Here is a 57500-nt window from a genome sequence, read left to right on the forward strand (position 1 = left end):
CAGGACGTGAACCAGGGTCGGCTACATGGGAGTCCAGTGACACAGCCATTACGCTAACTGCTGGTCCCATGCCACCTTTTGTTCCCCAAATAAAATAATTCTTTTTTTTTCCTTGGAGAGTTTTTGCTATAGGGCATGTGCATTCACCAGAAAGACAAACAGAGACAGAGAGATAGAAAGCGAGAAATCACCCCCCCCAGGGGGGATGGCCACGCTGCAATCACTTCTCCTCCATTCTCCTCTCGGGATCTTGGGCACGCACGCACATGTGCCTGGCATGAGTTTAAGCCACCGGGTCCGGGACTTGAACCATGGTTGGCTACATGGGAATTCCGCAACATAGCCATTACGCTAACTGCTGGTCCCCCCAAATAAACTAATTCTTAAAATAATAATAATAAAAAAAAAAGGAATGGAAGCTGAGAGAGTTTAGGAAACTTACCTGTGGTCACAAAGCTAGCACATTTAAAAGCCAGAATTTGATTCCCAAATGCATTTCTTTCTGCTATCTCATACTACTTCTCATTCCTAAATACTTTTTAATCTAGCTGGGAAACTAGATGCAAATATATGAGACTATTAGAGTCGTTTGGAGGCATGTAGCATGGTGGCTAAGGGGTTGGGTTCTATAGTCAGACAGAAAGCCAATTTTCTTAACTTTTCTGAGCCTGTTTTCTCTTTGGTAAAATACGGATATATGAGTACCAATCTTATACAGTTGTTGGGAAGATTTGAAAGAAATAATATATATAAAGTGCTTAGTACAATATCTCTTACATAATTGCTAATATATAATGACAATTAGTCTCTTACATTGTTGATGTGTTTTTTGCAAGCCTAATAAGAGAAATTCAAACAGTGTGTAAAAAATGGAGTTAAAGTACGAGCTTATTTTGGTACCAAAAAACCTGAAATTCATGCAGTTTTTTCATAGTATATATTTTCCATGAACATTTTTACTTACATTGTCAGAGGGAATGTGCACTTGCCAGAGAGAGACACAGAAAGAATAAGACAGAGAAAGTACCTCCTAATAGAGTGTGGTCACTCCACAGTTCCTTCTCCATTTTTCCATCCTATTGGGATCTTTAAAAATTTTTTTATACATTCAATCACTGTATATCATTACAGCTTATAAAATGAATTTTCCCAGCATGAATACATTGTATATTAGTCTAGTTAAAAATATTACCATACATGTTATTTTCAACTGATAATTTTCCATTTTTGTGTCCCTTAAATGTTTTGCTTCTTTCTTTTCCCCCTTGATTCCCTTACCCTCCCCCATTTCCTACCCGCCTCCCACACAGTCTCTAGTATCCACAATTGTTCTCCATGTTTTTATATCTTCCAATCTTTTCGTTTCTGCCACAGAGTGTGGACATTCAGTAAATATTAAGTGGGAACATATAATGTCTTTCTTTCTTAGTGAAGCAAACCTATTGGGATTTGGGGCATGCATGTACATTGTTTTCAAGCTGCCTGGGCCAATATTTAAACTAAGGTTGGCCACTGGAGTTGGAGCTCTGACTCTGAGTTTTTGGGTGTTCTCCGGTATACATATAAAGATTGGAAGGCTCAAAAGGAGGCAAAAGGAACTGGTTGCAGAGTGCCTTTGAGACGGAAGCTGGGAGCTGGGACAAGAGGAAGATGTACTTTCACTTCAATTATTTGTACATTCTGAGTACATCTAAATGTTGGACCCTATGATCATATTTATTCAAATAAACAATTATGTAATTTTTAGGAAACACTGTTATTATCATTGTAGGGAATTTGGATTAAAGAAGCTACTAGTATTGTAGATTGACTTGGAGGAGATGAATTGAGCAATGTCTTGAAGCAGGTTTAGAATCTGATGACGAAATAAAGAAGTAGGAGGCATTTTAAGTGAAAGATTCTTGCAAAGTAGAACCTAGCAGCAGGAGTGAGTAGCCAGTGAATGCAGTCCATCCACTGATAACTGTTTGGTATTGTGGATACAACTAATCCAGGCCATTGATTAGAGTGAGGGCTTTTTCAAATACCTGTAGTGGACAAGAAAGGGTGTAAGTGAGAAACTGGCCAAAACACTCCACCTCCAACACAAAAAATTGAGAGAGAACAGTTCTGGAAACCAGGTCACTGGTTGAGACCAAGTCTATGAGCTCTGCTGCCAGAATTATTCTGGTTCATCAATCCAAATTGAGCTGGAGGAACCTTTGACATCTCCTTCTCTCTGCTTGCAGGCTGGCTGCCTCCAATCCTGAGGTCATCACTCATCAAGAGGGGATAATCCCCAAGGACAGCAGGATCTGCTTCATCACTTGGGTTTAGGAGCAAGAAACCCATCAGGCAACTAAAGAGTAACAATGACCCACCATTAAACACACGGAGAGAAGAGCGTGATGAGGGGTTTGTACGAGAAGCAGCACGAGGAGCACTTGCTGACAACGCCTACAGAGACAGGCGATGGTGAGCCCTGCCCATTGAACTGCAGCAAAAACACCTCCCCCTCCCAGAGACACTTGGACGTGGGCACAGTATCAGTGCAGACCATAATCAACGCATGGACTTAACAGAGTGGAAAGCATTTGGACTGCGGAGTCAGGCAGGCCTGGGTTGAACTGTTATTCTGCTACTTCTTTGTAGCATGTTTTAGCCATGCTTAAAACTCTCTAATCCTCTGTTTTCTTGTTGGCTAAATGGAGCTAATATCTACACAGGGGCTTTGAAAAGGATCAAATGCAACAGTGCTCGAAAAGCACACACTAGGAGCTTTCCTTATGGAAAAAGAGCAACATGTGGGTCCAGTAAAGGGAAACAAGAAAAGCCATTCTCAAAATCATCCTTTGTCCTAGTCACTCAACCTCAGAATATACGCTCCCTTCTTTTAGTTCCAATAGCAGGGAGCAGGGAAATAGAGAGCGAGAGGCAGGAAGCCAGATTCTGGCTCGTACACCAGAAAATTCACTCTACATAATTTTCAGACAATGTTGTGCTCCTTCCTCAAACACTGGGGCCATAGGCATTATGCCAAAGAAGTCAGCAGCCTGGCAGATATTTTGAACTGATTCTGAGACCGAACGACAGGCCATTTGCACCATATGCCACTGACACGTTAATCTAGGCAAGGATGCTAGGCACCTGGGGAAATCCATGCTGAAATGCCAGTTAGGCAGGGCACACCAACTCCAGTGGCAGAAGTTCATCAAAGCAAACAGAGAGGGTGGCCAAGAAGATAGAAATGGAAAGGAGAAGTGAAGGGGAGGTGCAGTGTCCAAGGCCTGAAAGATTTTTCTGAGTTGTAGACCCTTCCTTATGCTTCTAGGAGAGGTGCAGATTGAAAAGACATCAAAACTGAGTATTGGGAACCAGCAGTTAGCGTAATGGCTATGTCGCTGGACTCCCACGTAGTCGACCACGGTTCGTGTCCCGGACCTGGTGGCTTAAAACTCACGCCGGGCACGTGTGCGTGCGTGCCCAAGATCCCGAGAGGAGAATGGAGGAGAAGGGATTGCGACGTGACCATCCCCCCTGGGGGGTGATTTCTCGCTTTCTGTCTCTATGTCTCTCTCTGTCTGTCTGGCGAGCGCACACACCCTACAGTGAAAATCTCTCAAAAAAAAAAAAGTTAAAAAAAAAACCCTGAGTATTAATAGGTTGGACGAATGAATATCTGCTATTATTGCACCTATTATTCTACGTGGTCATCAACCCTGTGACCTTTCTATCCACTGGCAAGTACCTGGTGATGCTCTAATCCACCAGAATGACCTCCTTTGTCTTTACAGATTCATTGTAAAAAGCCCAAGCAAGTGGCTGCCGGGTGACTCTAGTAGATGCCCCAGTGTCAGATGTTCCAGGATCCAATTTGGTGGGAGGACTCTGGGCCTTTGGTCTCCCTCTCTCCTTTGTCCAGCCTGCTTCTTGGTTACTATGAGCAGTAATGAGCTTCTCCACCCCAGCATGAAGACAGGCTCACAGCCAGCACATGAAAAGGGCTGAACTCGTGTGGGGCAAACTACTCTAGTTCATGGGCAGATCACACATCTGTTTTTTTCCTGCTTCTGTGATGCAACCACACTAATGATGTTTTAAAGTAGAAATAAGGCAGTACTATGGCTTTTGGGGATAAAAGTCACACAGAGGAGGAAGTGCAGCAGATATCATCAAAAGAACTCAGACTGAAATGCCCACCCACTCTTGTCATTGGACCAGTGATTTTTCAGGAGCAAAAGGAGCATTCTAACTCAGGGCATCTTTCCTCCATTCTCCTCTCGGGATCTTGGGCACGCACATGCGCCCGGCGTGAGTTTTAAGCCACCGGGTCCGGGACACGAACCGCGGTTGACTACGTGGGAGTCCAGCGACATAGCCATTACGCTAACTGCTGGTTCCCTATTTTATTATTTTTTGAGAGATTTTTGCTACAGGATATGTGTGCTCACCAGGGAGACAGACAGCCGGAAAACAAGAAATCACCCCCCACGGGAAGGATGGCCATGCTGCAGTTTCCTCTCCTCCATTCTCCTCTTGGGATTTTGGGCATGCACACATGCCTGGTGTGAGTTTCAAGCCTCCAGATCCAGGACTTGAATCATGGTTGCCCACGTGGGAGTCCAGCAATGTAACCATTACACCATCTGCTGGTCCCAAGGGTATCTTAATAAACAAATATTCAATTATTTTCTTCCATACAAATGAAGCTTTAAAATGTCAGCTCTTGGGGCAGCAGGTGGCAGAGTGGATAAGGAACTGGATTCCCACTTGGCCAAGCGCTGTTGGACTCCTGGATCTAGCGGCTTGAAACTCACACTGGGCTCATGTGCGTGCGTACCCAAAATTCCTAGAGGAGATTGGAGGAGAAGGGATTGTGGTGTGGCCATCCTCCCTGGGGGGGTGATTTCTCACTTTCCCTCTCACTATCTCTCTCTGTCTCTCTCTGGCAAGCGCACATGCTCATAAGATTAGGCCACCAAGTAACATGGGTTTCCCAAAGTTTGCTTATGGCAAGTAGTTCAGAACTTGTTGAGTGTGGGCTCTGGATTTAGCTCTTGGTTCATATCTAAAGCTCTGTCCCTTACCCTGTGGTGACATTGGCAGTTAATTCAACATCTCTGCCCCCAGACTTGTTTCTTCATCTTCATAAAAAGAGAAGACCATGTATAGCAAGGGGGATACCTATGTTAAAATTAGGCCTAAACCACATATTGCTTATGTTTCTCAATGGAACAAGAAATATTTCTATGAAGTTTCAGCAAAGAGTAAATAGGCTTTTAAATCAGAAAAAAAATGTAGGCATTTCCAGAGCATTCATCACTGGACCCACTGGGCTGTGTTTTGCATCATGAAAGATTTCTAAGAAGTAAAAGAGTTGGCTTTTTGTTTAAGAATAGCTTAAAGGCCCCCCGAAAGAACAGTAATATGACCTTTGACCCAACACTTGATGTTTAACAAACCTGTGCTTTTGCTCTATGAAGCCAAAAAAAAAAAAAAAAAACCCAAACAAAAACTTAAATGAGATCAGAACACTCTGTTGTAGTAGTCTCTTAACTGCTCTCCCTGTACCCATCCTTGACCCCCTATAGCCAATTCACAGAGCAGCAGGGAGCCCTGTATAACTTAAAATATAGTGTATCTTCTCAAAATCCTCTGATGGCTCCCTTTCTTATACAGAATAAGATCAAAAGTCCTCACTCTACCCACAAAGTGCTTCCTGATTTGGGCTAAAGCCCTTCCTTATCACTTGCCTATCACTCTCTCCTTTGCTCACCTTCTTCTGGCCACACTGGCCTCACACATGCCAAGCTTTGGCCTTCTGGACTTGCTCCTTTATCTCTGGAATGTTCTTATCACATGTACCCATATGGCTCGCTCCTTTACTTCATGTAGGTTTCTGCTCAAATGTCACATAATCAGAGAAAGCTTCCTTGACAACTCTTTTAAAATAGTGGGACCAGCAGGTGCTGTAGTGGTTAAGGCACTGAACTCCCACATAGCTGAATGGAGTTCAAGTCCTGGACCTGACAGTTTGAAAATCATGCTGGCCAAATGTACATGTGTGCTCAAAACCCTGAGAGGAGACTGGATGAAAAGGGATTGTGATGTGGCCATCTCCTCTGGCGAATGACTTCTCACTTTCCCTCTCTATGTCTCTTTTAGATAAGGGCATGTGCTCTATGGCAAAAAACCTGGAAAAAAAAAAAGTTGCTCAACCCTGCTGTCCTATATCTCCTTAGACTGTTTATTCTCCTTCACAGTCTTTAAGACTTAGTTTTAGAATGAGTCCCAGTCCTCACTGCTATAACTGGCCCCTGTGTCATAGTATTTGTCATCTTCATCTTCCACCACTCATTCTAGATCCAGTACTTTAGCTGGGTTAGGTTACTTCCCAACAACACAGGGGTCATCTGGGAGTGATTCAGACTTGCACTCAAGGGTTCAGGGTTGTTTCATCACTTTGAGCTGAGGTTGCTGTAGACACTCATTTACAATTATCACTGGGCATGGAGTAACTACCAAGAGATACCCTGGTGAGTCCCCGGGTCCTAGCAATACACTACCCTACTTCCTCCACTGTATTTTGGCAACTCTAGTTATTCACAGTAATCAGAGTCAATTGCTTTAATAAATATTTCCCAAACAAATCATTGAAGATAATGGGAAAAGGGACAAACCTGTTTTCATCTGCTGATTCTTGGACCTGTATATTTTAGCTATTAGAGAATCAGCACTGTTGATTCTGTGCATATACTGCATGTTGGATGATACAGTGCAACCCATGGGGTATTAGGCCCAAGCTAACCCTTAACTAGGCCACTTCATTATTCTACTAGGCTAGCTGCCCATGGGTGGTGAAGTACATTGTAACACCAGTTGACCACATAGGCATATAACCGTTGTTATTCCCCGCCACCACAGTCAAATGAGTCCCTTCATCTGATGCAAAGTTGTGTGGGATCTCGTGTCATTGAAAAAGGCATTCTGTAAGTCCTCAGTGGTGCGCCAAGTTCAGAGAAGCCAACAGCGCCAAGGTCAGAGAAGGCAAAGCCATTTTCCAAGTGTCATTCCATTCATAGCATTGGGTTCGATGTAATCAACTTTCCACCAAGTGCCTGGCTAGTACTCTTGAGCCTGATTCATGCCGGTCTGTGCTGCTGGTGGGAAGATGTTCTATAATGGCAGCACTGTATCAGCCTTGGTGAAAGGGAATTAATACTGTTGTGACCATGTCTCTGTCCCTGTCATCATGACCATGCCATTTATGAGCCAAGCTCTGGCTCACTGACATCCAAAAGACGAGTAAACATGTCTACTTTGCTGTGGGGGTTCTGTTGATTCGCAATGGTGGATGTTTATGGCCATTAACATGAGACTGTAAAGTCCTCACCTTTTGTGCCTGCACTCTCAGTCCATCCATATGCCTCATTTCCAAACTTCTTTATAGAGAAAGTCTATAAAAATGGACATTATCAAACTGGGCATCATGGTGGGCATTGAGAGTGTGTCTCAGAGTTTTCCCCAAGTGACAGAAGAAGGCAGCTCTATCCACCAATCTCTATCATAATTAATCAAAGGTTGCCTCAAAGGGTGTTGATTTTCTGAAATGCCTAGGTTTGCATCTGTGGGAGTGCCGGCTAGATTAATGCAGACATCTCTTCAGGTTATCAGAGCGGCTCAGGCTCAAGAGCATAATAGATTCATGGTCCTGCTGAGGCAAGATCTTGGTCTGGTGATGCCTGTGCACAGGCATTTGCTGCAACAGAAGTTAGAATAAAAGGTAGGCTGAGAGGATGTGAGGTAGAGCCTAACAGGTGGGTAACATAGCTTTAAAGCACAAAGACAGGGCATGATTGTAAGAAAGTGTTAAATTACGTATTTCAGATCACTAGATAACAGGATATTTAAAAGCCTGTGCTCCTTGTAAGGTGCTGCCAACAAAGGCACAAGTCGAGAGCAAAGGAAGAGATTGCGCTGGAGTCGGCAGGAAAGGAGCGCCTTGGGACGTGGCTGATGGAAAGGTGAGGATGCCGGGTGAGTCTGTCCATGTTAAGGAAGCTGAACTGAGAATGCCTTTGAGAAGAGTTGGAGTCAAGGACAGAAAAGAGATCACCCGGATGGCTAAGAGCACAGGGATTCTCTTGGTTTAGATAGAGTTTCCATCCTGCTGCCTCCTACAAGATAGGACGTGTCATCTCTGTTACAAAGCAGTGTCACACATGGTTAAATAAACATGCTTTGGGGACCAGCAGATGGCATAATGGTTACATTGGTGGACTCCCACATAGTCAACCGTGATTTGAGTCCCAGATTCAGTGGCTTAAATTCATGTTGGGTGCATGCGTATTCGTGTCCAAAATCCCGAGAGGAGAATGGAGGAGAGAAGGGATTGTGGCATGGCCATCCCCCCTGGAGGGTGATTTCTCACTTTCTGTCTCTCTGTCTCTTTCTGTCTCTCTGGTGAGTACACATGCCCTGTAGCAAAAATCTCTCTTAATAAATAAATTAAAATAATAAACATTCTTTGGAGTGAGACAAGTCTGCTTTGAATCCTGGCTCTACTGCTTGGGCAATTTCCTTCACCTCCTCACTCTAGAGGTTTTTATCTACAAATGAGGGTAGCGACAGTACCTACTTCACAGATTTATTATATAATAATGATTCATTTATTTATGTAAAACACTTCAAATGGTGTCTAGCACATAATAAGCCGTAATAAACATTCTCTATTATTCTTAGGGAAAGTACAAACAATGGTTTTAAAAGCTACAGGAAATTTATCTAGAAAATATGACATGGATAGGAAACATTGGGCAGTTAAGAGAAAACAGATAAACCATATTTTCCCATAACATAAAGTAAGTAACTTTCAGAAAAGTTCTGCAAATAATATTCAGTCATGCCTTCTGCAACACGTGCTCTAAGATGTCTGATGCACCTTAGAGATACTCAGCAGAAATTCTTTTTAACTTTAGAACAGAAAGAAAATGAACCAAACAATAATGGCCATGTTGACATTATCAGGAAAAGCAATGGCTGAAAACCTGTTGGTAGGCTCATTCCCTTTTGGAATCTATAGCACATATGGGTAGCCTGGGCCTTTTCTCATGTCTCCAGTGTATGGCCGGATTAGCCGGGCAAATGCAATCTGCCTCCACATCGGAGAGAGAATATTTCCATGCAGAAAGGGCTGCAGCTGTCACTGACGACCCCCAGGCATCCTGGGAATACAATGGTTTGCTGCAACCAAGTTTTCTGGAGGACAAAAATACTTCTTTTCCTACCTGAGCTGCCTACCAGGCTTCCTTGTGCCGATTCTCTGCATGAACGGAACAATTCTGTTGAAGATCTCTGGCACTAAATAGGGTTGAGAGAATATCAAAGCATTTGGGCGTTGGTTTGACAAGTTATCTCAAATATCATGAAGAGTTTCCTTTTTGGTCTTCTGCCTTCAAGGTGCACTCTCTCCGATGCTAAAGTTCTTTGTGAATCTGCCTTGGCAATTAGTAGGAAGACATAAATGACCTTTGGCAATCATTAGCTCCTTAATCATCATCTGCCTTTCCTTCATGCTCCAACAGATCCTGACCCACTTCATTTTTGTGTTATAAAAATCTTACATTATTTTCAAAGTTCAAAGGGCCTTCTTTACATTTTTTTTCTTTTATTATGAAAGTACTACTTGCTTATTAGGAAAAAAAATCAGAGTTTAGAATGATACAAAGTGAAAAGTAAAAGTTTCTCTCTCCACTCTACCAGGAACTGTCCCCATCTCACCCCTTAAAAGTTCACCACTGACAACAGCAAATTATAAGTATTTCTAGACATTTCCCCTTTTCAGAGGATTGTAGTTCTGGCACATAATTCACAAATACGTGCTCCTGTGCAACTTACTTTTTTATTGAGCAATATCAAGAGTATATTTTCATGTGTCCATATAGATTTACCTCATTCTTTTCATTTTTAAAGGTTTTCCAGAGGGCATGTGTAAGAGAGAAAGAGATATAAAGGGACAGAGAGGTAGTGAGAGAAAGCGAAAAGCACCGCCCAATGGGGCATTGCCACGCTGCAGTCTCTTCTCCATTCCTCCATGTTGGAATGGATTGGGGAAGACACACACACACACGCGTGCGCACATGCGCACACACACACACACACACACACACGTTACGTTTTTCAAGCACAAAAGCCAGATTCACAATGCAGTCAGCCATTTGGGATCTATCTAGCTCCCCTAACCATTAAGCCACAGGTCTGGCCCGACTGCTTCTTTCTAATGAGCGCTTAGTATTCTATTGTGTGATTTTACGAGAATTGATCTAACCAATGCCCTATTAAGGGGATGAAGATATTTCTGATTTTTCCTATTACCAACCCTGCTGGTATGAATGCCCTGGTATATATCTGGTATATATATCATTACATACAAGTGGAAGTATACCCCTAAGGCAAATTCCCTGAAGACAATTTTGCTAAATCTGATGGTGTGTATACACTTAACATTCTGACAGATGTTGTTAAAACTTAAATCAATTTACATTCCCCTTGGCAGTATATGAGCATTCCTATTATCCTCTGACCCCTCTCAAGGGTCTTGAGTTTCCTGAAGAAGTGGCCCAGGCTTTGCAATTGAGCAGACCTGCTTTCAAAGCTTGGCTTTACCATCCACTAGCCATGGGGCCTTTTGTTATGTTGGTTGGCTCCTGAGGCCTTCGTCTTCTCACCTGTAAAATGATAATAAATTTTTTTCTGGGTGGGTTTGCCATAATGGTTAAGTGAAATAACAGAGGTAAAGATCATAGTACCAGAACCAGCAGATGGTGTAATGGTTACATTGCTGAACTCCTACATGGCTGACTGTGGTTCAAGTCCCGGACCCAGTGGCTTGGAATTCACGCAGGGCACATGTGAGTGTGTGCTCAAGATCCAGAGAGGAGAATGGAGGAGAAAGGATTGCAGCATGACCATCCTTCCTGGGAGGTGATTTTTCTTTCTTGCTCTCTCGAATCTCTTTTAAAAAATTAAAATGAACCTAGTACCGGGTCTGCCAGATTGTAGGTAGCTGCTCGGTGAGCCATTTCTGGGTAACTGCAGTTCCCTAACCTGCCATTCTTGGTTATACCTGCTTCTCACTGCTTGTCTCCTCTTCCTGGAATGCCCCTTTCTTAGTCTTATGGCAAACATTCTCACAGTGAAGTAAAAGTGACACATCGCGTGGGGTTTAAGAAGCTCTTCTTTTTCCTGTCATTTATTTTTCCATGCATGTCATCAGGTGATGGCCCTTCTCTGGGACATTGTTTCTAAGAATTTGGGTATAATTTGTTGGGTTCCAGATCTGATAGTTAACTATCAGATTCCTTTTGAATCATTTTGTGCAAATTTGCCAACCCTAAGAGGTTTTAGAGAACTGAGTAAAACAGGGACTTTTGTACTGATGTTTCTTCTTCAGAAAAACGTTCCTGAAAATTTTTACATAGAGGGGCATGTGGCATGGTGGTTAAAGGGCGCTGAACTCCCACATGGGTGCTCACAGTTTGAGTCTCGGACCTGGAGGCTTGCTCTCTCACTTTCCTTCTCTCTCTCTCTCTGCCTCTTTCCAGTGAATGCATGTACACTATAGCAAACAAAATAATAACATTAAATAAATAATAATTTTTAAAAAAGACCTTTACATAGAGGATTATGTATAACCCCTACCACGCCCACCACTTGCCCCAATATCTCTGGGCATGCACATACACCAAAACAAAACAAAAAAAGACACACACACACACACACACACACACACAAACAAAAAACAGAAAACTGAGAAATAACTGACAGCTTCTATTCATGTTCAACCTACTTAAGCACAAATAGCAGCAATTCAATTATTTGGTGATGCTCATAGCTGCATTACAGTATGTACATTGCCTGTATAAATCCAGTTTATTTATCTGTTTTCTTTTTCTTTAAAAACTTTTGCTGTAGTGGTGCATGCACTCACCAGAGAGAGAAGGAGAAAGTGAGAAGTCAACCCCAGGTGGGATGGCCGTGCTGCCAGTCCCTTCTCCTCCATTCTCCTCTCCAGATTTTGAACATACACATGCACCCAACATGCTTTTCAAGATACCAGATCCGGGACTTGAACCATGCCATCTGCCATGTGGGATCCAGCTGCTTTAACATCACACCACTGGCTGGGGCCCTCTTTGTTTTCTAAGAGTAACTGGCCTGAACCATTGAAGACTCGGGGATTCTAACTTATCTGATTTGCTTCCCAGCAGCTCAGCATCACTTTGATCATTTGATTTTATGAGTAAGATCTGGAAGAATGAAAAGTAAGACCACTGTAACCAGGTCCACTAACTTAAAAGAAAGAATTGGGCTGGCAGGTGGCATGGTGGTTAAGTTTCTGGATTCCCACATGACCAACAATGGTTTGAGTCCCAGGCCTAGTGGCTTGCTTCTCACTTTCCTTCTCTCTGTCTCTCTCTTCTCTCTCTGGTCAAATTTTAATTAATTAAACAATTCTTTTTTTTTTTTTCTTTTTTAAAGAAAGGAATGTACCCAGTGAACGAGGTAAGGAAAACAGATACATTCTAAACACTTGTCCACACAGTGTTCATTCTTTAGGGAGGGTGATCTTCCTCAGTTACTGGAAAGAAATTCTGCTCACAAAGCTCAGATGCTTTATGTTGTGAGGGATGAGATATGACGTTTTCTGCAGCAAGGCCACCTTAAAACTCCCAGTTAAGAAGATCTGTGTGAGCTCTGACTGCAAGGAGATTTTAGTTTTAGCATGAAAAGCCAATATCAGATCATTTGAATTTATTTTCCACTTCAGTTTGCCCATCTGCTCTAGGAAATCTGATTTAAATACATTTTATCAGAAGCTTTCCACAGGCACCAAGTTACCTAGCAACTCCAAGTTTCCTTTAGTGAGTTGTTTCCAACATAAAGAGCATTCACAAGTTAGAGAGGATGTGTTTTTAGTCTTCAAAGTTTATGAAGCAAGAATTAAATATTGAAACTGCCATTCTCACTCTGCATTAACGTAGAACCTATTTGAATTACTTAGAGTCTTGGGGGCTATGTTTCTAAAGAGAAGTTTTTAATTAACCTATGTGACCATAAATGTAAATGGAATAATTCTGTTTAATTTGCAATAACCAATCCAAGTGCATCATTGCTCAGCTCTAATTTAGGGTCTTTAACCACATCTAAATTGGTGCTTTTGCATTTTGTGCCTGCTCTAGTAAGTCCAAAATAGTTAGTATTTCCATCTTGGCAAGTATATCCCTTGGCTCCACTTTGAAGATACAAATTTAGACCTGTAGGTCAAGGTGTTGGGTTGAGGGGCCAGCAGGTGGTGGAGTGGTTGTCATCCCCTCATGTATATAAATCCACATAAACTCACAAAGAGCTCTAGGCAGCCCCTTGAGTTGTGCAGCTTCAGTCCTTTCTAACTGCTGGGTTTTCCTTTATGTTTCTTTTTCTTTCTTCTTTCTTTATTTTTTAAACAATTACATTTTATTTACTTTTATTTATTATTATTTTTTAATTTGACCAAAGAGACAGAGAAGGAGGGAAAGTGAGAAAGCAAGTCACAAAGTCCAGCAGGTGGTGTGGTGGTTAAGGTGCAGAACACTCCCATATAGCCAACCATGGTTTGAGTACTGGACCTGTCTCTCTCCAGTCAAATTAAAATAAGTGAATGAACAAAAAAATTAAACAAATAATTCAAAAAATAAAAAGAAAGAGAGTCCAACACCTTAACTACCATGCCACCTGCAAGCCTCTTCTTTACATTTCTGATCCATAAATATTTTTCTTTTTGGTGGGGAGGGACAGGGATTAGGGAAGCAGATCCGCACTGCGGAGGGGAGGTGGTTGAGCCAGTGAATGTCTGACTAGGAGACAGAGGTGAGGAGCTCTGAGAAATTGTTTCTGGTCCGTGCAAGTCTTTAAGTCTGTTGGCACAGCAAATTTCAAGGCAAAGAAAGAAAGGCTGCCTCTGATCTCTACAGGAAGAAGAAATAGGAAGAAGAATCCAACATGGAAAATATCTCCCAGGAAAACAAAGTTGGGGAGCAGGCCCTAGTGCAGAATGAACATGAAGCTCGCCCTTTACGTGACAGTGAAGGCCAGGAGCCTGTTGGAAATAATAGAGGGGGTTGAGCTCCACCTGTGCAGGATTTTGGAGGAGATGTGCCCAATCGGCTTGTCAACAACAGTGATATGATAGATGGAGATGCAGATGCTAGGAACAGTTCATGGAGGAGATGAGAGAGCCCAGGAGGGAAATTAGGGAGCTTCAGTTGATGTAGAGTTTGCACATTCTTGTAGGGGATCTCCCTCATCATATTCATCATGATGAGTTTTGCCTTTATGCCCTGAATCTTGAGGTTAATTATTATAAACCCCTGCTTTCCAAACTTGTATTCGCACAAACTTAGTGTAAATATTTTGGAGTTCTGCCGTTTTCTAACGGCAGATTTTGTCTTGACCTAGTCTGTAAGCTTTTGTGTCAGTGGGGGAGTTGTGTCAACTTGCATGGAAAGATGTTTATTACATACCATAAAGTTAATAAAGCAATTTCAAAAGGAAAAAAGATCTTCCTTTTTGTTTTCGATTGTGACTATGTACTTTATGTGCACATCTATCTTTAATATTTTTTCTATCATTCTGTGTGTTTGGAGAATAGTGATATTTCTGCACATGCTCAACTCATCTTCTTTTTTTTTGAGAGAGAGATTTTTACAATAGAGTGCTTGTGCTTACCAGGGAGAGACAGAGCAAAAGTGGGAAATCACTCTCCAGGGGGAATGGTCACACCACAATCCCTTCTCTTCCATTCTCCTCTTGGGACTTTGGACATGCACACATAAGCACCCAGCATGATTTTGAAGCCACTGGTCTGGGACTCGAACCATGGTTGGCTATATGAGTTCAGTGCCTTATATACCATGCCATCTGCCGGCCTCTATAATTTGATTTTTTTTTTTTTGAGAGGTTTTTTTGTCATAGGGCGCGTGCGCTCGCCAGTCAGACAGAGAGAGACATAGAGACAGAAAGTGAGAAATCACCCCCCAGGGGGGATGGTCACGCCGCAATCCCTTCTTCTTCATTCTCCTCTTGGGATCTTGGGCACGCATGGTGTGAGTTTTAAACCACCAAGACGCGAACCGCAGTTGACTATGTGGGAGACCAGCGACACAGCCATTACGCTAAGTGCTGGTTTCCCCTATAATTTGATTTTTTAATAGATGTGTGTGTCTTCTTGCTCTCAAGTTCTTTCCAGAATTTCTGGAGAACAAGACACAAATATTCTAGTTTGTTTGTTTTTATTTTTTGAGACATTTTTGCTATAGGATCTGTGTGCTTGCTGGAGACACAGAGAGACATAGAGACAGAAAGTGAGAAATCATCAATCATCGGCCAGGGAGGATGGCCATACCACACTCCCTTCTCCTCCATTCTCTCCGGATTTGGGACACACATGCACATGCACCTGGCATGAGTTTTAAGCCACCAAGTCTGGGACTTGAACCCCAGTCGACTACATGGAAGTCCAGCAACGTAACTATTATGCCATCTGCTGGTCCCATCTAGTTCTTCATTCTAAAAGGAATTACTATAAGATAATATGAAATCAGTAAGAATTTATAGTGATAATAATGATTTTGAATTTATTTATTCTAAGTGTAATGATTACTCTTTTTTTTTAAGGTGTTTGCTATAGGGTGTGTTGCTCACTGAAGAGAGACAGAGAGAGAGGGAAAGTGATGGTGCCAGCAGGTGGGGTGGTGATTAAAGGCGCTGGATTCCCACATTGCCAACCATGGTTTGAGTCCCAGATCTGGCAGCTTGCTTTCTTGCTTTCCCTTTCTCTCTTTCTCTATCTCTCTCTGGTCAAATTAAAAAATAATAATAATAATAATAATAATAATAATAATAAATGAAGTTAAATAAATAAATAATTCTTTAAAAGAAAAAAAAGGGGGCATAGGGCATAGTGAGAAATTGCCCCAAGGGGAGACAATCACTCTGCAATCCTCTGTCCTCCATTCCTTCACTTCCTGGGATTTGGGGCATGCATGCACATGCGCCTGACATGTTTTTCCAGTCACCAGATCTGGAATTGGAATCATGCAGTCAGCTATGTGGGATCTAGCTGCCTTAACCACCAGCTGGCCCTCGTTATTCTTTTCTTTTCTTTTCTTTTTTCTTTTTTTAATTTATGTTTCTTTCTTTCTTCCTGGAGAGAGCAGTGAGAGAGAGACAAGTAGCTCAATGAACTACACTTGTGCCACAACCACCCCTAGCTTCAGCTGGCCAGGATCACAGACACACCAGTGCGCTCAGGGAGACCTCAGGATGCAAGCCCAGGCCCTTTCCATGTGACCTAGCACAGAACCCTGTGCCACCTCTGCACCGCTGTGGCTGGCCCAGATGCTCTAGGAAATTATTTTATCCTCAATCAGTAAGGTAAAAGAGCTTAAACTGAATCTGGTCCTTTTCTCTTCCTGATGGTCCATGACTTGAGTGCAACCCGTCTCCAAGGCCCGAACAAGGAGTTACGCTCAGTTCCTCGCTTCTCATTTCACATCTAATGGGCCTGTAAATCCTGCTGATTCTCCTTTAAAACTGTTCCCTGGGGAAGTCCCATCCTCCCTACTCCTACTGTCCCTTCCTCAGTCAGGTTTCAATCACTTTTGCCCTGAGTGTGGGAACAGCCTGCTTATTGGGCTCTCTGGGCCTGACCTCTCCTCCCTCTCATCCTAGTCCACCTGCCTCGTAGTCACGGTAACTCCTGAAGACAGATTTGATCATGGAATATTTCCTGTGTAAAAGTCACCTTTGGCACCTTTGCCAGGTACCAGTATATACCAGATTTTACCTACCTATACCAGATTTTAGTTGGCTGAAGGCTGGTCCTCAGATACGCTGGCCCCAGGGTAATAGCAGGAAAAGGCCCCTTGATTATGTAGTCAAAAGCCCAAGTGTACCTGGGACACCCGATTGAAAGCAGCGTTGGATTCTCCACAGTGATCTGCAGAGTAGAAGGCCCAGCACTGCAGATTATGCAGAAGCGTTTTCTTTTTCTCTAGTTTTATCTATACGTTCACTTTGTCTCTGGAAGAATTTTCTAGCATAGTCCTTACCACAACAGGAACACCAGTGTTCTCAACTGAGGACAATTTTGCACCCTAGGAGATCTTTGGCAGTGTCTAGAGCCATTTTCAATTGTTACAACATGGGGGAGGGTGCCATTGTCACCTAGCGAGTAGGGGCCAGTGGTGCCCAAATCCTGCAACATACAGGACAGCTCCCCACGGCCAGAAGGTATCCTGCCCAAATGTCAGTAGTGCCAGGGTTGAGAAACCCTGAGGTGCACCATGTCGCTTTAGCATGTGTGCAATGCGCTCTTTCTATGACTCTCCTAAGTAACTACTAGGGTCTCCCTTACGTAATCATTGGCTGTTCCAGGTCACTGCCTCTCACATGCTCACAGACAAAGGTCAGACTCTCAGACATGAGACTTGCACATTTGTCCCTGTTCTCACCAGATTCGCCCTGCATGTCCTCCCGTGGGCCTTACACTACACTGCGGTAAACTTCCCGCTGGGTCCTGAAATGCTGCACCCTCTCCCGTCCTTGTGTGACTCCTCCTCTGACTTCTTTCTTCTGATTCATCTGGCTAATTTCTCTCTAGCCTTCAAGACCCAACTCACAAAGCCTTCCCTGAATGCTCGCTTCTCTTCTGGATACACGCACCCCTCAAACAAGCTCTTGTTTTGATGATTCTCATTTATATGGAATTTCAAGTTCATTCTCAGAGTTTCCCTATATCATCTTGTACTATAGATCATTGGCCACGCCTCCCATGGGTTCCAGGGTCTGTGAAGTCACAGAATACATTTTGTTTCAAATGTTTATCTTTTTAATTGCCAGATTGTGTGTGTGCTTTGAGAAAAGAGAAAGAGAGAAAGAGAGAGAGAGACTGCACTCCCTCCCTCCCTCCCTCCCCCCCAGTGGAGCATGGCCATGCCACAACTCCTCCATTTCTAACCTGTTAGGATTTAGGGCATGCACAGATAGGTGCACGGTGTGTATTTTAAGCTGCTGGAGCTGGGATTCAAATCACTCTCAGCTATATGGGATCCCACTTCCTTAAGCACTAGTCGATGGGGCCTGCCCAAGAAAAAAAAATTTTTAAGAGAAATTTTTGCTATAAGGGATGTACACTCTCTGGAGAAACAGAGAGAGACAGAGAGACAGAAAGTGAGAAATCACCCCCTAGGGGGGATGGCCACGCCACAATCTTTCTCCTCCAGTCTCCTCTCAGAATCCAGGGCACGCATGCACACACACCTGGTGTGAGATTTCAAGCTACTGATTTCAACCACAGTTGACTATGTGGGAGTCCAGCGACATAACCCTCATGCTATTTGCATGTTCCTCCAAGAATAAATGTTTATATTATGCATCTATAAACATTTAAGAGCCAACACTGAGAGAATGCCTCTGAAGAGCAGAGAGGTGTGTCTCTCCAGGCCAGCTTGTGGCGAGCTTCTGTGACCATGTGGTACAGAGGACAAGACCTTCTTACATCAGACTTTCTTAACTTTTTTGGAGTCTAAGTTTTGTCCTCCACAAAATGGGAATGATAATACTACTTACCTCATTGATTACTGTGTCTGAAGAGTGCTTACCTTAGTGCCGGCGCACAGTGAAGTCCTGCTCGGCCTCCTTGCCAAGACTTTTATTAGGCTCTGCCAACCCTATTCCATTTTGTTTGTTTGGTTTTTTTTAGAGATTTTCTGCTATAGGGCGCATGCACTCACCAGAGAGACAGAAAGTGAGAAATCAACCCCCGGAGAGTTGGCCATGCTGCAATACCTTCTCCTCCATTCTTCTCTCAGGATATTGGGCACACACACCCGGCGTTTAAGCCACCAGGTCTGGGATTCAAGCCACTGTTGACTACTACGTGGGAGTCCAGCGATATAACCGTTACGCCAACTGCTGGTCCCCCTACTCTAATTTTAACTAGCATAGTGCCTGGTACGCGGTAACTGAGCAATAAATAGTGACTCTTAGCAGGGACAGTAATAGCAGGGCAGCAGCAGTATTAGAAATAGCTCTACTACTAAGAGGAATCACAGTGGTGATACCAGCGCTGCCGCAGCAGCAGCTGATCTGGGGTTTACATACCCTGACTTCTGCTTTGGTCCTCTTTCCAAAACCTGGCCATGTGGACTTTATGCTTGTCCCATGTTTAAAAAAATCTTTCACAGCATGAGGGCATGTGTGCTCAATAGAGAAAGATGAGAGAGAGAGACAGAGAGACAGAGAGAAAGAGAGAGAAAGCAACCCCCTGGGAGGATGGCCATGACACCATCCCTTCTCTCCATCTCCTGTGGGGATTTTGGGCACACACATGTACCCAGCATGTTTTTTTTTAAGCTACTGGGTCTGGGATTCAAACTGCACAGCCAGCCATGTGAGACCACACCACATTAGCCACCATGCCACATGCTCCCTGTCTGTCCCGTTTTGCTTTGTGGTAGTTAGATGTGTGACTTGAGACTTACACGTCCCTCCCTTCTAAGAATGAGATCAGACTAATACCCAGACGTTTAAACAAGTGTATTTGACTTTATGGATTTTGCACTCTAGACTCTGAAACGAATATTGTGAGGATGAGGTGAAAATAGTAGGAAGGCATGGAAATCTAATTACACTGCCTGTTATGCCTATTTTGGAGTTGTTTATTAATAATCCCTTTCATTCTAAAAATCGTCATAGTTGGGAACCAGCAGTTAGTGTAATGGCTATGTCGCTGGATTCCCACATAGTCGACCGTGGTTCACGTCCCGGACCTGGTGGCTTAAAACTCACGCCGGGCGCGTGTGCGTGCGTGCCCAAGATCCCGAGAGGAGAATGGAGGAGAAGGGATTGCGGTGTGACCATCCCCTCTGGTTGGTGACTTCTCGCTTTCTGTCTCGGTCTCTCTCTGTCTGTCTGGCTATTGCATGCGCCCTATAGCGAAAATCTCTAAATAAAAAAAAAAAAGAAAATCGTCATAGTTTGAGTAATAGATGGTACAGTCACTCTAAATACAACACTCACCACTCTAAATTGTAGTCACTTCAACTTAGACCAAATTGCACAGACTCCAGACGACCTGTATTCAACTAGTATTTTTTAAAAAGCGACTGTCATTTTTAAGTGATTATGTGTCACGTTCATGGGCATAAATAAATGGCCCATCAAAACTGTTCAAACAGACCAGCCCATAGCAAGGTGGTTGGGGTGGCTGAATCCCACATGGCCAACTGAGTAGTCATGTTCCAAGCTGTTGGCTTAAACAGCTAGGCATGTATGTGTGTGTGTGTGTGCGTGTGTGTGTGTGTATGTGTGTGTGCGCGCCCAGAAATCCTGAGGAGAGAATGGAGGAGAAGGGATTGTGGTGTGGCCATCCTCCCTGGAGGTAATTTCTTTCTCCCTGTCTCTTTCTCTCTTGTGTGCACACATGCAACCTCTAGTAAATAATAATTGTCCACATAGGACAATTTGCCCCCCACCCCAAATCTGTTTCTCTGAATATCCAGAGTGTGAAATCATTCTTTCCTGTAGGATCCTGTCTTATACAGAATATTCATTATCTGTCCTCCAAGAACTTAGTGAAAAATGGGGGCGGAAGAGCCCAGGCAGCTTTCTCTTTATACACAGGGCATTTGCACGCCCGTGCTTTCTTTTTTCCAGGGTAGCCAGGAAGGTGAGTGAACAAGCCTGCAGTTGGAGTGGGTCCGGAGAGCCCTACTTTGGCATCAGCTGCTCCACACTCCTCAGATCACATATCAGCTGCCAGGACCAACTGGTGCCTCCTGGAGGTCTTTAAAAAATGCTTTTCCAGCTGTGCAGGGCTGCGCCATTGTTCTACTGCTTGGCCATCTTCTCTCTGGCTGACCCACTGGCAGCAGCCATGCAGGGCAGCCAGAATGAGTCAAATCAAAGGGTCGACAATTCAGCAGCCACCAGGCCACTGTCCCTCCTCCCTCAGCTGTCTATGTCAGATCATCAAAGGCTCTGCAATATGCCCCTATGCGTGCTCATCATTCACCTCCACAGCCTCTAAAATTTTCACACGTCAGAGGAGGCACAGGGAGAAAATTTGCAGCCCCTGAGGGCGCCCCAGGGGTGGTTAATAGCTGGGGAGGGTGACAAGAAAGGGGGAAGTTTAGTGTGCTGTGGTTCCCAATTGTTTGGCTAACAGCCGGAGATTGACCTTGAGCTTGCGTCTGCCACATGGCAGAGGCACCAGCCGGGCAGCATGTTCTGAGGGATCAGGAATAATAGAACTTGAAAATGCAAATGGTTTTAATGAATACTTCTCCCCGCACCCTCCCCACCCCAAAGCTCCATGTGCTGGGAGAAACGTCTCTGCATTGTCAGGAGAAAACTGACTTCTTGCCCGAAGGCGGAAGGTATAGTTCCATCACGTGGATAGTTCGTCACGAGAGACCATCCTGTCCAGGCCTCTGCCCACTGTCTGAGCGTCAAGGCCTTGACTTCACCGATCCAGGGAAGTACAGCGTGCCACAATCTGATCCCAGTTCCAGGGAGGGACAAAACGACGATTGTGGAGTGAGAAGGTATCTTGGCTTTTTATGAGCAAATGGTTGTCATGGAATTACCTGATACTGGCAATGGCTGCAGAAGAGGCTTGGGTAGCCATGTGTGCCCCTGGGTGCTCTCCCATCTGACAGGAGAGCAGGAACTGGGCGGGCTGGAGGGGGTATGTGACTACAGTGCTTGCTGCTCTGCCTCGCCTCCCTGGCAGTGACCTCCTCCTGAAAGTGCAGCTGGGGAGAGAATCCTGGCCCCCCTTGCACCTCTTCAACGCTGTTCCTGGATTTCTTAATTCGTCCTTTGTCCGTAATTATCTGCCAGGTGGTTGGTAATGACCATGGTAAGGCCATTCTTGGCCTTAAATCTGAGGCACAGCAGTTTGGGGTGATGCCATCACTATTTATGAAAATTGCTCCTATCTACATTTTGATCCTGAGGCTTGACCACATTTCCTGTACCCTTAAGGGATCTGTGTGTAGGTAGAGAAGCTTCGTCTATGTTCTCAAATGTTTAAGATAGAGTAGGTCTACGAATGTCATTGTGGATTGTCATAGTTTTGACCTCAGTATCTCCCAAAGTTATCAAAAGTGTTTCATGAATCGTAAAGTAATACATAAATATGAGCGGCTGCTGTTACAATTATTTTATAAAATGTTTCTAGAGAGGCCAGCAGGTGGCATGGTGGTTAAGGGCCCTGGACTTCCACATGGCCGACCGTGGTTCCAGTCCCGGACCTGGCGTCTTGTTTTCTCACTTTCCCTCTCTCTCTCTCTTACTCTATCTCTCTCTCTCTAGTCAAATTAAAATAAATAAATAAAAATTTTTTAAGTTAAATAAAATAATTCTTAAAAAATATTTTTAGAAAAAAAGTAAAAGTGACTCCTTTTGAAGAATTGGTTGAGAAAAATCAAGTGAACACAAAAAGCACTGGTTTTGCCACCTGGCAGTTGTTCAAAATCTGTTTCCAAAGGTCAGATTTGTGTGGTATTGTTCCCCCTGGACTCCACTGTAAAGACAAATTAGAAGTAGATAACATATTAAAAATGGGCATGGAAACAAAACCAGTTTGGAACAAATGATAAAGGATGTGGTAATAACATTTTCAATTGTAAGAATACACAAACTGAATTAATTACTGGGAAACTATTATTAGATGCAGGGTTTTTCACCATACCTTAACTGCTGTGTGCTCATAAATAAACTCTAACTAGGATGGCTTAGTTATAGGCTTTTACAGTTTGCATAAAGAAAGAAAGAAATCAAACCGGAGGCTCTTTGAAGATAGCATGGTGTTGAGATCTCGCTTACCATTACTTTTTAAATCTACATCTCTTTCGAATGCTTAAATTATTTTGCTGAACAGTATGAGGCAATGAACTTGGATTTACACAGCTGTTCTTCCAATAGGCTTTGAAAGCATTGCATGATCATTTTTTGGGAAAGGAAAAATCTTGGTCATGGAGCCATAGTCCATTGTCCTGAAGGAAAAGGAATCGGTCCGTGTTTCTGTAAAGGTGGTTAACCCGGACGCAGAAATCACGGCTCAGGACATTTTGCAAATTTACATTTATGTTTGTTGATTCCATATTAAACGGAACAACCAGGCACATAGAAGGTAAAACCCTCTTTTAATTAACCCTCTTGGTGTGGGCCCATGTGATTAAATATGACGGAGCTGCTCCTGGGGTTTCTGCTACTGAAAATACTAACAATAATCATTTGTTTTGTTTTTATATTTAAACACATTATTGCATAGCTTGGTGCAGAGATAATTACCAATTTTATCTCCTGTGTTTTTCTAATGTTCATTAATAACAATAAAGGGTTGTAGGTTAAAAACTCATTTAATTGCCTTTATGTTAATGACATTATGAATAGCCTTAGCTACAAGATTCTAATTCTGTCCAGTATCCTCTTCCTCAGTGGAGCCCCAGGAGGGCTGCTCATTTTATCAGCATTACTGATTCAGAGTTTTTCCTTGCAGGTGGGTTTTTGTACATAATCAGAATTAATGCACAACACATTTTGCAAGGAATGGAGTAGAAGCACTCGGAATAAGTAATTAACTAGAGTGCCCAAGGAAATATGCCTGAGCATTTTTTTAGCATATTCATAAAACATTAAGAATAGTCATAAACACAGTAGAAACAATTTCCTGGTAATGTGCTTTTAGACTATTTTCTAGCTCCTTTTCTTTTCCTTTTTTTAAATTTTTTTTTCCCTCACATAGGGGGAAAGTTTTTAAAAACTGAGAATCCCAGAAATGCAAATAAAATAAAGTGCCCAAAGTGTGGTGCTTTGGGATTATGTGTGCGTGCTTCTGTGCTGCTGCAGCCAAGCTGGAGAGAGTCTGGGTGCCATTTTCCTTCCTTCTCCTGCCCTCGTCTCTGTCACATACTTTGTCAGACCAAAAGACAAAAAGAACCGAATTCAGCTTACAATGCCCCAAAAGATGTGATTACCCCCATTCCCAGCCTCTAGCGTTAACCTCTTTGCATGGAGAGAATGCCTCACTGCTTCCAGCAGTCCTTCGCTTCCTCGATCAGGGAACGTATTTAATAACGTTGTACTGCAAACTTAAACATATTTAGTTGTGGTAAAATGTGCTATAACTTTATTTTATTTATTTTAATTTCACCAAAGAGGGACAGAGTAAGAGAGAGAGAGAGAGAGCCACCAGGTCTGGGGCTTGAACCACAGTTGGTCATGTGGGAGTCCAGTGCCCTTAACCACCATGCCCCCTGCCGGCCCCTAAAATAATTCTTTAAAAAGAAGAAAAAGAAGAAGAAGGAAGCAGAATGGCCTTGATCATTCTCAGAGGTCAGCATGCAGTCCAAATATAAGCCCACAGGAGAAGGCGGCATAGGCCCGCACAGAGCCCCTAGTTAAAAGAAGAGGCAGAACACGCGTACGAGCCCTTCTTCAGAGCAAGGCCACGCTTAGTTCTTCCAAGCATCGCTAAGGAAAAGTAGGCAATGATGTTAGTTTGCTCTGTACCTGGGGGCTTTAATGCATCAGCTTATTTAATTCTCATAACATCCTTAATTGGGTAGTGTCACCATGACGGTTTTATAGTTGAGGAAACTTTGGCTTAGAGAGGTTAAGTAACTCGCTGTAGGTTATATTGCTAATAAGTTGCAAACCAAAACTCTTGCCTTTAACCATCTTTAATCATGGAGATCTCCAAGGCTTGGAGATTTATTTTAAATGACCCCCATTTCAATATTTCCCTGCCAATTATATATCCCATTCCTTTTTAATTACAATATCGAAAAATCAATTTCCATTCAAAGACCATTTTGCCCGGTACTAATGACATTTTGCAGTCAAGTCAAAATGTCCTGGTGCTTTTTTTTTTTTTTTTTTTTTTTTTGGGGGTTTTTTTTTTATTTTTTCTCTAGGGCACGTGCCTTGCTATAGGGCACGTGCGCTCGCCAGACAGACAGACAGACAGAGACAGAGAGATAGAAAGCGAGAAATCACCCCCGAGGGGGGATGGCCACGCCACAATCCCTTCTCCTCCATTCTCCTCTTGGGATCTTGGGCACGCATGCACACGCACCCGGCGTGAGTTTAAGCCACCAGGTCCAGGACTTGAACCGTGATTGACCACGTGGGAGTCCAGCGACTTAGCCATAACGCTAACTGCTGGTCCCAAAATGTCTTGGTGCTTTAATCGACCGAGGCCTTGTTTTTCCTACGGCATTGTAACCTTGGAAACAATTGAAAGCCCAGTTCAAGAGACGTGGAAGTGATCACTCAAAACAATGTCATGTCAGATTTTGATAAAAGACACTGCATGTTCTAAAATGCAGAGAATATCAGTTCCTTATAAGACTACAGATTTGTATAGCATATAAAATTCTTTCAAATGCTTTTGTACTTGTTTGGCTTCATAACCACTTGGAATGATATTAGAACCCCATTTTGCCAGAAGGTAAGACTTTTCGAAGCAGCTTGCCCAAATGCCATACCTGGCAGCAGAAATTATCTAGATCCCATTCTCCAGGCCATACCCCCAGATCTACCAGTCAGAATCTGTCTACCTATATTTATTTATTTATTTATTTATATAAAGTGTATTTATGGGACCAGCAGAGGTGTAATGGGTATGTCGCTGGACTCCCACATAGTCGACCACAGTTCGAGTTCTGGACCCAACAGGTTAAAACTCACACTAGGCATGTGTGCGCCTAAAATCTTGAGATGAGAATGGAGGAGAAGGGATTGTGGTGTGGTCATTCCCCTGGGGCGGGGGGGGGGGGGTGGGGGGCACTGTGATTTCTCACTCTCTGTCTTTCAGGTGAGAGCATGTGCCCTATGGTAAAAAAAAAAAAAAGTGGGGCCAGCAGGTGGCATGGTGGTTGAGGACGCTGGACTCCCACATGCTCCCACATGGCTGACCGTGGTTCGAATTCCAGACCTGGCAGCTTGCTTTCTCTCTCTCTCTCTCTCTGGTCAAATTAAAAACACATAAAATTAAATAAAATAATTAATTTTTTAAAAGTAAAGTGTATTTATATATTCCATGAGTGAACGAGATGGAGACAGAGATCCAGCACCCCTGTCAAGGTCCCAGTGCCATGATCCAACCCCAGTCAACCCAGATAGTGGGCATAAATATATCAGGCATACTTAAGAGTATCTTCAGGCTTGAATTAGCAATCTTCCCTTGTGGGTCGACTTCACAGAATGTTCTATTTTACTGCTCTACCACCATTTACCTCCAGAATCTATCTTAACAGAATCTCCCATCAACTCATATGCACATAAATGTCGAGAAACTAGATTTGAGAGCTTTGACACAAGCCTCTCTCCTGAAGAACACAGGCTACACGCCCCCAGGCTTGCATCTGGCCTGTCCTCCTTTGCATCCTTCAGGCCTGCATGGTGCCCAGCCCAGAGCAGGCATCCCGCCAGGCCACATCCACTACTATATGCTTGAAGAGTTTGGGTAGCTTCCTCTTATTCATCTCTCTGCCAGCCATTTCTCAAGGAAACAGCACAATTTTTCACATGCCTGAAGGTTCTTCATCAGCACAAAGACATTTGACTTGTTCATTTGAAAAGAAAACGGAGTCACGCTGGAAGAATACGTGGGATCTTCAAACAGTTTACGGAAAATAACGTATTCCAAAAGTACTACGTATGGATTTCAAGATTCTTTGCACCAAAATAAACTCATACTTGAATTCCATTTTTCTGTGAACTCTTCGAAGACCCCTCCTATGCTTTTTTTTTTTTTTTTGAGAGGTTTTTCGCTATAGGGCACCTGCGCTCGCCAGACAGACAGAGAGAGACATAGAGATAGAAAGCGAGAAATCATCCCCCAGGGGGGATGGTCACACCGCAATCCCTTCTCCTCTCGGGATCTTGGGCACGCATGCACACGCGCCCAGCGTGAGTTTTAAGCCACCCGGTCCAGGACGCGAACCACAGTCGACTACATAGGAGTCCAGCGACATAGCCATTACGCTAACTGCTGGTTCCCAGACCCCTCCTATGCTGAAACTTGTGGTTTGCAGTCTTCTTTCTCAGCCCTTCAAACATAAACCTTATAGGAAGTGGGAACATCGTGCTGTGTAATTATTTAAATAGAAACAATATAAATGTAGAGGAAAAGGGCTATTTCTATCGAGTGCTACTAATTAAATAAGAAACAATGGGACCTGCTGAGATAGGATACAGTTGGAGAGGACAAGAAAAACTTCCTGCCTGTAAAGACCAGCAGACAATGGGACAGTTTTCCTAGTGGGATAATTATGACTGCTGGAGTAGATTGTCCAAGGCAAGATGAGATAAGCACTAGGAAAGTGTAATGCGCTTCCAACCCTATTATCAATAATGCTTTCAGGCCCCAGCTCCGGGTCACAGATTTCCAATACACTAAATGCTTAATTCAGTACTGCCCTTTCACCCAAAAGACCTCAGGGTGAGGAAAAAATGTGTGCACCAGTCCCGCGCTCCCTGATTGAACTCTCCACTGAAATGCTCTAGAAATAAACGATAGAAGGAGGAAATTATAACATCCACTTCCTCGTCCGCCCACAAGTTGATTTCCATTTCAAACAGCCAATGGAGTGACAGTGTGGTCATCCGAAAGCTTGTGAAGAGGATCCCCTACCCTTGCCTTATTTTTTCACTCTGAAAAAATATTTGAGAAGCAGGATATGGGTGGTATGGAAGTGTAAATCTCCTATTCAGAAAACTCAGTGCAGGTGGAGGTTTCATAAAATGTTGATTTTTCTTTTCTTTTTCTTTTTTTTTCCCTGAGAGGTTTTTGCTAAAGGGTGCGTGCGCTCACCAGAAAGACAGAGAGACAGAAAGCGAGAAATCACCCCCCAGCGGGGATGGCCATGCTGCAATCCCTTCTCCTCCATTCTTCTTTCAGGATCTTGGGCACACATGCACACGTGCTCGGTGTGAATTTAAGCCACCGAGTCCAGGAGTCAAACCGCAGTTGGCTACATGGAGTTCAGCAACATAGCCATTATGCTAACTGCTGGTCCCCAAATGTTGATTTTTCAATGCTGCTACATTGAAAATGACTTGCTTTCTCATTACTTGGACCAAGTTCATGGCTATGATAAAAATCAGACAATTTAAAACATATACTTGCAGGACACGCTTAACTTTCAATGGATCCTTGGAAGATTTGGGGCCTACATAAAGAACACGCAGAGAAGCGGAGGAGCTGGGGGACACAGCTGAAACAGAATAATGCACTAAGTGCTCAGACCGGGGCAGAAAGACCTGGGTTTGGATTCACATGCACCCCACAGCCTTTATGGCACCTCACTGAAACACTTGCAGGGCTTATGTTCCGCAATTATGAGATGTAGGGAACAAAAGAAACGACGTCTATGGTGTCTGGGAGGAGAAAATGACATAGTTCCATTCCAGAGATCCAAGTGTTGCCTTGCTGAGTTAGGCTCTCGGTAAATATTAACTGTTTTTGCTATGAAAATTAGTGGCATCTATTTGATTCTTTTCTCAATTTTACAATTATTTGTCATGTACTTTAAAGAAAAGTTTCTTTATTTCTTTTTTCTTTTTCTAAAGGCTTTTGCCATAGGGTGCTTGCCAGAGAGAGAGAAAGAGAGAAAAACAGTGAAAGGGAACATGAAAAATCACCCTCCGGGGTGGGGATGGCTGCTCTGCAATCTCTTCTCCTCCATTCTCCGATGTGGGCGTGCTCACACAAGCACATGGTGATTTTTCAAGCGTCCAAGTCCCGAATTCCCATGTGGGAGTCCAGCACCTTAACCACCAAGCCACCAGCTGGTCCCTAAAAACAATTTCTTTCATGAGTGTGAGAGACAGAGAACTACAAGCACTCGCTATGCAATGATCCCATCCGCAAGCCTTCCCCACCAGCTAGGACCACGGTGCGTGTTCCCGGTGTGTAAGACTGACCCTTGGACAGAGCCAGTGGTCTTCCTTCCGGGTCAGCATTGCCTGAGCAGCACATTACTGCTGCCCTCTGAGCCGGCCCTCACGTGCCTTTGTGGGACTGAAATATGAGAATTGAGAAAGGTTATCTGGAGCCTGTGTCTTGGCTTCAGTTGGCCTTCGGACTTGTTGAAAAAGTGACTCAGGGGGACCAGCATATGGCATAATGGTTACACCACTAAACTCCCACAGAGTTGATCACAGTTTGAATCCCAGACCAGGCAACTTAAAACTCATGCCGGGCATGTGTGTGTGTGTGTGTGTGTGTGTGTGTGTGGCAAAATCCCAAGAGGCATATGGAGGAGAGGGTGTTGTGGCCATCCCCCTTGGGGACTGATTTCTCGCTTTCTGTCTCTCTGGTGAGTGCACATGCCCTAGAGTTAAAAACAAAAACTCTCTAAAAAAAAAAAAATTGATGTGGGAACATGAAACTACTTAGAAAAATGAAGCGAGAACATGATGAAAGCCTAATGAAAGATGGTGGCTGGGGGAGGGGTAATAACAAAGGGGAGGAGCAAGGAAGCCGTGAAGAGATTAAAGGGAGGCGCTGTAGGAAACACTTCAAGGATGAGCAAATGAGACTGACATGGCCCTGGGGACACGTGGACCTTGGGGCGAGTGATGAGCTGCAGGTCAGTGAAATCATACTAGGTCCACTCTTACTCTACCCTGGTTATCTAATAGCACATTTTATCTGGGGGTTTCTGATGAGCTAGTGATGGCTCATCTTTGGGGCAACCTAGGATTACATTCTTGGTGATTCCTGGATAAGCTTATCATTCATTCATTCGTGTTTGTTGATTACATAATATATTCAGTGTGCTCGGCTATAGATCTTGAACGAGACAAACCTGCTCCTTATAGAGCTCATGTTTTCATACTGCAGATATAAAATAAGCATCTATGGGGCCAGCAGGTGGTATAGTGATTAAGGGTGCTGGACTCTCACTTGGCCAACCACGTTTCAAATCCCAGACCTGGCAGTTTGCTTTCTTGCTTTCTCTCTCTCACTCTCTCTCTCTATCCCTATCCCTCTCTGGTCAAATTTAAATAAACAAATAAACAAACAAATAAATAAACTAATTCTTTAAAAAAAAAAAAGCACCTGTATCTAATTCATGGGGACTTTAAAAATCACAAGGAAATGGAATTAAAGGACAATTTTATTTTGGTGCAAAAAAATTGAAAACCATGCACTAGTTATTTTTTTTTCTTTTTCAGAAAATGCATTTTCTATGAACCCTTTGAAGACTCCTTGTATAATATCTGTAAAAATGAAGCTAGACAAGGAACAGGAGGAAATGGCCAGTGACTATTTTACACAGCGTGAGAAGGTCTCTTTGCAACGTGTGAACACAGGGCTTAAGGCTGGAGGAAATGTATTCCAGGTGGAGGGAACAGCAGATGCAAAGGCTCCAATGTGAGATTGCATTTCCTGCTTGGGAAGAAGGCCCACGATACCCAAGTAGAATGTACAGACTTCGTCTATAGCACACCAGTATGTCTGCCCAGATGCCAAACCAACAAGCAGAGTCAAGCTCAGAACCACTGATCATCTTTCCAAGAGTAAGTTAACAAACAGAGGTGAAGGGACAGTAGTGATCGGCTGGCATTTTCAAGTGACAAACTTTAGCTTATGAACACCAAGTAGGTTTAAGATGTGTCTGATTGCTTATGCTGTAGTTCAAACTTGGCCTAGGTTTGAATTGTTTTCCATCTTTCTGCTCACTAAACCCACCAATGACAATTATTATTTAGTAAAACTACATGGTTCAGTAAAAATCTATGGAACGGGTGGGTTTCTGGATAAGAGCGAGTACACTGTGCAATGGAACCTTCATCCTGGGACTTCCCCCTGAATAATACCACATTATTGTCTAACACCAGTAATTCAAGTGACAATGTGTTGTTACAGGTCTGTTAACCTGGACTCTTGAACTAAATCTGTCAAAAGTTTTCTTTCTTTTTTTTTTTTTTTTAACTAACTGGCTAAAATGTTTAGTGGCAGGGGAAAAAAAATGCCATGGAAGCAATATGTTAAAAAAACCCTTTGTTTCAACATGAAAAGTTGTTTTTATTTAATAATTTCTGCCATTCTGCCAACCGTCTGACAACATATTCTGATTTTGATTTGCCTATTTTCTTAAACTGTGCTGATAAAATGTAGGCATCTGATACATAAACAATACCTCTATCTCTTCATTATAGGAAGAGAGTATCAAAATGTATGTATAAGTGGTATGTTCTTCAATTTCTTGATTTTTTTAACCTTATGGTAGAAAAGACTCTTGGGATGTTATTGAAGAAAAAGTGTTTTTTTCTTCCTTCCAGATGAATTTGTTGGCTGGGGCAATATTTTTAGTTATGCCAATAAAATGAAGGGACACAGAAAACCAGGCAACAGCAGAGTGGTTAGTGTGGGACTATTACCAAGGCAGAAATGAGGCCAAAGAGATGATAAATGTGTGTCTTTTCCCCACTCCATCAGCTGAATCTGACCTGGAGTCTCTTTTCCATCTGAGCTCCAAGCAAACCACCATTTTTCACAGCGGCACTTAATAGTGGACATTAACTTAGCCCTCCCCAAAAGGGCTGACCGGCAGTCTACCCTCGGTGCTTCTCCAAACTGTAATCACTTGCTCACTCGGTAATTTTATCAAATAGCATGCACCTTTTCCAGCCACTTACTGGCCAATTAAGTCAAGTTCTCACTGAGGGGGTCCAGCTGGCTTCAAGTTATCTTAGATGAATTGATTGAAGACATTCTGCAATCTATGAACCCAGTTTAATGATCTAGGTGATAATACTTGTAATTCTTCTCAGTCAGGGGAATTTGCTGCAGCTGTTGTCGGCAAATCCATGTTCTGATACACTGAAGTACCAGAAAAGCATTAATCCGCCCTCAGAGTTCCGTAGCCATGGCTGCCTTGTGAAAAGGGGAATTTAAAATTCACTTGGTATCGCCAAGTGAAGGCCATCTTTCTGTGGGTGTGTTTTTATTTTATCCCATTCTAAATATTTTTAAAATGTGGAATATGGGAAGAATACATTATCGATAATCATCCAGAATGGTTGAAGTGCAAATAAGTGCTCATTCAATATTACTGCAGCAAACAGTGCATCAAATGATTGAGATCCAAAGAAAGCACGGCTTTAAGACAAGAACATGACGTTTTCTAAAATATTGGGGTGGGGCTCCAAGGACTGAAGTCATTATTTTTGTATGAAGTGTTACATGGAAGACATAAATTGTAAGAGTGTGTGCTCCCACCCCCTGGATTCACTGCTATTGAAGTGATAATGAAGAAGTGTCATCCAGTGACACGGGCCTTGACTATATCTCCAAACACTTTTCTGCATGGTGACATATTTTTAAAAAGTAATCATTAAATAATTTGCTTTCTTTCTTTCTTATATGTGCGTTTGTTCCCTAAGCTGCCGAAACGTTAATTCTCCTCCCTATGAAGCAAATACTGTAAATAACACTCTGGAGGTTTTCTGGGTGTTGCAAATTCAGAATACTTAGGAATACTCTACCCTACGGTGGGTCTGTGAAGTTTGTGTTTACACACGGAAAAGCTGGTTCTGGTTTTCCTCGGAAAGTGGCAGCTGTGATATTAATTTACGCTGCACCGAGGAGCTGCCGGCCCACTCTTTCTAGAGAGTGGGCTCCTTTTCACTGAGAGGTGTGATTGAACTTGGCTTTGGGGATGTTGACTTGCTGGGGAAGGCTGGTGCTTTTGATGAGATTTTAAATTCTTCCCAATGATGCAGGAAAAACAATGGGCTAGGAAGGATGGGTTTTCAAGTGGAGTGTAGGTGTTTGTGGGGAAACTTACTCGGACTGTGGCCACACTTCAAATGTATGGGCCCATATTTAACCGAGATAGAGAGCAGGAAACAAGGAGTGGCCTTTTTCTGTCATTGTTCTAAACAGGAAGCAAGATCCAGCAGATCTGTGGAGTCTGGTATGAAGTCAAGCTTTCTGTGAGAAAAAAATACTGATTTTTTTGCAATTTTTTTGTTTCTATGTACCTCCTCCCTGCTTTATTGATGAGCTAACCTAATTAAAATTTTTCTAACTACTGTAAATGAAAATTTTTGTTCTAAGAGGATGAATAGTAATGGCTAATAACATTTGTTATACGCCAGGCCCTGTTTTAGGGACTCTTCATGGATTAAAACTCGGCAAGTCCTATGACAACCCTAGAAGGTCAATGCTGTTATTTCTCATTTTACAGAAGACAAACAGAGGGGTTAAGTAACTTTTCAAAGTCACACAGCGAGTACATGTGAGAATTAGGGTTTAGGGACCAGCAGTTAGCGTAATGGCTATGTCGCTGAACTCCCATGTAGCCGACCGTGGTTCAATTCCTGGACCTGGTGGCTTAAATTCACACCGGGCGTGTGTGCATGCGTGCCTAAGATCCCGAGAGGAGAATGGAGGAGAAGGGATTGCAGCATGGCCACCCCCCTGGGGGCTGATTTCTCACTTCCTGTCTCTCTGTCTCTCTCTGTTTTTCTGGAGAGTGTACATGTCCTATAGCAAAAACCTCTCAAAAAAAAAAAAAAAGAATTAGGGTTTGGAGCAGTAGGCTGGATATAGTGTATCACCCTACACAGCCTCTCCTAAGTACAAAGCTTTAGCTTCCAACATGCCGCCCATGTTAGCTATACAGAGGGACAAAAGGACCATAGGTGTCACAGCAAACAAAAGCCACAACTGTCCCAAGTCTTCGTTTTCAGCAGGCCTTATTCCAGAGCTGTGATTTAGGGCCCATGTAACCTCCAAAGAGCACTAAGCACTTCATAAATGTACTTTTGAGTCATCAGTATGTTATCAAAGTGCCAGAAAGGTAGACAGTCTGCTCGTTCACGCGCTCGCTCTCTCTCTCTTTTTAAACATATCTACACCAAAAAGTGTAATGCCCAGTTAACCTTGGACTCAGATCTCCTGGGCCTGAGCCCAATTTCTCCTTCAAACCTATTTTGTCTCACTGAAACATAAATACACATGTCCCTTTCCACACAAATCCAGGTTATTCATGAGGTCACAGAGTTTATTTTATCTAAATTCTGGAATAGCTGTTGAAAAATACCGTGCACATGAAGAAGAGTACAGAGATAGATACACAGGAAGGAAAAAAGCTAATACTGTATGCAAACTAAAACCGATGGTTTTCTTTTATTTAATTTTATTTATTATTATCATAATCTTGTTTATATTACATTGACTCACATATATCTTTAAAGTGTATTGCATTTCTTTTTCCAGCAGAAATACCTTGCATGTAAGTTAAGACAAAGATATTATTATCCACATCCTCATCATCAAATAGCTTTTCATCATTTTATTCAGATTACTATTATCTCATTATTTTTTAAACATCCAATTACTATATCATTTATACTTCTCAGAACAGTCCAGCTGAGAATACTATACACGTTATCACTAACAGGTAATAAACCATTTTTGTGTCCCGTTAATGTCATTCCTCTCTATTTGTTCTCTTGCTATCCTTCTCTATACTCTTCCCTTCTGCCCTCTTCCACACTGTCTTTAGCATCTGTAACTATTTTCATTGCTTTTATGCCCTTCAATATTTCGATCTCCACCATAAAGTCAGTATATATTAAGTGGATACATACAATATCTTTCTTTTATATCTTGGCATGCTTCGCTCAGCAATCTATCCTCTGTATCTGACCACTTTCTATCAAATGCCAGGGCCTTGTTGTTGTTGTTGTTGTTTTGTAGCTGAATAATATTCCATAGAGTATATGTGCCACACTTTTTCAATCTATTCATCTGTTTGTGGACATTTGGGTTGGTTCCACGTCTTAGCTATTGTGAATAATGCTGCAATAAACATTGATATGTAAGTGCTTTTCCGACTGAGCGTTCTTCTGTCCTTTGGGTAGATACCCAGAAATGGGATTGCTGGATCAAATGGTAGTTCTATTTGTAGATCTTTGAGGAACCTCCATATTGTTTCCCACAGTGGCTAAACCAGTTTACATTCCCACCAACAGTGTAGGGGAGTTCCCCTTTCACCACATCCCTGCCAACACTTACCACTTTTTGTCTTTTTCATCTTCACTTTTCTGACAGGAGTTAGGTGGTATCTCATTGTGGTGATCTGCATTTCCCTTATGATGAGGAATGTTGGGCATTTCCTCATATGCTTTTTGGCTGTTCATATGTCTTCCTTAGGGAGATTTTTGTTCTGCTCATTTTCCCATCTTTTAATTGGGCTAATCAATTTTTTTTTAAGTAAGCTGCTTGAGTTCCCTGTGTATTCTGATTATCAGTCCTTTGTCTGAGGCATTTTACAAAGATATTCTCCCATTCTGAGGGTTGTTGATTCACACTAATTACTTTATCCTTTGCTGTGCAGAAACTTCTTAGTCTGATATAATCCCACTTGTCTATTTTAGGGATTATTCCTAAGTTTTAGGAGTCTTATTTTAGAAGTCTTTGTTTACCTCAATGTCTCCCAGAATTTCCTCAGTATTTTCCACCAGTAGTTTTATAGCTTGAGATCTTAGATTCAGATCTATGATCTATTTAGAGTTGATTTTTGTTAATGGTGAAAGATGGGGATTCAGTTTCATTTTTCTGCAGGTAGATACCCAGTTTTTCCAGCACCATTTACTAAAGAGGATTTCCTTTTCCCAATGGATTGACTGGTATCCTTTGTCAAAAATCAGTTGGCTGTAAGCTTTGGGGGTTATTTCTGGGGTCTCTATTCTATTCCATTGGCCTACTTGTCTGTTTTTGTGCCAATATCATGCTGTTTTGATGATCATAGCTTTATAGTATATCTTGGGTCATGGAATGATATGCTACCCACTCTACTCTTCTTGCACAGGATTGCTTTGGCAATACAAGATCTCTTATGATTCCAGACAAACTCTTTGATTGTCTTTTCTAGATCTGTGAAGAATGTCTCTAGTATTTTGATTGGAATTGTGTTAAATATATAGATTAATTTGGGTAGAATTGCCATTTTGATTATGTTAATTATTCCAATCCAGGGACATGGGATGTCCTTCCACTTTTTTTTTATGTCCTTTTCAATATATTTTCAAAGATTTTCATAGTTTTCTTTGTAAAGGTCTTTGACTTCCTTAGATAGGTTTACCCCTCAGTATCTTATTCATTTTGTAGTTATAGTAAAAGGGATTCCCTTCTTCAACTCTACTTTGTTCAACTTTTTTGTATATAGAAATGCTGTAGATTGTTGGATGTTGATTTTGTATCTTGACACTTTACTGTATTCATTTATTACTTTGAGAAGTTTTTCATGGAAACCTTGGATTCTTCTAAGTATACCATTAAGTCATCTGCAAATAAAGATATTTTCAACTCTTCTTTGCCTATTCAAATGTCTTTTATTTTGTTCTCTCTTCTAATTGCATTGGCTAAGACTTCCAGTACTATATTAAAAAGCAGTGGAGAAAGTGGGCAGCCTTGTCTAGTACCAGTTTTCAGTGGAAAAGCTTTTAGCTTTCTCCCATTCAGTTTAATGTTAGTTATAGGTTTTTCATATATGGCTTTTATTGTGTTGACAATTGACCCTTCTATACGAATCTTACTGAGAATCTTAATCATGAAAGGATGTTGTATTTTATCAAATGCTTTCTCTGTATCAATTGAAATGATCATATGGTTTTTATCTTTCTTTCTGTTAATATGGTGTATTATTATTTATGGTCTTGTGTATGTTGAACTACCCTTGCATCCCTGGGATAAAGCCTACCTGGTCATGATGAATAACTTTGTTATATGTTGTTGGATATGATTTCCAAGTATCTTGTTGAGAATTTTTGCATCTATATTCACCAGAGATACTGGTCTGTAGTTTTCCTTTTTTTGCCATGTCCTTATCTGTTTTGGGAATGAGGATGATGAAGGCTTCATAAAATGAATTTGGAAGGTTTCTTTCCTTTTGGATCTTTAGGAATAATTTGAGTAGGATAGGGGTTAACTCTTCCTTAAAAGTTTTGTAGAATTCAGAAGTGAAGCCATCTGGACCTGGGTTTTTCTTTGTTGGGAGGTTATTTATTACTGATTAAATCTCATGGTTTGTTATGGATCTATTTGTTATGATTTAATCTTGGGAGATTATATGCTTCCAGGTATTTGTCCATGTTCTCCAAGTTCTCTTGTTTGTTGGCATAAAGTCACTCATAGTATCCTCTAATGATGTTTTGTATTCTGTTATGTCTGTTGCAATGTCTGTTTCATCACATATTTGATTTATTTGGTTTCTTTCTATCTTCTTCTATATCAGTCTAGCTAATGATGTGTCAATCTTGTTAATTCTTTCAAAGAACCAGTCTTTAGTTTTATTTATTTTCTGTACAGTTTGTCTATTTTCTATTTGATTTATTTCTGCTCGAGTTTTTTTTTTTTTTTTTTTTTTTGGAGAAAAAAAAAAGCGTGTGCGCTCGCCAGACAGACAGAGAGAGACATAGAGACAGAAAGCGAGAAATCACCCCCCAGGGGGGATGGTCACGCTGCAATCCCTTCTCCTCCATTCTCCTCTCGGGATCTTGGGCACGCACGCACGCACACACACACACACGCCCGGCGTGAGTTTTTTAAGCCACCGGGTCCGGGACACGAACCGCGGTCGACTACGTGGGAGTCCAGCGACATAGCCATTACGCTAACTGCTGGTTCCCTCTGCTTGAGTTTTTATGATTTATTTTCTCCTGGCATTTTTGGGGGTTATTTTTGTTGTTTTTCCAATTCCCTGAGGCATGATGTAAGGTTGTCTATTTGCCACCTTTCCATCTTTTTCTTATGCACACTAATTGCTATAAATTTCCCTCGTATGACCGCTTTTGCCATGTCCCATAGATTATGGAAACTCATGTACTCATTATTATTTGTTTCCATAAATGTTTTTATTTCAGACTTAATTTCTTCACTAGTTAATAAGTAATTTAGAAGTAGGTTGTTTAGTTTCCATGTGTTTGTATATTTTTGAGGGTGTTTCTTAAAATTAATTGAGTTTAATTTTGCCATGGTCAGAGAAGATGCACACATGGCTTATGGCAAAAAAGTCTTAAGAATAAAAGAAAATTTATGCAAGAGTATACTGAAGACTGAAAAACTCTATTTAAATTTACAATCATAGTAATCCTGATTTTAAAATACTAACACGTATTGAGCACTCACTTTATGCTAATCTCTGTTCTAAGCACTTTCCTCATACTATCTTACTTATTATTAAGTACACCTGATCTTTTTAAACTACCATAGTATTGAAATCATCACTGAGATTACTGGATTTATAACAAGAAGAACAAAATTCCATACTAGGAAATTATTTTTTATTGTTACTCATTCAGTTAACAAATATTGATTGAGCATATACTATGTGCAAGGCTTTATTTTAGAGATTTGGCATACTCTAATTTTAGAAGCAGCTAACATACTGTCCTCCTAGGTTGACATTCTAATATACCAGTAAATTCTTAAAGATAATTCAGAAACAAAAAGTAAAAACAAGTAGCAAGAATTCTTGTTTACCAAAAATGTCCTTAATTCATGGCATCTGGGAAGCAGAAAGGAGAGTTTGTCTTAAAGGAGGTGTATGTATGTACTTCTCTAATAATGGCATGATGTACAGACTCGCCTATAAATTACATGAAAACCTCCTTAATGGGGACAAGCAGATGGTGTAATGGTTATGTCTCTGGACTCCCACATAGTCAACTGAGGTTTAAGTCCCGGACCCAGTGGCTTAAAACTCATGCTGGGTGCGTGTGAGTGCATGCCCAATATCCTGAGAGGAGAATGGAGAAGGATTGAGCTGTAGCCATCCCCCCAGGGGGTGATTGCTCTCTTTCTGTCTCTCACTCTCACACCCTATAGCAAAAATCTCTCTTAAAAACAAGCAAAAACCTTTAATGGAAAGGCTTTGAGGGATGGTAGGTGTCAGAAACTTTGTAAGCAGAGGAGTCCATTCTAGGACATCAGAAAAGGGGATGTAACATTATTCCAAGGCAATAAATCTTATCTAGTACAGCATCAAAGACCTTCCAAACACGGGGCTAGCAGGTGACATTGTGGTTAAGGTGCTCAACTCCCACATGATCGACCATGGTTGGAGTCTTGGATCTGGCAGCTTGAAACTTACACTGGGCACTTGTGCATGTGTACCCAAAACCCCAAGAGGAGAATGGAGGAAAAGACATTGTGGCATGGTCATTCCCCCGGGGGATGATTTCTCACTTTCTCTGTTGAATATACCTGCCTTATAGCAAAAATATCTTTTTCTCAAAAAAAAAAAAAAAAAAAAAAAAAGCCTTCCAAACAAAATATATATGTGATAGACTTGGAGCAGAGGGAGGGAAAGTGAAAAGACCAAATCTGGCCCTTTCAGGCAAGAAAGTTCTAGGGACATGTGACCCAGATCAAGGTAATGATAGGCTCCATGTGCTAGGCTTAGACCTCCACAGAAAAAGGGGACCTTCCTGGGTCAATGGCTTGGTGGTTAGGAAGGCTGGATCTCACATGGCAAACTGAGTGTTCAAGTCCTGGATCCAGTGGCTTAGAAATACATACCAGGTGCATGTGCATGGATACTCAAAATCCCAAGAGAATGGAAGAGAAGGGGTTGTGGCAGGGCCACATTCCCCCTCCCCCAGGAGGTGACTTCTTGCTTTCCCTCTCTCTCTCTCTCTGTCTCTCTTGGGCTAGCACATGTGCCCTATGGCAAAAACAAAACAAAACAAAAACAAAAAACAACCTTCCCAGCAATATTGCCCTTTAGAGCTCCACAGATCACAAGCACGCACACAAAATATACATTAAAGACACTTGAGGGGTGATCAGCATTGACACAGGTGACTCACCCTTATGATGAGCAGGTCAAGACTCAGGAAACACCTCTCTGTATCTCTTATCCTTTGTCCTCTAAAGAGCATCTGAGGCCAGAAGGGTTTGTAGATTGTGTTACGTCTACATAAGAGACAGTGCCCTGGAGTGCAGGGAAGAGTTGAGTGGCAGAAGCACTTCAATAAGGAAAAAGACAAATTAACTTGTCATCTTCCTCTCAGAGAGTGTGAATGCAATAGATTTTTGAATAATAAAGTATCATTTCCCAATAGCAAGAAACATCCATCTTCTTGCTTTTCTGTGTTCTAATATGGTTCCAAAGGCACTCAAGAATTAGTACTATATTGGTTACAGCTGCATGGGGTAGAAAAGAAGTGTTTTGCAACAATTCGTATCACTCTTAAAATTGCATCTGGAAGTCTAGACTTAACCTTCAGGAAGCATGACACCTATTCTTTCACTAATGACCACAGAGACTCTGAACACTGGTATTCTTTCAGTCTTATCAAAATATTTAGTAAGATGCAATTTTTTTTGAGAGGTTTTTTCTATAGGGCGCGTGCGCTCGCCAGACAGACAGAGAGAGACAGAGAGATAGAAAGCGAGAAATCACCCCCCAGGGAGGATGGCCACGCCGCAATCTCTTCTCCTCCATTCTCCTCTTGGGATCTTGGGCACGCACACACATGCGCCCGGCGTGAGTTTTAAGCCACCAGGTCCAGGATGCAAACTGCGGTGGACTATGGGGGAGTCCAGCGACATAGCCATTATGCTAACTGCTGGTCCCTTCTTTTTCTTTTCTTTTCTTTTTATTTTTTTTAAGATGCAATTTTTTTAATTAAAATTCAGTTTGGGTCCTGCACAAAGGGAGAAAAACAGAACTGCAGAGAAATTGCAGATCATCTCCTCCTACATGTCTCTTAACACTCAAATTGAACTTCAAGAAACTAGTAAGAAACATATAACTCATCAGATGACCAGAAATCACTGTAGAGGCACAAGAAATATGAGAAGCCAAGAAAATACTTCTACCCCAAGGGAAAAGAACAACTTCTCTTTATCTGCAGACAGTACAATGGAACTCACAGAAATGTCTGATAAAGAATTTAGAATATTCATAGTGACAAAGCTAACAGAGATGCAAGAGAAGAGTGACAATGAACTCCAGAAGATGCAGGAGAAAAGAGCTGATGAGTTCCAGAAGGTGAGAAAGTTCTTGCATGTTCTGAAAGAGGAAATACACACCATAAAAAAAAAGAATCAAACGAAACTGTTACAGATGTAGTATGTAATACAGGAAATCAAAACCTCCCTTGAAAGTATTAAGAACAGATTAGATCATACAGAAGATTGAATCTCAGATGTAGAAGACAGAATCTCTGAAAAATTCACCATGAAAACTGAGAGAATAGCCCCCCAAATGAGAATAATATATGAGAAATACTAGATACCACTAACGTCCAAACATCCAGATAATCGGTATCCCAGAAGATGAAGAGACTAATAAGGGTATTAATAATCTATTTCATGAAATCCTGGAAGATAACTTTCCAAACCTGGAAAGGGATTCAGAGATCCAGACTCAAGAAATAGAAAGGACCCCACCTAGAATCAACCCAAGAAGATCTTCTCCAAGACACATTGTAGTCAAACTGACCAGAACCACAGACAGACAAAATACTAAAATTGGTGAGAGAGAAACATCAAATTACCTACAAAAGATATCCCATCAGGCTAACAGCAGACCTCTTATTGGAAACAATGTGAACAAGGAAAGAATGGGAAAATATATTCAAAGTGTTAAGTGAAAAACAATTTCAATCAAGAATACTGTACCCCACAACATTATCGTTCATATGGGAAGAAAAGACAAGATAAAATATGAAAGAATTTACCAGCAGCAGACCAGCTTTCTAAGAAGTTCTAAAGGGAGTGCTATACCAGGAAAACTAAATACAGACACACAGAAATAAGAGTTCAAAAACAACTAAGAAAATGGCCAACTTAATGGTAGGGACAAGTCTGGAGTTGAATGATATCTTCCAGAATTTAAACAGAAAGATTGGACCCCAACAGAAGATCAATTAAATATATGAAACTGAACTAGTGAAATAGAATGTTACGACTTTTGGCTAAAATGTTACTGATTTTCTTCTATGTTTTGTTTTTCCAGATTTAAGGATTTTTGTCTTCTTTACCTACTATTTAATCAGAATCCTAATCTGTTTCATGGCTTTAAGTCTTAAGCAAATTTCTCTTATCATTTTAAGATTTTGATTTATTAAGGCAAAACTGCTTTTCTTGAAATTAAAAAATATATTTAAAAATATTCATTTAATGACCACAGTAAGCTATATAGCCTCAGCTAGGTGCTACTTTATAGTATATTTATTCTATTCACTGAGTTTCATGCCTAAAGGCAGACATGTGTTCACAGATATGTATATATCAGCTGAACTTACTATTGAAAGTATTTAGATTAATTAAGATTTTTGTGAATCAATAAAATGTGGAGGAAAAAAATGAATGGAAAACAACTGTAGATACCAGAGACAGTGTGGGAGGAGGGTGGAAATGACAGAGGTGAGAAATAGGGAATAAATCAATAAATATATATATACACACACATACATATATATGTATGCATACATATATATATATGAAACAAGAAATGGAAAATTATCTGTTGATAATGTGTATGATTAAGCCACTCTACAGTGTTTTCTGGATGGGAAATCACATTTTGTATGCTGTGATGATGTTCAGTGAATGAATGTAAAATAAATAAATTTTTTAAATAAATAGATAAATTCTACCAATGGGGGAAATTTTCAGTTTAGGCTGGCCTTATAGTACAGTGGTTAAAGGAACCGGATCCCACATGGCCCACCACAATTAGAATTCTAGCCCTTACAGCTTGAAAAACACACCACGCATGTGTGCGTGCATACACAAAATCCTGACAAGATGAAGAAATGGAAAAGGGATTTTGGTGTGGCCATGCCCCATTGGCAGGTGTCTTCTCCATCTCCCTCTCTGTCTCTCTGGCAAGCATACATGCCCTCTGGATGCTTAAATAAAACACATTTTTAAAAGTCCTCTGAAGGACACATCTCAGAGATAATGGCAGCAATGCAGTTGATAAACAGAAAGATTTCCCATCTAAGATAATGGCCCAAAACAAACAAACGAAAATTATGCTTATCCCATATGGCACCTCATTTGAATTTGTTGTTAAGAAATATGGAGTTGGGGACAGCAGTTGGCCTGCTGGTTAAGGTGCTGGACTCCCACATGGCCGGCTGTGGTTCAAGCCCTGCATGGCTTGCTTTCTCACTTTTCCTCTCTCTTCTCTTTCTCTGTGTCTTTTTGGTGAACACACATGCCCTATAGCAAATTTTTTTAAAAACAGAGAGAGAGATATGGTATCAACTGTTTTGATAGCAACTCAAAGATTATATACAATATTTTCTGAAACTTCTCAAAGATGATATACTTTGACAAAATGAGGTGATGAACTTAAAATCACACTTAGACACATGATGGAAATGTTAAAGCAATTCAGTTTAATTTGGACAGACGTAACGTGCACCATAAGAGTTAACTAAAACAACAGAAGACTCTCCAATAAAATATGAGTGAGATCTTTGGAGGAAAATCAATTTGAATTCATGCTATTTATAGTTATTTGATATGAACTTTGCTCATTACTAATATCACCAAAAATTAACCAAAAAAAAAAATTTAAACATCTATTTGACTACATTATTTTTAGGTGGACAAAAAGTTAATTTCAGAAAATTTTTAGCAAAATGGTTATTATAAATCAAAATAAACTACAAAGTGTTGTAAAATGTGCACAAGAGTAATATTTCAATAATATAAGTACATCAGATGAAGGAAATTAAAATGTTTTTGTGACATTCAAGAAGATAATTCATGTATCAGTAATTCCCAAGAATTTCTAATTTTAATGGAGACTATGATTTTGGCCATTGTAGATCAGGGTATAGTCTTAATTAAAGGGAGATTTGAATAGATTAATCAATATTCTGTTCATTTTTATTTTCTTTATAATAACCTAACATTGGAAAATTTGATGTAAGAATATAAAGATTATATATCTAGATATTTCTTTAAAAGATATTCACTTAGAGCCAGTGGTATGGAGGTTAAGGCACTGGATCCCACATGTCCAATTCCATAGTTCAAGTCCTGGACCCAGTAGCTTGAAAAACATGCTAAGTGCACATACATGCATATCACTTCTTCACATTCACTATATCAATGCATTTGATATTAAAGTACTTCATTATATTTTCTATAATAATGCTACCTTGTCACAAGTGACTGCATTATAAGTTTTGAATATTTGCTAAATTTGTATGTTAATTTCCTAAATTAAGTATTCATTTAAAAATTATACAGAGGGACTGGCAGGTGGCATAGTGGTTAAAGGTGCTGGACTCCCACATGGCCAACCGTGGTTCAAGTTTCGGACCTGGCAGATTCCTTTCTCATTTTTCCTCTCTCTCTCTCTCATCAAATTAGAAAATAATAATAAATAAAGTTAAAATAATTATTTTTTAAAAAAGAATTTTATAGACAGTTCCAGTTGCTGTTCTTGCTTTAGTGAGTATTCTCCAAATAAAAATTAATTTATATAATAGATATACACACTACTATGACAAGAAATATTGGCTAGTTTGTCATCAATGTTGATAGGACAATGGTAAAAATCTTGTTTATATCAATACGATTAGTGATTTTGCTGAAATGAAAGCAAGAGAAATTAATTTTATGTAATAAATATGTAATAGCTAATGAACTACGTATGCCTTTATTACTCATCCAAGTATTACCAGCTCATCAACAGAGCACCCAGACATGCACACTAATAATTAATTCAGTCATCTTTGATATTTTGCCGACTGTCATTCATATAAAAAACATGATTTTACACACATTTTCTCAATTTTGTCATTATGAATATTTATTTGTCAAGGTAAGATGATAGAACCTATTTTATTTAACAGTTTTTAGCTTTATTCATAACTTCTAAACATTTAGACATAAAATCTATAAGCCTTAATTTGTTCTTTTGCTTTGGACTTCAAAACTATTTGGAGTGGGGCTGATGCCTGGAGGGGCGGTGGAATGACTCTGAGCCCCACCACCCGCTGGTAAGCCATCTAAGGGGATGACACCAGACAGGCCTTTGGGTATAGCTGGAGGACCATTTAGGATCTCACACTCCTTCCCCTTTCTCATACCCAGCAGGAGACATACACACATCCTTCCCCACATTCTCACTAATGTCCAACAATTTTCTTAAAGAATTATTTTATTTAACTTCATTTATTTTAATTTGACCAGAGAGGGACAGAGTGAGAGTGAGAGAGAGAAAGCAAGCTGCCAGGTTCAGGACTCATACCATGTGGGAGTCCCGCACCCTTAACCCCCACACCACCTGCTGGCCTGATGTCCAATAATTTTTAACATGAGGATAAACCTTCGTAGCATTTAGAAACACAAATGCACAATTAAGGTGGCATCTTAATGGGAATTATTTTTAGTTGGTGCAACTAATCTTGCAGTTCCTCATCCTCTGAAATCATTTGTTAATGAAGAACATACTATTATCTCACTATGGGGCAGTCCTCATTGTTCGATTGGCAATATTTGTTTTGAAAAGGAGAGAAAAGGGGAGTCGAGGAATTGAGAAAAGTCTTAATGTAGTTAAAGGAGTTTTGTGTGCGATTATATTTAATCAGCCTTCAGTGACACAGTGGATGTCTGTCAAAGGAAAGGCTGTGCTCAGGGTGCTGTTGAGGGGCAGGAGAGGCTGAAATCCAGCTCCTGCTCTGTTCACCAATTTGGATGCCCTGATGCCGGGCAGAGCCAGCTCAAAGGCTGCCCCTTCCTCTCAGTCTTGCAAGGTGCTCTGTGGGCTAGCTGGGGCCCTACCTGGGAGCTCCAGAAGACAGAATTACGCTCAAAGCACGAAAGATAGATGAACGCTGACAGTGGTTAGTATAGGAAAAGATGGTTTATAAACGTCATCTCCTTAATCCGTACAACAAGCCTGAACAGGAGGTACAAATGTTGTTTTCACTTACAGGAAAGAAACCTGCAGACTGAAAAGATAAGTAACGTGCCCAGCCTTTCTAAGTGGCAAACATGATGCAAAGTTACGCCTTTTTTTTTTTTTTTTTTCACAAGTGTATTTCTTCCATGAGAGAGATCGGGAGAGTCAGAGAGCGAGACACTCCCAAGAGTCTTCACACAGTGATCTACGCCTGAGCCTCAGCCAGCCAGGATCATGGGCTTGTGTACACGCCTGGCTGCGCAGAGACCCGGATTCAGCATCTTCCCATGTGGCTACAGCACCCTGGAGTGCTGTGTCACTACTGTGCCACTGTGGACGCTTTTCAAAATTGTTAAAAAAAAAAAAAAACACCCATACTCATTTTTGTTTGTTTGCTATGGGGTGTGTGCACTCACTTGAGAGAGACACAGAGAGAATGAGAGAAGAAAATTATGAAGGCACCTCCCTTCCCAGGAGCGATGCCCACAGTGCAATTCCTTCTCCTCCATTCACTTCTGGGATCTTGGGCATGCACACACATGCACCCAGTATGTTTCTCAAACCATTAGGACCAGGATTCAAACCACAATCAGCCATGTGGGATCCAGGCACCCTAATCGCCACTTCACCAGCTGGCCCCAGATCTAAGATCTAAGTTACCATGGTGGCTTGGTGGCAATGCAATGCTCAGTGATGCTGAAGTCACATGGCAAGGTCCAGGGTTTGCATCCCAAGGTTTCTCTTGAGAAGTGTACACCCTGCGTACTCACATGTACCAATGATCCTGGCTCACGGAGGCCAGAGGTGAATCACAAGGTGAAGACCCTGTACGGGATTTCTGTTTCCCTCTTCTTCTCTCTTTCACACTCTGTCTCTGTCATAGAACACAGTGAGAACATGTCATAATGTTCTCACACTCTTCCGCTTTCTCATACCCAGCAGGAGACACACGCACATCCTTCCCCACATTCTCACAGATGTCCAATTTTTGGATGTGTCAGAATGACATACCCAGTGAGTAGTTGAATTGGCTGATGCCTACATAGTATGGGTTCAGTCAGGAAAACAGAGTCATGACAAGTGTTTCAAATATATAAAGTTTTAATGCAGAGAATTAGAGTTATTGCTAGCCATCATAAAAGTTGGGGGACCCAAGATGAGGGAGGTCACCAGTGATCTCAGCCTGCCAAATGAAAGCGGAGACTCACTAGAGTGCACACAAAAGCCACTGCGATTTTCTTTAACTTTGCCAGAGGGTGACTGCGCTTGCCAGAGAGAAAGAGAAAAAGTGAGAAAGCACCTTCCATGAGGAATGGTCACTCTCCATTCCTTCCTCCTTTTGGAATTTTGGGCATGCACAAGCACCCAGTGTGTTGCCAAGCTGCAGGGTCCAGGATGTAAGCCACACAATAGGCCATATGGGATTCAGCTGCCTTAACCACCATGTCATGGGCTGGCCTATCAAGTCGCTGGAAAGCTCCTGCCCTCTATCTCAGTCTGCAGCACCAATCAATGTAATTTTTAAATTCTCACCTGGAAGTTGCTTAGAAACGCACATCTGTCATGCTCCTGGCTGATACTGCATCCTGAGTGTGGCGCATCTTCCTGAAAATCCCAGCAAACCATGGACAGGGAGGGATTGTGACAAGCAGAACAAGGACAGAGGCTTTGCAGAACTACCGATTAAGAGTTTAAGACCAGGGTCAGCGGGAGGGCGTGGTGGTCATCCAGGTGTCTCTGGATTCCCACATGGCTGATCGCAGTTCAAGTCCCAGACCTGGTGGCTTGCTTTCTTGCTTTCCCTTTCTCTCTCTGTCTCTCTCTGGTCAAATTAAAATAATAATAGTAATTATAATAACAAATGGACTTAAATAAATAAATAATTTTTTAAAAGATAAAAAGAGTTTAAGAGCTATTAATATGGCCCAACTTGCTGGTTGACAATACCTGTATTTTACTGTGACAGCCAAGGGAGGGTAAGAGACTAAGTGACATCACAATCAACTTAACAGCAGAGTGAAGAATAAAACGCAAGTGTCCTGACACTCAGCCTTTTTCCATGATAATCTTGTCTATCTTTCACTCTATCGATCAATCAATTGATCCATTATCTATCTACCTACACTCCTAGCTCCCCGTCTATCCTCTCATTTCCTTCTGTCTACTCCTCTGTCTTTCTATAACCATCTACTAATCCAGCTATTTGATCTCTCTGCTCATTCATCCATGGATGTGCACAAGACTCTACAAAGCTATGAGAAAGCATATTTCCTTTTCTAGAGTTAATAGAAGAAGGGAAGTAGGAAATAGGAGGGAGCTATTGATTTTTGTTTGGGTTCCTACCTAAGTCAAGAAAAAGGTTTTAGTCCATAACACAGCATCGTAACAGCAGAGGACCTATGAATTTTCCCAATAGGTAATTCTGGGCTCAAGACAACGTGTTTGAAAAACAGCCTAGTGTGATGCAATATTAAAACAGTAGGCCACTACAGCTACAACATACCAACTATTGATAATGAGATTACAGGCTCTGGCCTCCCAGTATTCCTCCTTCCTGGCCCAGCACTCCGCTTTGTTGCTGGGGACACCCACTACTGGAGCAGCGAAGGGCCTTGGTGGTGCAAGCAAGTCTTTTGCTTATGTTTGGTGTAAGAACTCTTGTGGCTTTATGAGTATTAGTCAAGCCACATTGTCTTATATCACCTTAGGAAATGAATCCTTAAAATAACTTCCTCAAAGTTAGAAAATCGTGTCTCTATTTACATATCTGAATCTAATCAAGGTTCTTATGCGTATGCTTTGTTTATTGTATTGAAAGAACTGTTCTCTTCTGCCAAGCCTTAGGGGAACATTAATCAAATTCATTAATTACTAAACATATGGCTTACATCTGAAATATTTTGTCTGAATTTGGAGATTGAATTTTTAAGAGGCATGTTGACAAACTAGAGTGTGTTCCAAGGATGGCCAGGATTAATAATAGAATGTAACAAAATATAATTTTTTTCTTTTCCTTTTTTTCTTTCTTTCTTTAATGTTTTTTGGTTTTATAATAGAGTATATGAGCTCTCCCAAGAGAGACAGAGAGACAGAGAGAGAAAACATCCACTCGGGGGACAGCCACACTGCAATCCCTTTTCCTCCGTATCTCTTTTTGGGACTTTGGGCATGCATGAACATGTTCCGAGCTGTTATTCAGGTCTGGGTCTCACAACACACAGTCAGCCATGTGGGATCCAGCTGCCTCAACCACTGTGCCACTTGCTGACATTAAAAAGCACTTATATATCCTGCGCTAAGTAGGTTGCACGGACTATTTTAAACCTCATGGTATTTTACCTTTGAGCAAATTGACGATTAGAAAGCTTGACTTACTGCAGGTCATGCAGCAAGTTATTAAGGTCATGTAATGGGCCACATGCCAGAACCTGGGCTTTTGGTCACTCACTGTACAGTGAGGAACATGGAGACCATCTCAGGTAAGAAGCTGTATGACTGACAATGTTTGTGCTGATAAAGGGAAGACTAGGACCAGTGAGGCAAGTCAGTGGATGGCAGATTTTATCCCAATATAAGAAAGCACCCATCCTTAGAATTCAGCATTCACACAAAAGCTGAAAGACTTTTTTTTTTTTTTTTAAACTGGGCTAAGTGGCTTTATTAGAGAAAGCCAAAGTTACAAAGGATGTAAGAGTTGGTATTGGGGCCCTTCTTCTTGCCAAATGTGGGCCCAACATTGACAAAGTACCGGTTGTACTGCATTCACCACTTGACCTGGCCTGTCTTCTTCTCCTGTTTGGCCACCTTGGGTGTCTGACCTCTCACTTTTCCAGCACGGGCCAGAGAACCATGGACTTTACCTCCAAGCATGCGGCCTGCTACTTCCAGAATAGTCAGGGCCTCCACCCCACACTGGCCCAGTGTCGCCTCATCCTCCAGGGGCGTATTTCTGTATGACCTGATCTTCAGGGGCTATGCCCTCCAGTGAGGATACATGAGCCTTGATCTGGGTGACCGTCTCCTGGCCGGTCACCTCAAGGGTATGTAGTTCCTGGGCACGAAGGAAAAGCTGCATGTCGGCGACTCGATCACAGCCCGGCTGCTGCTACTGTGAAGATGGAGTCGAGAAAGAAGAAAAAAGCTGAAAGACTTTTTTTTAAAGGAATGGATAAAAAGCTCTACTGTTAAAGATATACTGAATCTATGAAGTGAGATTACCAAATTATTGTTTTCATTTCTACTTGATACTTTAAAAATAAAATTAAAAGCCTATCATTCCTATGATTTCTCTTCAAAACTGACTTCAGGGTGAATGGCAGATTTAGGCGCATCTCCACAGAATGTGTCAATTATCTTTTTTTATGTTATGCAGTCTTCAAAACTATGTAACCCCAGGGCCAGCAAGTGGCATAGTAGTTACTTCCCTGGACTCCCACATGGCTGACCACTGTTCGCGTCCCAGACTCGGTTTCTTGAAAATCACACCGGCACATGTGCGTGTGTGCCCAGCATCCCAGGAGGAGACAGGATTGTGACGTGGCCATCCCCCGGGGGGTGATTTCTTACTTTCCCTCTAACTGTCTCTGTTTCTCTCTCTAGTAAATGCACACACCCCATGGCAAATTCCTGCATGGCTGACATTGGTTCAAGTCCTGGGCTTGCTTTCGTACTTGCCCTCTGTCTCTTCTGGTGAGTGCATGTGCCCCACAGCAAATTAAAATAATAATAATTATTATAATTAATAAAATTAAAGAAATAATTTTTTAAAAAGAAAATAGAATCCATTAAATGAATTATCTAAGACCTCGCAGGGGTAGTGTAGCTCTCTCTAAATCAGGTTGGGTATGGAAAATTACTATACTAATTTCTTTCATATTTGCTCAAGAAGAATCATATACACCATACCAGAATTGCTACCATTTCTGAATAAGGAAAAAAAAAGATGTTCACATCATGAGGTATAAACTGTATTACTAAATGAAGTGGGCAACAATGGTTGGTAAGTTGTATTTTGTGTAACTGAATGGATTTATTAAACATTTGTATTTGGGTAAACTAGCAGGATGGAACTTACTAAATACCAAGCCAGAACAGGTATGTAGGTGAGGAAAAGAGAATAGTCTCCCAGACTCAAGCATAAAAGAGATTCTCATGGGGTCGGCAGGTGGCATGGTAGTTAAGGGCGTTGGACTCCCACATGGCCGACTGTGATTCAAGTCCCAGACCTGGTGACTTGTTTTCTCACTTTCACTCTGTCCCTCTCTGGTCAAATTAACATACATACATACATACATACATACATAAATAAATTCTTTTTAAAAAAGGAGAGAGATACTTTTATCTTTAGTCAGTGGTGCTGATAGTTAATAAATTTAGGTCCTAAGTCTTACAGTTTGGGGCATGGAAAGGTCATCATAAAAATCTTTTGTGTAAAAACAAAACAGAACTGAACATTACATTGGGATATAGCCACAAAATTTAGACTTTAGTATATCTATTAAACTTTGTTTTTTTTAAAAAAATGAATTTACTGTGACCAACAGGTAGTGTAGTAGTTGAGGCGCTGGACTCCCACATGATTGACTATGGTTTGAGTCCTGGGCCTGGTGGCTTGCTTTCTCACTTTCCCTCTCCCTCTGTATCTGTCTCTCTCTGGTGAGCAAGTGTGTCTTGTAGCAAATTAAGTAAAAAGTAAAATTAAATAATTATTAATTAAATAATTATTAAAAAAGAAATTAACATTTGTTATATATACTTTCTTCTTATTTTTAGAGAGGCATTTTTGCTATAGAGCACATGTGCTTTCTGGAGAGACAAAGACAGAGAGACAGAAATCACCCCCCAGGGGAGATGCCCGTGCCTCAATCCCTTCTCCTCTGTTCTCCTCTTGGGATTTTGAGCATGCATGCATACATGCCTAGCGAGAGTTTTAAGTCACAAGTCCAGAGACTGGAACCATTGTCAACTACGTGGGAGTCCAGTAATGTAACCATTATGCCACCTGCTGGTCCCAACATTTGCTATAATTTTTATCACCATGAAAATAATAACCGCAGAAATATAAACCAAGTTTAGAAGTAGCACCCAGTTCTACATCCTCTTGTCTACAAAACTACAATAAGAATAATCAGCAGAATAAAATTGTTATTTCCTTTCTCCCAAACCACAAAGTTGTCAGATGGAGGAGAACTATAGTCAATTTTGTCAACTATAACTTTGATTGAAATGAATACCAGTGTGTGTGTGTGTGTGTGTGTGTGTGTGCATGTATGTGCACACTTCGTTGGTTACTAATCTGTCTATGCAACATCTGAACTCTCTCCTACAAATCCCTTTTTAGGACAATGTGCACTGTCATAAATAAAGGGAAACACCAACATTTATATTTTCAATTTGTCTCATTATAAGTTTGAACCAAATGTATGGAGCTTCACTGTATCTGTAATACCACAATAAAAAACAGAAGTCTCAAACTATGTGCAGACACAAAAGGGCTAAATTAAAGTGTCTATTCATCTATCATTCTGCATGGTGAAGAATATCCAACAGCTGATCATTCATCTGTCATTTTCTTCATAAGCAAAGTAGCAAGAGATAACTCACCTCTCAAGCAAAGACATATTTTCTGAGAAATCAGCAGCCATAGATTATGTTGGTATGCATGTTTGTGAATAAATGTGTCTTCGAATACATATCTATTTCTACCTTTGTATGAGATTTCAGATACCTTCACCATCACCACCATCACCTCCCTCTTTTCTTTTACAAGAAAGGATTTGGGATAATAATTCCTAAGCCCCAGCACATATAAGACTTGTGAAGACTTCCAAACTTAATTGTTATTGATAATAATAATTTGTGAATTTTGCTATTCATCCTAAATGAAAATTAGTCACTGGTTCAAAAAGGAGCAAAAGGTGGAGGAAGCCAGACTGGAAAGGAGGGGGGGGAAGAATAGTCCCGCCTCACAATGAAAATACATACGGATATTCATAGCTATATGTGTGCAAGTGAGAGACCTTCAAAATAACGGTGAAAAAATGAAGGAAATGCAAATATGTTGTAAATTAACGCTCCAGAGAAGGATAATTACATTATTGCACAAACAGGGGCACTTGATCTTTTTTTCCACTTAGAATATGGGTTGTTCATATCAAGACATGTCCATCTTGCAGGATATTTATGAACTTGAATTTTAATAAAAATAAGAAGCTGTATTAAACAATTGAAAACTGACAAATCTGATTTGGCTGGATACTGAACTCCAGACAAATGTGTTGTTTGAACTCTGTCGGATATACTGCTGCTGCCAGGAAGCATTAAAGTAATAGTGAATGGTCAATATGTGCTTGCATATCGCATGCCAGGCTTAGCAAGAATGTTCCACTCTTAGAAAATTATATTGCTAAAAATAAGTGACAAAGCTTGACTAGCCCCTTCAAATCCATAAAGACATTGGGAGGAACTGAAGCATGCTTATAATAAAACCAGGATTTCTAAAATAGAGAAAGGCTAGAGCCCATGCCGCATCTTGCCATGCAATCAGATAAAATGATTACACAAATTTCCGACAATAAATTCCTCTGCATTTGCTGAGTGAGTGTACAGGGAAGGAAAGAAGCATCTCTTTAGAACCAGACTGTTATCTATCAGACTTTTCTGTGAAGGCTTTATAAGCATTTGTTTCCCCTTCTTTCCCCTGTAATGCTCTTTCTGAACAGATCTTGAGAAGCCCTTGAAATGGAAAACTTAAACTTAAATCCAGACTTAGAGCTAAGATCTATTTCTTGACAATGAAAAAGGGGAAAAAATCATCCCAAACTTCCTTGTCACTATCCAAGCAAATGTCATATCTATCATAAGAAGTGTGGTTCCTGGGTAACAGATTAGGCACATCAATAAAATTCTGTAACCACAGTTTGAGACAAATGCCCTGATACGTATAAGGTCAGAGGTTGACCAAGGCCACATGGAATCCTAAGCATATTTATCACTAGCCAAGCTTCAAACTGAGTTTTAAATTTTGTCAGACATGAAAAACTGCTACCAGATGGTGTCAAGATAATTCCTCTCTGTGTTAAAAACACACACGTAGATATAGTCACTAGTAAAAATCAAATAATCCAAACCACGTACACACCTGGCACCATTCCTACAAGCGATGGGAGGTCCATCACGATTTCTGTGCCTCTCCAGTGAAGACGGCCCATACAACAGATACATGGTAGCCTACTAACATAATTAGCAAACGTTAATTTTCTAGATCTATGGATCATGCCAAGACAATGGGAATGGTCAGCATATGATTCCAAATTATAATCCTATTTTGGACTGCAAGATAGAGCGATAGGTTTATTTCCTGCTACCTGCAGACCTTTCCTGTACCCTCTTCCACTGAAAGAAAATTAGTTTGTATTCGCAGGTGCTTAGTCCTGGCTATATAAAAGAATCACTCCTCCCAATTATAAATCCCAGATTCTGTGGCAAAACTCCATTCTTGAATTAATCTAAAAATGAATTACAAACGTTTGGAAGCTGCTCGGATGTGAGAAAACATATGCTACTTATTCACAAAGTAAAAAGTAGAAGGCAGAGACTTTGAGAAGGAAGGTATTAAAATGCCCAAATTAGTAAAGTAAACTAGAGAAAGTGTTATGTGCTAGAAAACACAAGGGTGTATGTTGTTATTAGTTAATTGGTAATATGTGTGCTTTTTAAAATGTTTGGAAAACATAAGTTGTTGCATTTAATGACACAAGTATTTGTTTAGCTCTAGTCTCTTATGGCATTTCATTGTTGGGGGAAGGATCTAGAATCACAATTATTCTAGCTGTTAGGATGAAAATCACATTCTATTTTAAAATGTGGATCTGAAGAGAAACAGATGAATTCCGGCAATGGTCACTTTTAGATGTAGAATACCACAAAATGCTGGGGGAAATTCTTCTGTTTGAATCATTCTGGGTACCCGGAATCCCTACTAGGAATAATTAGGGTTCCTATTTTCCCCATAAGTCTTGCCTACTGCACTGTCAGAGAAAAAGCATCATGTAATTTTAATTACCAACCCTCCTGCAAAGCAAAGTTTTTATGCTAGGAAGTAGCCAAATTATGGGACTTCAGGCATTTGAGTTCATTTTCTAGAAAGCCATCACTTTGGATAGAACTGTATTTCCCCCACACCTCAATGGAGCACAATAAAGATTTTATTCTATGCTCCAATAATCATTGGCAAGAGCTTGATGCCTCCTTCTGTCATCATACAGGAAAAAAACACAAGAAGAAGATCCCAGGAATCAGAAAGATGGGGTAAAGTGAGGTCACAACTGGCAACAAGAAAACCATCTAGTCTTTGAACACCACGATTGTTCATGTCTACTGTTTTTTAAAACTTATTATTTTTGGCAGGGTTGCATATGTTCTCTGTGCTCATTCCACGAATCCGGCTGATTATTATTCCAATCACCAGAGGAAGAGAGAGTCACATTAATTTGTAGTAATTAATAGCACTGATGCATTTGACAGCGCATGTTAACAAGCCTCTTTGATTGTTTGGATCTCTAACTGCGGCCCTTCTTGTTTGCATCACCTCCAAGGAATTCATAATATCAAAGCTTAACGGTATCTGATACTTGTCAAAATGCAATTTATAAAAGTTTAATTCTTTTATTGATTTAGTTTGGTTTTGATGCCTGCAGAGTCAGCTCCCTTGACAGAACTTAGCGGATTCAAATGCTTGTCACCAGCTCGGCCTCCTTTTTGCAGGGAACAATTGCCATAGGCCAAGCCAACAGGCATGGTTTAATTGCCATTAATTAAAAGCATAAATCTCTTTTTTCTTCAGTTGCTCTGCTCTTAAAGGGGGCTGCACATATCTCTCTTTTCCTGTGTTTGTCAGAACACCTTCTGGCAAGCAAAGTTAACCCATTCCATCTTTCTAAGCACTTTCTGGGATAATCTTTTGAAGCATTGCTCTTATGATCTGATGTGAAATGCATGCGGTTCGGTGATATTTAACAAACTGGATTTCTTCTTTATTGCAGTATAATGAGGTCAAATGAATCCCTCCATGGGTTGTATACATGCTTAAATGGTTTTTGCATCAAATTCTTTTTGACAGCAAATAAAATAGCAGCCAAACAAAACATCAGCTACTTAAAATTGGAGTGTGTGTGTGGGGGTGCTCAATGAGAATGAGCCTTTTAAAACAAAAACACAGATAGGGTTTTTAACATTAGGTGCAAGTAACCTTCCAGCAAAATAAGTCTGCCTGGTCATTTTCAGATTGGAAGCAATTAGTGAGATGCTTGGGATAAGGGGAAGTGCTGAGCTTAACAGAGCCCAAATGATTATACAGTAAATATTATTCCAGCTCCGTTTACCTTCTAGTATTATCATTAAGTCTATTTCATTTAGAAGAGACCCAGTGATGTTGTGAGCAAGGTAAAAATAATGAGGAGAACTCATCGCTCACTTTGATGGGGGAAGGTAAGGAGGGTGGGTGAAGTGGGTAGGTTCTTTTTATTATTTTTTTTTTACTTGCCCACAATTATCCTATGAAATGATTATCCACCAGGCTTTGCTATTCAATGGCGGTGTCAAAACAATTCGGTTTCCCCCGGCTGCCAAGCGCCTTCTCTTTCCCCCTCAGTCCTGCCGCCGTTCGGGGAAGTGTCGCTGTAAGCAGATTATTGCTTTAAAGCATTTACACATATTAGTTTTGCTGCATCTGCCAGCTTTAGCAGGATTGCCGAGCCGCGGAAGTCCTCCTCGCTTTATTTAAAAGAGAAAAAAAAAAAAAAAGTTAGTTCCGCGCTGGGCTGCTCGGCGTGCTCAGCGCATGAATATGTTATGCATCTCTTTTCACCCGGTCAGGCTGGGGAGAGTGATTGATTTTTGGCCCCAGTGCACTTTTTGCGAAAATCTTTAAGCGAATGCGCTGTTGTTTAATTGGGAGCGTTCGAGCTAGACGTGCTGCTGCTGGTGCTGGAATCTGGAAATTCGAGGCTGCGGACTGTGTGGCTCCGGTGGCGGTGGCGGCGGCGGGAGGTCTGCAAAAAAAAACCTAACCCGCGGGGCTGACCTACATACCCGCCGTTCCTGGCCCGCGTGCATGTGTGCGCGCGCGCGCCTGGGTGTTGGGAGATTTTTTTTTTTTTTTTCAAGTCTGGCGTTGGAAGGGAGGAGGTTCCAATTAAAACCAAAATAAGCTGCTTTAATGGTCTTTTAAATTGACACGTGAACAATGATTTTAGTATTGGTATCTGTCAAAGGTCCTAGGAAATCCTCAGCTGATAAGGCCCAATGCTTCCAATTAGGAACCGTGCAGATCTGCAGCCAATAATGATTTCTGGGTCCCTGCAGAAATGCTGCAGACACTTATTGCAAATTACTGACAAAAAGCTCTGCTGTATTGATGAGAGGAAGTACAGGCGGCTTTCGGTGTCCCCGTCAGGTATACCTCATAATGAGAGAGCTTGAAGTTTTGACTTAGCCTTTTTC

General features: G+C 41.3%; 2 pseudogenes; one reads left to right on the top strand and one right to left on the bottom strand.

The window, feature by feature from the left end:
- Window positions 1–14559, top strand: part of LOC114007208 (protein BEX5-like) — a 49277-nt pseudogene extending 34718 nt beyond the window's left edge.
- Window positions 14560–49658: 35099 nt separating this feature from the next.
- LOC102475958 (ubiquitin-like protein FUBI pseudogene) lies at window positions 49659–50076 on the bottom strand (annotated as a pseudogene).
- Between the last annotated feature and the right edge of the window lie 7424 nt (window positions 50077–57500).

Source organism: Tupaia chinensis, unplaced genomic scaffold, assembly GCF_000334495.1.
Source record: "Tupaia chinensis unplaced genomic scaffold, TupChi_1.0 Scaffold000023_1, whole genome shotgun sequence".
Lineage (NCBI taxonomy): Eukaryota > Metazoa > Chordata > Mammalia > Scandentia > Tupaiidae > Tupaia > Tupaia belangeri.